Below are 62,862 nucleotides of genomic sequence, written 5' to 3' on the forward strand. Positions count from 1 at the left end.
ATGACAGTGATGATGATGATGACGATGAAGATGATGATGATGACAATGATGATGATGATGATGATGATGGCAACAATGGTGATGATGATGAGATGTCATCATTAGACAGGGATGTGTTGTAAACCACCCAGAGGCCCTCCGGTCGGAGGAAATGGGCGGTGACAAATTTGATAGATAAATAAATAAATAGATAAATAAATAAATAAATAAATGGAGGAAGGTCTAAGAAATGAGTTGGATCCCCTCTAAGGGACATCAGTTCTCAACCCTATGAACAGTGCCATGCCCTAGTCTTCTTCAACTCTGGGATAAATGATCATAAACCAAGTCTGCAGTTTCTAAGTCCAGTGATGGGAAAGACTATGGTGATGTTTTTCCACTTCAGAGGGCAAGGCTGAGCAAAGATTTTGCAGTAAAGGACTGGTACAGATTAACAAGGATATGATGTCATGCAACAGGAGGAACCAGAATTGGAGGCCCTTTTCAATCATTTTTCAGAGTTGGGCTTTTAAAAGTAATATAGGTTTGCTAAGCATGCCCGTGGTTTAATACATCTATTTTCCTTTCCCCAACAAAATAGGCACTGAATTTGACCTGGAGATACACTGGGGATTTTCTGCAACCCAAAGGTCACAAGTTGCCTACCCCTGCAATACAGGTTTCTATAAGTCTAATTTCCCTTGAGAAAGCAATGAATTGTGCATAAATAAATGTCAAGCCAGCTGATCACTGAGCGTGCATTATATAACCCACGTATAACTTAGCTTACCAAATATCAAAAACTGAATTTATGAAATGTGGGGTCTTTAAAAACAGTTTTCAAAAACTCTGTGAATACTGATCTCTGCATAAACTTTTTTTCTTTTTCTAGCAGCATCAGATGATGCTGGAAAATTCATTTTAAAGAAAAACACCTCTTACCAGTGCAAAACATGGGCTGGCCATTGAGAGAAATCTGGTTGACGGTGAAGAACAATTTACAGCAAATGGTATGTTCAGCTTCTTCTTAAAGTCAAAAGTATTTTATAACAGGCAGTATTTAGATTTCATAATCACTTCATCATACATGACCTTGCTATAAATTGCCCAGACGAATTAACTCCATCCAAGTCAACCAGTTGCAAACAATCCCTAAAGTGACTCATTTGTCTTCCTTTAATGAGCAAGTCAGAGCTGATGAGGAGTTTGGGGAATCTTAAGTTTCTTGAACGCAAATGAAACAATCGCGCACGCTTTGCTGTGCTGAGACTTAACATCGTTTTGCTTCCAAGTCTGCTAATTTAAAAACGACTCCTGTAATTTCTGTTCTGATTCCCTTTGCGAGCCATCCAAGGGATAAGGAATTGCATCAGGCGAGGATTTGTATTGCCCTTACTAGTTGAAACATTAACACGTGATGGGTTTTTATCTTTTGGCTTTTAATTTTGCACCACAAATAATCTGGGGTTCAGCAGGTCACACTCTTCACTCTATGGGCTTGTGAAATTAAGGGGTAGACAAGTTTGTGGAGCGTGGGGTTCTAGATGTAGCAGATGTTTAGTTTCTCCCATTTCCCGGTATTATGTCCCATCTTCTCCAAACACCAATTGTTGAAGATCAGCAGCAGGGTTCCATGCCACTTCAAAGAGGGAAACACAGAAGAACAGTAGGGCGAGCCCTAAAATAGGCTTAATACAATTTTTATGAAAATTACCCACCACCACAGAACCCAGGAGCAACAGAAAATCTGAAATACAGTCCACAGCCATCAGATGGTTGCCGTCATAACATCTCCTTAAATCAGCCTCCACTTCAAGTGAACCTTTTCCAAAGGTTTCAGTTGTGCCTCATTTGGCATTTGATAGAAAGACTTTTGAAAATGGAACTCTCCCTCTAGCCATGTGCAGCTGAAGGGTGATGCATGATTGTGCAGTATCATGGTTATTATTTTTGCATGCATCACTGTGATTGGGTTGACTTGATATGACAGTAAGCCATGAAGAATTGGTTGGAACCAGTGGTAGATACCCTAAACAAATGAATGTCCATCAAGTTTTCATGGCAACGATATTTTTTTTCCCATGCAATCATGTCCAATTCTGGGAGACTGCCTAGAGAAGTCCCTGAAGTTTTCTTGGCAAGGTTTTTCAGAAGTGGTTTGCCATTGCCTTATTCCTAGGGCTGAGGGGGACTGACAGTCACCCAGCTGGCTTCATACCGAAGGCAGAACTAGAACTCACAGTCTCACAGGTTTCTAGCCTGCTGCCTTAACCACTACACTATTTACTTAATATTTATTTAATGTTTAGAAATACAATAAATACTAAATATCAAGTTCCATTTTCTTCTTCTTAAGGGTTTCTGACATCAGATTCCCTTCCCATATAATTCAGAAATTCCACTTCTGAAATATGACTAATAACATTCTGGCAGTTCCAGAATCAGTATTCTTTGGTTAAAAAAAAAAAAAAAGACACAGCTAACCTTTTTGAACAGAAGGAACATTGCTAGACTTGGATTTACATGAAATGTTAAAGAAAATATTGACATAACAGCTTCCTTTCCTGTATTTAGCCAAAAAGAAGATTTAGAGTTTTTGCCCAAATAATTATTTAAGGGAAAGGTCATCTTAGATTCACTGAAAATATGGTAACTGAAACAAAAGAAGGGGTTTTATTTTCCTATTTAATATTCTGTTATGGGGAGGCCATCTTAAATTCAGAGAGACTTTCTTTTTCAGTAAATATCGTATTCTTTCTCTTCCTCTTCCTCCTTATTTTCAAATTGTCCTATAATAAAATGAGGCTACTGCACAGATTTTTTAAAAGATGGGGAAATCATCAGGGGGAAAGTAAACTAATAGTTTCTGAAAGTCATTCTTTCAAAACTTCCTAAATTCGGTTTTCCCTAGAATAAGGATCCCAGAATGCCCCTTTAGATACCAACTATAGGGCCAGGAAGTACCCCAGCTCCTGAGAATCTGAGCCTGTTTTGGCTATCATCTTTGGGAGAGCCAACTTGAAAATTGGTAAGGAAAGGTGAGAGACCTCCTTTTCTATGTCACTGGAATGCTGTTTGGATGACCTTGAAGTCAATTGTTTTTAAGAAGTCTCCTGTTTCAGGACTACAAGTAGTCCTCACTTAATGACCATTCATTTAGCAACTGTCCAGAGTTAACAATGGTGCTGAAAAAACTGATGCATAACCATTCCTTGCACTTACAACCATTGCAGTGCTCCCAAAGTCACGTGATCACAATTCTACGGTCATGTGATTGCCATTTCTGACCTTCCCAGCTGGTTTCTGATAAGCAAAATCATTAGAGAAATGTGTGATTTGCTTAACGGCCACATCGTTTCCTTAATGGCTGTGTGATTTGCTTAATGGCCATCGCAAAATGGCCACAAAATTGGGTCCAGATTCGCTTAACAACAGCGTTGCTTAGCAACCTAAATTCTGGTCCCAACTGTGGTTGTTAAGTGAGGACTACCTGTACCAACATTCTTCCAGCATTCCCTGGAATATTAGTATGGTACCCTAGTTTGAGTTTGATGCCCTCCATTGATCACATCCTTCCCACTATCAACATCTGGCAAGCTCCTACTAGCGATAGAAGCAGCAGCAGGAGATAACCAAATCTGGGTTCAGATTGGGTTAATTCACTGCAGATATACGTTCCTTGTTCAAAAATACGTTCCAGCTGATCTCTGCAATAAATTAATCCTCTGATCTTACTCCTTTCCTGGGGTGGAGCCAAGCATCTTTCTGCAAGAAAGTATAGGTTGTTATCACAGCTTTCCCAGCACTCAGAAGCTCTGCCAGCTGCAGTTCTTTACAAATAAGCTTCATTCTGTTGCCTTCATCCATCTCTTAATTATGTCCAGATTAGATTATTGCAAGGAGTGTTGTGTAGGGCTACCTTTGACCCTGTCCAGAATTTTCAGCTAAATTATCTACAGAAGCTCGTGTGTAAGCAAATATATTTGTTAATTTTATTTTTTTAAAATTATGGCTAATATTAATATTTCAGTGCTGCCTTTCCAGGAGATTAAGGTGGCAGTCTTTGTGCTCTTCCCCATGACTGTCTCTTCATTCTTACCACCCTGTGAAGTCACTGGAGCTGAGAGATGGCAACCTGGGTTCTCCTTGTGCTAAACTGCGATTTGTCTTTACAATGGCTCGTTGAAAAGAATTGTTGACTAGCTTGACCCCAGCAAGCTAAGCCACAAAGCCTATGGTAGGTTAGCACAATACATGTGAACCAAGTCCCCATCAGCACACCACGATTTGGTTAATCCAGGGGCCAAAGGGATTCAAGATCTTTGGCACCAAGCACGCGTGCCTGACGGAATCTCTTTGCAGATGCTGTGTAGATAAGTTGACAGTAATGAATAAGGGTGGTTGCAAACTTCAGACCTTCTGAGCTGGGGAATTCAGGGTCTCTCTTCATGGCCCTGGTGCCATGCCAGTCTGCCTGAATTGCAGAGCAGTGCACGTCTCAGAAGGCATTTGAATGCATCGCATTTCTAAGCCACAGAGATCCCTGCCTGGCTTCAGAAAGACTCTACTTGAGCCTCATGACTCCTGTCAAAAGAATGATCGATTACCCTCTTAATACCTATTTCCCTGATTCCTGTGATTGGAAGGCCTGGTGCTTGAATGTGCGTGGGAAGAAAAATTGATACCTAAAGTGGGGATGAACACAGAATGAGAGTATCTCCCTGGGGACTCTGCTGGCTGGGGTTTGCAATTCAAACATAACTGGAGGGCACCAGGTTGGGAAAGATGATTTTCAAGATAATATGAGTGGTCCTAGCCTATCAGAAAACCAGCACGTTTTCAACCACAATTGAACAACGATTTCTGACACTGGCGAGCAACTTCTGTCAAGCTGGCCTACTCCAGGGATTGCAACTGGCGATTTAGGAATTTGGCAAACTGCAGTTTCAACCCTCAAGCTGAAAGAACAGCAGAGATTTAAGTTCTAGGAAGGATAGCCTATCAGGGAATTAGCTAATTCTACCTACCACAAGCTCATCAACTAAAATTGCTGTAGCTGTACACTCCTTCCTGGATTATCTGTGAAGCTGAAAGGGTCAACCCAAATCTCTTGAAAGATTCTTTTCACTGCTGCTTCCTTGAAATATATCATTCTGATTTATAAAAGTATACATATTCATTGTATACATTGTATTCAGAGTTTTATCCCACCTAGTGCTCCGTCCTCCTATTTTCATCCCATGGCTGGCTAGGGAATTCTGGGAGTTGAAGTCCACATATCTTAAAGTTGCAAAGGTCGAGAAACACTGATCTAACTGAAATTGTTGTTGTTTATTCGTTTAGTCGCTTCCGACTCTTCGTGACTTCATGGACCAGCCCACGCCAGAGCTTCCTGTCGGTTCTAACTGAAATAGTTCCTTCTAAAAATCCTATTAGAAATTAGAAGACACAACCCATACCATAAGGAGGATAAGGAAAAGCACCAGTTTTGAATATTTGGCATTCCCCTTGACGTGACAGGTAGAGATCTGTGTGGGTTGTCCCACCAAGAGACAGGAAGGAGTAAGCCTAGCACAGGACAAGGATAGCTACCTATTCCATCTCTGTTTTATTGCTTACATTATCTAAATTGGGGCAGGGGGAGAGGGAGAGAGAAAAAAGAAGTTACAAAATCAGCATTGATATTTCCCAAACCTCCATCTGCTGAGCACCCTGACTACAGTTCATCAAGCCAGAGAAGTTGATTCTGGGAAGCTGTATCCGCCAAGTTGAATTTCCCACAATGCCACAGGGTGCTACAAGTAATGGGCATTGTGGGTAATTGGAGGAGGTGTGGGTCCTGAAACAATTTACCTGATAATACCGACTTCTCCTCGGCAAAGCCATCCTTAATTCATCATCCTCGTGCTCCACCATCCTGCGCCTTCAAAATGTCATTGCCAAAAGAGAGACTGCGTAAAAACAGGGCAGCAAAAGCTATAGAACGGAGGGAAAGGATGGGAAAAGGGTTACACGCTTTCTTTCAGTGTAGGATTTCCTCCATTGAGACATCATCAGGGCTTGTCAGAAGCTGGGCACCTCTCCAAAGGTTAGAGAATGGGCCAGTATAATGCATAATTTCTGTTTTAAAGGAGGGCCATTTCTGTCTTGGCAATTTTAAACAGTGTCTCACCGCAGCTGTGAAACAGACATTGCAACTCGGGACGGATCTAGCTTCATCTGGCCCTTCCCTTTCTGCGCCTTTTGCAGTCCAAACTTCCACAGGGACGGTGCAGATGACAGGATGAGATATCATACAAAGCTTGGCTTGCTACATGTTGGTTCATCCCAACAGCCCCCCCAAAACACGGGAGCTTGTTCTTGCAAGCCCATCTTTCAGGATGAGGGTGGATTCCTGCCAGGGGAAATGTTAAAAAGAGCAGCCCACTTGACTTATTACGAGCCAAACGGAGGTCCATATTTCTTTTTCCCCCATGTGTGTTTTGAGTTTTCAAACCTTTAAGTGACCTCCTGTATTACTTCAGCTTCACCCAGCAAATGTTTAACTTGCGGCTTGATCACCAGCAGAAAACAGGAGATCCATTGTGAAAATGTTGCCTAACCAGCAGTTGGCTTTAAAGAAAAAAGGAGAAGAAATTCAAAAGGTAGAGGGAAATAATGGGGGCTTTATCCAGTTAGACAAGGATTGGCTGAGATGAGTGAATGATTTGTGACTAGTTCCTGTCCCAGCAGTCCAACGCTGGGCTCTAACATCTTAAATTCGCTCTTGGTGATTCGTAGGACATGGGGAGGGGAGGTGGGGTGTCTCACCATGAAGGAAATCTCCAGTGTGTGATAGAAACATTTACCCCTACACCTAGAAAGCTAGCATATCAGGGATTAAGCTACTCTATAGCTTTTCTCCATGGTGTCTAGTTTCTACATTCAAGGAATTGTTTTGTAAGGAGGAAGAATTGATTAAACCAGTTTCTACCTGCTGTCTCAGATTTACTAACTCAATTCCTTAACTTTACGCCTTGTTTTCATTGTCACCTCCACTGCTTTGTGATGCATTTCATCCTGTATTTGTAGAAACAAGGTAAAGCAAACAAGGGAAACCGTTTATAGATCTCAGTGGCGCCCTGTCTTTCTTCCCTCCCCATTTTCTGTTGAATATTTCCATTTAAGCTTTGACCTGATTGAAAAAAAAAAACCATGCTACATCATCTGTATGATCTCATGAAGCTACAATTAATTATAAACTTTCCTCCCCCTCTTTCTCCTTCTTCCTGAAATATATGTTTCTACTCCTCAGGATACTAAAGAAAAGCTTTGAAACTGAGGACTTCAGGGCTGGAATGCTTGCTTGAAGATGATGGAGCTTGCAGAGATAGCTAAATTGACTTCCTTGATTAAAGAAAAATTACTTATTTTTATTTTTTTAATTTATTTTATTTTCTATCCCACCTTTATAATTTTTATAAATAACTCAAGGCAGTGAACATACTTAATACTCCTTCCTTCTCCTACATAAATATCTACATTTATGGCTGACTGGAAACCCTTTATAGACTTTTTTGCATGAAACAGAAAAAATGCACTTATGACTTGGGGTTTGGATGTTTAGAACAGAAAAATAGGTAATAGAAAAATGTGAGGAGGTTGTTTTTTTGTTTGTTGGTTTGTTTTTTGTAATTATAGAGTAAGAGATAACTTTGTAATCATACTTGTATTTGCTGCAGAGGGAATCAGAAGTTTATTCTTTCTATTTCTTTTTATCTTTTCTTTATGCGCTTTCGTCTTTTCCTTTTTCTTTCTCTTTTTCTTTCTCTGTTTTCTTTATTCTGTATTAGTTTTTGTTAGTTTTTACCTTCTCTTTATCACTTTTAATAAAATTTATATTAAAAAAAATAAAAAGTATATCCAAAAAAGGGGCCTGAAGGGTTGCTTGCTTGCTTTATTTGTTGGTTAGAATCATTTCTATGCCTGCTTGGGGGATCTGTCTTCTCAAGTAAGTCTCCTTGAGCTTAAAGGAGGCTCTTCCTGAGAAAACATGCTCACAGTTACTCCATGCACTGTCCAAAATGACTGAAGAGGACCAAAGTGCGTAAGAGAAAGGAGAAGACAGCTCTTGTTGCAGAAAGGTATGAGGGTCTCATAAGATGGTGGCCTGCCTGGGCTCAGAAGTGAAGCAAAAAGGCCATGAGATACCTCAGTGGTTCTGGGTTGACTGGGAAGTCAAAACAACATCCAGAAGAAGGCAGTTCTTCCATATTGTTCTCAGGAAAATTAGGTGGCAAGGTCTGTGACTTCAGTGGGACCTCACTGGTGGGAGCTTGGCTTGACTTAGAATGCAAATGTGTGGCTTGGTTTGGTTCCACAAAGGCGAAATTTATGCATGCTTATGGAGAGGTTTCCGTTACAGGGTTCAAATGGGCTTCCTTCCTTCCAAGTGAGCTTGGAGTGAAGGGCAGCATTGTAGGAACACTTGACACCCCCACACATTCCCCACGGCATGCCTGAAAGGGGGCAGATCTACTTGGGGCCAGAATAATACCAAGGTTTAACAGTTTACTTTATCTCTCCAATGGGAATGAAATTACTTAACTAGATTCATGTTGGCAGTTCCCTCCTCTCCCTTCCACCCCCTCCCTTCCCTTCATGGAAATCAGCATTTTTTCAAAACAAAACATCTTGTGCTTTCTCGCGGCTCGTTCTCATTTTGCTTCTTTAAAAGCAGATCTCGATGCTCATTTTCTTTGGCGTTCTCCGCGAAGGGCAAAGTGATTTCCTTTTGAAGTTTTTATTGATGAATGAGTTCCTATAAATACTTCTCTGGAGTAGCTGCTTGATCTTCACTCATGTTCTGGAGCAATTGTAGTGACATGAATGAAGGCCGGGGCAGCTGCGAAATTTATGGTGGCCTGACCCGAAATATGTTGAGTGTCTTTGCCTTCTTCCCCTTAATCTCAACAGATGGAAAAGCAAAAAGGTTAGGACTCCTACTTTGCTGATTACACATCACATTGCTGAGAGCTGCCTTAGCTGAGGCTCTTGGAAGTTTGCTGCTCAGACCTTTAAGGACTTGGGTGAAATTATTTTCTTGGATTCACCAAAGGAATCACCCTTCTTCCAGATTTGGATATTAGGAAGGGAACCCATGCATGACAAAACTAGGCACCCGTGTGAGTTCAGAATCGTGAAATATGGAACTGAGCACAGTTTTGGGCACCGTGCAAAATTTCAGACGTCCTCATTTTTTAAAAGTGGAACGGGCCGCTTTTTATAGAGAAAGGTGCTGTAGTTATACAGTTATTTCACTGCAGATGCTTAATCTGAGCTACCAACAATCCAATATCAGATTCAATGCAAAAGTGCCATATCACAGTGGGTGGTGCTCCCTGCTGATATTCAAAGCAGGGGTGTCTGCAAAGGTGGGTCAAAAAAGTCAAGATGGCAGCTATGGCCGTGAAATCAAAGCCGTGGCCCATTTTTACATGTGATGCACTTAAAAGGGGTAGTGTCCTAACAACCATTAAACACACTGAGACAAGGAACTGGTCTCTAATATTTATTGCTAGTACTTAACAGGAATCCTAACAAACTGAAGAAGCGTGGGGAAAACCCAGACATATAACCCCAAAGGTTAAGGCGGTCCCGATCTGTGTCTCTTTGAATGGCTGACCAATTCCTCAGTGCTACGCATGCGCTTAACAGTCTGGATGGGAGCCCCCTGCTCACCATCCTTACTCATGACAGGTAGGGTGTCAACCACACAATCACTCTTGCTGCCATCTTGATTTTTTGGACACACTGACTGCAGAGTCCCTTGCTTCTCATAATTCTTCTTACTAGTTTTGATCTTGATTTAGCAACGATGTGTGAAGCCCCTGATTGCCAGAGGCCATGTGCAAAATGTATTATTTCCATTAACAATGTGGAAATGGCATTTAAATGATACGCGGAAAGTTATAAACAGAGCACAAAATATGTTTCTTTCTAAAAAACATGTTATAATGAGGATGACCCACCAACTTTTCAAGCCAAAAGGTGATGTCCTGATTCAGATATAAAGGTTCACTTTTCAATGCCATGCCTACTAGCTAGTTGAAGAATGTTCAAATATATATATCAGTGTTTCTGTAACTCGGCAACTTTAAGAGATGTGGACTTCAACTCCCAGAATTCCCCAGCCAGCATTCTGGGAGTTGAAGTCCACATGTCTTAAAGTTGCCAAGTTACAGAAACACTGATTTAGACTATAATAATGGGAACAGTAGTCTTCCACATCCTTGAATGCCCAGTTGGCTAATTTAGAAGCTCAACTGGAGAAGATGAAGGGTAGGAGTTGATTTGCTTGGAAAAACACTGGAAAATACCCAGAGCACACAGTGCCTTTGCACGGACCCTGCACACTGATCTATATAAATGCAAACATATAGATCAAGAGCAACAATTATATATTTAGAAATTATATAAGCATGATGCTTTACTTAACCATGGAATTGCAACTAGCAACTCATATAATTTATTCATGTATTTTAATGTGCAGAACACGTAAAAACTGTTTCCATATTACTGAAGCCTTCTAAACATTGCATACCAGTTCTTCCAATCTGATGCAAAGTTTGTCCACCATCTTTCCTGGTATATGCCAAAAAAAAAAAAATTAAGTATCATGTGCAAAAGAAACAAGCCAAAAAAAAATTATTATTTTTTGACCTGGTTTCCAGAAATGTGGGAAAGTTTATTTATTTCTCCATGCATTCCTGATTTGCAATGTGCACTCTAAAAATGTCGTTTAGATTTAGGCTGAATGAGCTCATGCTAAATTTAGCAATGATCTTTTAAACAAACATTCTTTATGCTTTGCTGAATGGGCATTGAAGCTGGATTAAAAGTCAACTGTGTCTGCCTGAATGTTATTCACAGTGTTTCCTTCTTCCTTGCACTTGCCTCAGTGGCTTGTAATCTGATGGAAAGAAAGGAATATCTGCCAGAAAAATCCACATGACTTCCATCTTGTCATGGGGTGGGGGAAAGATCCTGTAACAGAACTTGCTGTCAAGCTTAGACAGCTCGGATTGATCTGTAAATATTTGTATCAAGAACAAGATTCTAGGCCTCTCAGTGTGAATCTATCCAACTCTGCTTCCATATTATGACGGTCTTTAAAGACCAGGAAGGGATTGGACAATCTTCATTCTCCAATCCCTTCCTAACCCAATGATCAAAAATATGAATTCTTTAAGATAGCTCCTGTCCAAATGACTAGTAGCTACTAAAATACCTACTTCTTCATTTCTTATCCTTTATATTCCACCTCTCTTCCTTGTTTTTCACTCTGTGTTCATTCTCTTAACCCAGTTTTATCCGCAGATATGTTCTGGAGATGATTAGGGTGGTTGTGATTTACCAAAGTCATCACCCAATGGCCAAATGAAGACATTAAACCAAGATCTTCACAATTCTAATCACAGCTCTAACATTCTGCTATACCAGTTCACCTTCTTTGACAGTGCATAGATTAGCATAGCTTGTGACCTCTTAACCCAGGTATATCCCAGCCACAGTTAACCCCTCGTGTTTCACATCTGAAAATGAGGATGCCACTGTGCTGGTGAGATCTCCCATCTTGCCTTTGTTCCTGCTGTTACGCATGGCCAAAGGTTCTCCACTGCCTACTGTCCTTTGTCATCAAATGTTGTGCAGCTGCTGTTTTTCTGAGAGCACATTCATAGACCAAAGAAACAGCTGAGATTTTATTTTTTTAAAAAGGATCCCAGAATGCATTTGTTGTCCTTATTGTGAAAAAGCTAGAATTAAAACACTTTAAAGTAGCATTTGGCCCATGCATTTTTAATTCTTTATATGTGTTAAAACAAAGAAGATGCATTTCTTTCTACTCAACACATTTAATTTTTGCAGAGAAAATTAGAAATTTTTTTAGGAAGGGAGGAAGGGAGGGAGGGAGGGGAATACTAACAGTACGAATAAGCAATCTTGCAAACATATTCCAGTGATGTAAATACGATACATCCTCATTCTGAGTCCTGGGAACATCACACAGTAGACATTATTGTAATCCAAAGAAGGCAGAAAACCTAAGTAGTAGGAAATTATATTTAAATTATACTTAAGGTAGGCTTGTATTCAACTTGGAGATCAAATCTTGAGCGAGTTGATTTAAGGAGTGCTAAAAATAAGCACTGGGCAGTGGGACACAGATGTTGACGAGTATGCAAGTTCCTTCCTCTGCACCATCTATCGTGGTATTGCAAGGACCTTGGGATGCATTTGTTTTCACACTGCAGTGTTCATCATAGCAAGTAGCAGCAGGTAGATAATCTTAAATGATCTCCAAAAAGCTAACCACAATCAGACTCAGTTAGGATTTAGACAGGAGACCACTAAGAAATCCAAGGACTGTAGACTATACTGGGAAGATGTGCCTGAGTGGGTGGGTCAATGGACGATAGGTGATAGGTGATAGATATCCCAAAAGTATTTATATTGCTGCCAAGAAGCAGCATACCAGACTTCAGGTAGACTTCACCTTTTTCTTTCCTGTGTTCACTCAAACCAGTTTATTGTTCACGTCTATCCAGTTTTAGGGACTGCTTTGGCAGAACTACAAACTCCATCTGGATTGCTTAGCTGTTGATGCCGATACATCATTTTCCCCAGCCCAGTTTGGCTTCCCAGTTTTAATTCTCAAAACCTCAGTCCAAAACTATTCCAACTTCCCTACACCCCCACATGCCCTGAGGTCCATGGAAGGATCTGGCTCATTGTAAAGCATTTAGCAATATCTCTGGATGAAGTGCTTGAAACAAGGGAACAACTTAGACCAGCAGGAACAATTCAGACCACAGGGGGAGAAAAAACCGGCTGTAATATGATTTTCCTTTATGCAATGTTTGTTACTCACAGATTATCTCCTTTGCTCTTTCGGATAAGATCAAATGCCCTGCCTGACTAAGATCAAGTACGTTCTCAGGGGAAAAGGTGGATTTGTGGCTCATTCCTGGTCTGTTTACACAGATCTGATAATATAGTAAATTATTCTCTGCTAAAAATCCAGCAAGTGAAGATTGGAAGGAAAAAAATGTGCACAGAGAAAGAAACGATTGCCTTTTTTTTCTTTGGAAAAAAAAGCCATTTCCTTCCTCTGTATTGTCTGTCATTCAGAGGGTACTTTGGGAGAAAGGAAGATAGTTTAACGGTTTTTCACTCTAAAGAGAAAGCAAGTTAAATTTTGGTGTTGCCAAATCTAAGGACACCTTAGATCAGTGTTTCTCAACTTTGGCAACTATAAGACCTGTGGACTTCAACTCCCAGAATTCTCCAGCCAGAACCTCAAAAAAGGAGAAGAGGGTGATCTGTGTTGGAGAAGAGATCATCTGGAGAAGGTCTATTGATGAGGCGGCGAAGAGTCAACGCCCACTTGATGGCACCTAATCAATCAATGGCTTGGAGAAGAAATTAGAAAAATGGACCTTTGGAGTCCTTAAAGCACCTTACAGTCTTGTTGTCTGCTAAGCATCAGATCTGCTAGCTCTGTACTTTATCCAACAGAGTGTTCGTGGTCTGCTTCTAATCAGCTCAGTCTGCCGATCAGTAAATAAACACAAATATTACCAAAACAGATATCCAACAGCCATAAACTTTCAGTAGCCTTGTGCCCACAGAAACCAAACCACACATTATCACACACATACGCACACCCTGCAAGTTTCCACTGCTTAGAGATGTGGGGTAACTGATCGATATTTTCCTCTCCTTTTGAGGTAGAATGTGTCAAACGCTCTTTGGCAGCTCCAAATGTCACGGTGCTCCCCGAGAGATGTCCCACCCAGCCATATCTCTGTGAAAATGCCACCTCAGTGTAAGCAGTCTCTCCTGAAAGATCACCCATGAGTCAACCGCCTGCTGGAAATCAAGTTAGACCCAACCCTTCCCTACGGGCATGTTTCTTCGCTATGAGTGCCCTTTGGAAATGTCCAGGCAGAAAGTGTTCCTACCCACCTGCAATATGGGAGAAGGTGGCAGAAACGGATGGGGCGTGTTTCTGAGACAGGAAGACCCAGTAGAAGGAAGGGGAGGAGGGAAAGGTGAGACTGCTGTGCTGCAAATCCAGCTGCTTCTCCATATGGAGAGATGCCCCATGGGATCTCCCCTTGGCCTGCGTGGTGGGTGGGCAGGAGGCATGCTCAACCTCTGACTCAACCTCTGGCTCATTTGCTTCACCTTAAGTTTGGAAGAGCTGATGGATGATCCTTAGAGGAGAATAATTTTCTCAGGCTGCCCTATCATCCGGCAGCAGACAGGAAGACCTCTTAAAAGCCAGCATATCCTTAGACAGTTTCGTTCCCAGCAATTTATAACAACTTTTAATGTCACCCAGCCGTCCCTGTGGTAGCCCTGCCGTCAAAAGGGCAGAGAGGTGGCTGGATGGCTCGGGAAGATGGGGAGGTGACGGCCTCACTCACTTCGTCCTTAAAATGCTATTTTGAACCATGTTCCTCTCTGCTAATCAGAGATAGCGAAGCAATGGAGGTCCAGATGGTGATGGATCAAACCTAGTGGTGTGACCAACGGAGCTGGGGGTGAAACGTATATACACACAACTGACATAAATATGTAACCTTCTGCTGGCATCCCTTTATTTTTCCTGCAAATCATCACCACCACCACCACCACCACCACACCTTTTGTACTTTGTTCTATGGAATTTAATGGTTGTGGTTTGGGATTTGATTTTTAAGGTATTAAAGCAAGCTGGTCAGCTCTATCAGCAAAGCAATTTGCAGCAAATCCATAACAGTTTTTGACTCCCAATTATTTACTCACCCCAGCGACAAAAGTATTTACTCCCGCTGTAAATTATTCAGCTGAAATGAAAAATAAGAGTCCCCAGGCAAGTTCACACAACACATTGAACCCTAAGCCAAGATAGCTAATCCAATTGCTGGGTACACATCATATGTTAGCCCTCAGTCAATAAACGATGTATTGGGGATTATTGTGATGGTTTGTCTCACACCACAGGTTCAGACAATGGCTGGGTTCCCACTGAACTGCAAACTACACAACCTCAGTTTAGCTAGTTTAGCCTGCAAACCTGGATTGGGTTTGGTTTCCTGTTATTTTCTGACTTCTTCCAACCAAAGCTTGATTGATATGTTTGGAAGAAGAACCAGAAGGGTGAGGTGTCAAGTTCAAAATACGGGCACACAACTTTTAAAAAAGTGTATCTAGGAGAGGGATGGGCCAGATTTAATCTCTCTCTAAGCTCAGTTTCTCAAATATAATAGTATATTTGTTTAACACCAGGGACCACATTAGACAGGCAATTGTCCTCCATCTACCTTTTGATGAAGCATAATATTCTTCCTCTGGTTGGAAAGATCATCAGGCTCCATAGCAAGTCAGGGGTGGGAAGGAGGGAGGGAAGGAGGGAGGGAGGGGAAGGGGGTTTAAGTGGGTGGATGGGACTGAGTTTTGGTTAGGAGGCCATCTTCAGATTAGGTGGGAAGGGTTTTTTAATTTATTCAACCAATTTATATGGCCATCTGCCAGAAGGCACTCTGAGTGCATTTTAGCTGTCCTGTGTCTGAGGCTCTCTCACTCCAAACTTTCACAGGTTTATAGGCATTCACAGGAATGTTCCAGCAGGAGGCAAAGCTGAATGGTTAAGATAAACCAGGCTGTCACTGCTGCTGTGGGCTGGGTAAGAAGGGGGCTGCCAACTCCATCCACAGCGTGTTTTTCAAACTGGGCCATGAAACAAAGGAGAAGCAAGAATGAAGTCCAGACAATGGCTGGATCGTACAAAGGTCATATTATAAGTTTATTATATATTATATAAGTTTATAAGTGTACCTAAACTAGAATGGCAGTACCTAGCCAACCTCAGCAGATCTCAAAACATGAAGCAGGTGGAGATCTGGTTAGTCTTGGATGGGAGACAGTCAGGGTTAGACTGGAAAGTTAAGAAAAACTTCCTGAAAAAAGTTGCTGGCAGAAGTCTTCTGCTCTGTTGCCAAGAAAACTGAACAGCTGAGCCCAAGTGGTCACCTAGACTCAAGACTAGTTTGAAGGAGACTTTAAATTTTAATCTGGAATGCGGTGGGCAGCTGTCCCCTGCAAGGCAATCCTTTCCATATTTCCTGGACTGTACAGGTAGTCCTCCCTTAACAACCATTTGTTTAGTGATGGTTCAGACTTATGACATGCTGAAAAAACCAACTTACAACTGGACCTCACACAACTGTCGTAGCATCCTGTGGTCATGTAATCATCATTTGTGACCTTCCTGGCCAGCTTCTGGCAGGCAAAATCAATGGGGAACCACCTGATTCACTTAACAACCAAGTGGTTTGCTTAACACCCATAGTGATTTGCTTAACGACCACTGCAAAAAAGGTAATAAAATTGGGTCAGATTTGCTTAAAGACCGCTTTGCTTAGCAACTGAAATTCCAGTCTCAATTGGGGTTGTTAAGCGAGGACTACCTGTAAGTCCTACTGGAGCTAGGGACCAGATCTCCTAAAAACATGTGGAGTGCCAACTTGAAGCAGCTGCAAAGGTGGGGTTCTGAGAACAGAGCCAACGTGTGACCCACGTCAGAAAGCTACATTTGCTAAAATGTATAAGCTTTTGTCGGGACTTGAAACTCAGGATGAACAAGTTAAAGACTGTATGATAAAGTGGGCTAAAAATGTTGGCTATAATATACAGATGGAGCAATGTGAAAACATGTGGATGAAAGGGCTAAAATTTACATTATGTTATAACCTTAAAGAGAATTTTTATAAAATGATGTATCAATGGTATTTTTCACCAGAAAGATTGTCAAAAATGTATAATGGGACTTCAAATATTTGTTGGAAAAGTGAACAACAAGAAGGGACTTTTATCATCTTTAGTGGGCATGTAAAAAAGCTTTAAAAAATTGGACTCAAATATATATATATATATATATATATTAATCCAGAAGATTTTAGAGATTAATATATAGTCAAAACCAGAGCATTAGTCCAGCATTATCCTTGCCTAATTTAGCCCTTTAGAATTCCCCTGCCCATCACCCTCCTGCCCAGTGGATCCTCATTTCTATTCTTCCCATTCCTGATTTAAGAAATCACCTAAAATGGCAAGGTAAACAAAAGACTTTATTGGTATAGGCTTTTCTTGCATACCAAATCCTTTTGAAAATGGGTGTTTATTTTATTTTTCAAAAAGGTAAAGACATATGTCAACTCATATACAAAAAAAAGCTTCTTTTTGGAGCGAGAATAAGATATTGCTTTTTATAAAGGTTAAGATTTTTTTTTTAAGAGAAAGCATGGCTTGCTATCACTGCAAAGCTTCCCTCCAAATTGCAAGTCTATTAATGTGGTCAATTGCTTAATTAATTATTCTAACAAGGGGCATTGGAGCATAGCCAGCTGTTTAAAAAGACACCTGGGGTGATGTTTTCTTTCTAAGCAAAGGCATACTATTGAAGCCGGATTGCAGATCAACAGCTACGGGAACAAACGGTGTGAAAAGTCAACCCCCCCGGAAGCCCCAAAGGTTGAGGTTCTGCCGAACGAAACGCCGTTTGCCACGATTTATTCTATATGTAAAATCAGGACCTCTTCGAAGCAGGTCACGGTTTTCCATTGCAGAACAACCGCCTTCCTTTCTGCTTAAAAGCATTAAAGCGCTGTTTCGTTTTGTTTTTTATTCCAGAGATCATCCAGTCGGGCCCATTCCAAATTTCAGAGGCCACCGGAATGAGGCAAAAAAGGCAAGGCAGAGGTAGGAGGGCGGAATATGGGAAAGGCGAACTGCTCCAAACGTCCTATAGGGCTCCGTTTTGTCGGGGGGAAAAGCCACATTTCTTCCCGTGAAATTCACTTCCGAGCCTCTCTTACCCAGGATCGAAAGATTAAGCAGGTTTACTGTACTTGGAAGGAAGTTCCACTCTTGCCCCAGGCAAGTGGGCACAGGCCGCTGACCTGGTGGCGCGATCCGCAGAGCAGTTGAACGTTCTCCGGGCCGAAGCAGAGTCATCGCGAAACAGCGGGACAGAATGGAAGGGTCGTAAGTCTCGAGGGTCAAGAAAACTTGGGAAGTGACTGGAGGTGGCCCGAGCGCCGGCCGGGCTGCTGATTCGGGTTGGGCTTGCGCGTGGGAACCCCGCTTCCAGCGGACTCCGGGAAAGACGGACCTCCCTAGGCGGGGTGCCCCGCATGGCCGCGCCCAGGCGCGCCCGGCCCAGCGCTCGGAGCTGCTGCGCTCTAGAAATGGAAGACCGTCTCCGGAAAGCGGAGCGGCAGGTAGGACAGGAAGGGGATCCCCAGCTGGTAGAACCGGCCTTGAAGATGGGAATCCAGCCCCAGGGAGGCGTCGAAAGCCGGGCGCGCTTCGCTGCTCCCGGACGGCGCGCAGCTGCCCACCAACTGCTCCAGTTTGGAGGCGCCCGCTCTGGGCTCGCCTTTGGCCGGCGCCGCCCGCCCTTTCCTCGCCAGGATGCTCTCGATGCTGAAGCTGCGAGGCTTGGCCGAGCTCCTCGCGGCTCCCGGGTCGGCCCGGTTGCCCGCGGGGGCCGCAGCCCGCGGGGGCGCCCCGGGGCTCTGGAGAAGCCTGGCCGCCGAGGGTGCCCAGAAGCGCGCGGCGGTGCCCTCTCCGAGGCAGGGGCCCTGGTCCTCCTCCGCGGGGGACGCGGTGGGGCGCGGCGAGGAGAGACCAGCTGGGGACCCCCGGAGGGGCAGTTCGGCGGGGCCTGGCTTGGGGGCTCGCCCTCCAGCCGCCGCTGCCACCAGCGGGACCCGCGCGTCCCGCTCCTCGCCGCCTTCCTCCTCCTCCTCCTCCTCCTCCCCCCGGCTGCCGGGGCTCGGCCGCAGCTCCTCCTCTTCGCCGGGCTGGAGGGGGAGGCGGGGGCGCTGCTGGCGGCGGGGGCTCGGGAGGCGCCTCCTGGGGGCTTCCCAAGAGGCGCCCTCCCGGTCGGGCCCAGTCCCGTCCGCTGCCTGCGGGCCGCCGCGGGCTTTCCTCTTCCTGCGCCGGTAGTTGCCGCGCTCGAACATGTCGGTGCAGCGCGGGTCCAGCGTCCAGTAGCTGCCCTTGCCCGGGCGGCCCTTCTCGCGGGGCACCTTGACGAAGCAGTCGTTGAGGGAGAGGTTGTGGCGGATGCTGTTCTGCCAGCCCTGCTTGTTCTCCCGGTAGAAGGGGAAGCGCTCCATGATGAACTGGTAGATGCCGTTGAGCGTCGCCTTCTGCTCCGGCGCCTGCTGGATGGCCATGGCGATCAGCGCGATGTAGCTGTAGGGCGGCTTCTGCGGAGAGTCCTGCCTGGGGAGCACCGCCGCCGCCGGGGCGAAGCCTAGCGCTCCCGACAGGGCTCCCCTCTCGGCCCCGTAGAGGTAAACCATCGGGGCAGGGAGCTGGCTGGGGTAGAGCTGGCTCATGGCAGATCCGGAGTCACTCCGGCTTCGGCTCGGGCGCGCGCGAGCTAAGGCCGAGGAAAGGGGGGACCTCCCCGCGCCTCCCCGGAGCTGCCTGCGCTGGGGACGCTGGCGACCGCGCGTCCTCGCTTCTCTCGCGCCGGCTCTCCCTCTGCCCCAGCTTCATAGCGCGCTTTTTTTTTCCCCAAAAGCGGGGAGGAAAAAAAAAAAAGGAGAAGAAAAAGAGGAGGAAGAAGAAGAAGAAGAAGAAGAAGAAGGGGGTGGAGGAAACGCGAAATGCTTGTTGTAAGTTTGCGATTCTGTGTTGACTTAGCGCTGGAAAAGAAATGGGCTCCGATAAACAGCCGCGGAGCGCGCTCAGCCCACCCACATTAATTAACGTTTCCCTGCGAAGGCTGCAGCCCTTCCACGTGGCTCGGCGCGGAGCAACCGAGGGGGGCCCTCCCCCGCTTTCGCCCCTTCATTTGTTTATAGCATTAGTCTGTTGATAAGTCTGACCACCCAAGTCGAATCAAGCTGTGTTTATTTGGAAAAATTTCCGGGCACCCAATATATAAACGCACCGATCTGATGTTTGAAAATCTCACGTCCAACCCGCCTCCTCGCCCGGGCCCTCCCCCCGACCCTTCCGCGCGCATCGCCTCCTGCTTGGTCCTTCCAGCGCCCGCCGCCCTTGGAGGCTGCAAGCTGGAAGAGAGAGATGCCGTCGCGGCTGGACGTGGGAAGGCAGCAGAGAAGGCCCTTCCTTCCTTCCTTCCTTCTCTCCTTCCTTCCTTCTCTCCTTCCTTCCTTCCTCTCAGCCAGAAAGTTTGGCCCACTTCAACCCCTCCCCCCACCTTGATGGCAAAGGGTAGGAGAGGCTGGCATCTTGAACCAAACCTCTTTAGGACATCCTAGAAAATCTCAGCTGCTTCAGGTCAAACATCTCTTGCCAGCAACCAGTTTTTTCCAAGGGCAGACAGCAGCCGCACACTTCCGGAAAAACCTCCTCCTGCAACCCGTCTCCCAAAAGAATGTTTGCCTCTGCCCGGTGCTTCCATTCCCCCGCGAGGCCTGTCAGGGGCACCTCCTTCGGCCATCTGTCTTGACCCATGGAAGTTGACCCATGGAAGCCCTCAGGGCCAAGGTCCACAGCTGTATCCCCAACGATGCCCCAGATTCCCAGCTTTGAAGGATCGCCTTTCATCTGCCCTAAAGTGTCTGCCAGTTCATTTCAAGGGATGATGGCTAGATCTAGTCTTAGGAAGCAGGGAGAAAAATCACCCTCTCTTCTCCTTCCCTTTCCCTTTCCCTTTCCCTTCCCTGAGCAGGAAAAACTGGGTTAATTGCTAACACACCTCCCTTCTTGCAGTTTGGTGCATGCATTTATCTGGAAGCACCCCACTGAAATTGTGACTGGCTTATTCCCATGTAGCTTTTGGTCACTTGCTTGTTTGAAAGCCCCCAAATGCTTGCAGTTAGTTAATTAGTTAGTTAACTTTGTTTATTTCTGTGGGGAAATCCCCACCAAATGCTTTCAATGATACCCAACACCAAAGTGTCCTCACTCATGTGTGCAAAAGCACTGTCTGCTCTGGGTATTTTCCAGCATTTTTGCAAGCAAATCAACTCCCACCCTTCCTCTTCTCCAGTTTAGCTTCTAAGTTAGCCAACTGGGCATTCAGGGATGTAGAGGACTACTGTCCCCATGATTATAGTCTAAATCAGTGCATCTCAACCTTGGCAACTTTAAGACATGTGGACTTCAGCTCCAAGAATTTGCCAGCCAGCATGCTGGCTGGGGAATTCTGGGAGTTGAAGTCTACATGTCTTAAAGTTGCCACGGTTGAGACGCACTGCTCTAAATCATATAAAAGGGAAAATATGTGGACTGCAATAAACACTGTGGTTCTCCTCCCCTCCCCATCCACGGTGCATCCAATGCACTGTCAATGGCATTAGATAGGAATTCCCTACCCCGGATGGGAACCTACCATTCTCACATTAAGAAGTTTCTCCAGTGTAGCTGAGCAAACTCAAGAATGCTGCATTCCATGTTGGAGAGCGCCAGCTCAAGCCCCTTTGCGCCAAGAACTTCAGTGAGTGCTCCTGATATTCTTCTCCAACCTTTTCTACCATTTCTTCTATGTGCTTTCACATAGTGGCCATTTTATTCAGCCTTCCCCAGCCTATTCTCCCCATCTGTTGGGAGTTTAAATGAGAAGACTGCCTCAACCCCTTGTTGGAAGACTAGGATTTTAAAAGAAAAGTATTTCCTGGTTTTAAACTGTTTCTCAGAAAGAACCCCCAGTGTATTTGTCCAGAGGGAGGACAAGGGGCCTGGTGGCTGAAGCTGTTAGCTTCAAACAGAATTGGGGGATGCGTCGTACAAAAGTTGGTGGGCTCATTCCTGACATCGTAGGAGGAGAATCATGTTGGTCTGCAGTAGCCAAAAATGAGGAGTCTGGCAGAACTTTCTAGTAGAATTGGTTATTTGGAAAAGGTGCCAGGAGACTTCTCATTTTTGTCTCATTCCTGTGTCTGCTTTGAATTGGCCTGCTAGTGCTAATAAAACATGCTAATAAAACATGCACAATGAAGGATGTCTCGATGCAACTTTTCCTCATCTGCCTTGGTGACAGTTGCATGCGGCCAAAACGGCAAGAGGGAGAGATCCAAAGCACTTTTAATGCCTACACACACACACACACAATTGCCAGGCTGGCATCTGGAGTGTGTCAGCTGTAAACACTGTGTGTGCCAGATAAAAAGTGTGAAGCGTCCTGCTTTGAATAGGCTATTTATTCTAGTAGCCAAGGGCAGGTTTATATTCAAGCAACTCAGATGGGAAATAGCAAAGGGTCTTGTGTTGCTGCAAAAATTAGCGGATTTGTTACTGCATGTGTGTTCATGGATCACACTCCATTTAACGACAAATCCCACTTTGTGTTTCTGTGGCCTATGTGGCAAAACAACTCCGCTTTCAGGTTTGAATGGGTTTGAGCCCAATTTCACCATTAAGGTTCCTTTCAGGAATGTAGAACTTTTTTTCCAGCCAGGTGCCTCACTTGGCTTTGGAGCAAGAAGACGGAAGTTTTACTCCAAAAACTAGGCAAGGGCAAAATGAACAGCATCAGAAACAACCTGAAGGTAAGGTGATATTTGTTTAATTTTTACATTTAATACAATCACTCCCCAAAGAGTGAATCATTTTCACATTCAGTCGCTGGAAGAGAAAAGACAGGTCAAAGACAATTTGAGGGGAGGACTCCCTGAGAAAGGTTCCAGATACCCCTACCTTAATAAATGCTGAAAAGTCTTCAAGTTAACGAGATCAACATGATTTCAGGATTTATGCATTCACGAAAAAGCCTTTTGTTCAGGTATCCTACCCCCACGTGAAAGTAGAAATCCCAGGGTTCCTTAGCTGAAAGCCATACCTTGAAGGAGATGGGAACTGGATTTGTGCTTTGGAAGGGAAGCAGTGCTCTGGAAATACATCCCATGGATGCTTCTCACTGGAAAGACAGAAATATTGACCAGCGTTCAGGAAGAGGCCAATGGCCCTTCCCATATGATGCCTTCTAGATGAAGAAGCTGGTTTGCTCACGGGCCTTACCTAAGCTTTGCACCAGCAATTCACCCCATTAGTCCTGTGGATCAGCCACGTTGAACCAGCTGGCTGAAGGAACACTTCCATTCATATTTCCCTGAAATCATCATCTGAACTTTCAGATGATAGGTAGCTTGAGACAAAATAGGTAGCTATCAGAGAAAAGGATCTTTCTGTTGGGTGGACCCATCCATGGAACACCCATGGAAACTCATCTGGTGTCTACGTTGCATTCATTTTCTATACCAGGTGATCATGTCCCCTTTTTAAAAAGATTCTAGTCTGGAGACGCTCTTGGTTTTGATTTCCCTCTGGTTCTGAGATGCTGCTTTTCTAGCTAGGTGTGTTTTATTCCTTATATGCGATTGATTGGATTTGCTTTGTATTGTATTAGGTTGCTTGACTTTTCACGCTGTGTTTTTCACTTATTGGTACCCCATCCCAAGAATTCTGCCCTTGAAGTGGCATCATCACTCCATCAAGGGAAACTATTTTGCTCCTCGCTTGTTGAACAGGGGAGAGGGGTTGGCTTTGTGGTTGGTTTCATCCCTAAAATGAGCAGCATGGAGAAGAGACTGTGGGGATCAGCTCAGCGGCTGCTTCACATCTTCACTGCTCCCAAGTCAACCCTGGTCCTTCAGGTGAGTGAGCAAGCCACTGTTCCACAGCCTATTTTCTGCAATCAGCAACAGTGGGTGAGCAAGTGGGCAGGACAATAGCAGTGACTCTGTTTAGGGAAAGATTGCCCAGAGACATCTCCCTCCCACCCCAAATAAGCAAAACAGCTTGGAACCAGCATCCCTTATTTAAACATGGAGTCCCAGCGATCAGTCCTTCCAGCCTTGACTTATTAGAACAAATACAGCTTCTCCAGTCTCTTTTTTTAAAAAACACCTTTATTTGGTTGTTAAGGGGAACAAGTGAGCCTCAGTATGAGGGTCGAATAAAATGATCATTTTGCTAATAAAAAATGGAATGTGGAAGAAAAAAAAAACCTGGGTCATCTAGACTGTAGGGCTACAATTAGGAGCATCCACAAAGAGAAGGCTCAAAAACTGTTGGCATTGTGGCTGAGAACATTTCAAGGCAACCAGGTGATGAGCAATGAAGGATCTCCAGCTCCATCTTCTCATTCAGCTTTGGGTGAAGTTGGGCCCAGCGTTAGCATTCCTCAGTCTAACTACCTCCTAAGGTTGTTGAGAAGATAAATTCGGTCTAGTGGGAAAAAACCTTGCCTCTTGCTTTCAGTGTGAGATTAAAACCCAATCAGTCAGTTATCTGAAAGAGGTGTCTTGACCGCTGTCAGTGCTGAAAGCAACCAAGTCTCTTGTAACATGAAGAAGCCACACGGCCTTGTCTCATTCCATCTTGGCCACCCAGCAGGCGATTTTTCTCTCCCCGACCTTCTCGTGCAAAGGAAATGCAAGGAAAGTGGTATCATATGTGTTTGACATTCAGTGTTATGCTATAATCCAAACCTTTTGTGTGGGGAGAAGGAGAAGGTATCCTTTGATGGCATCTGAGGACAGATGATTTAAAAAAAAAATTTAAATTACCTCCATTCTGGGGTCATTCAGGGATGGGAAGCCCCCAAACGTCATTAGAAAGGGAACGCTTAGCAAACCCCCAGATGGGCCTGAGTATTTGTGATCTCCAGCCTGTTGCTTTACATTATGTACTTTCCTGTTTACAAGAAAAAAAGGGGATTTACAACAACTTTACAAGAGCACACAGCTGGCTGGTGATTATATAAGGCATTTGGGATGGTTGGTTTCTGTATAAACGTTTGGTGGGCCTGATATTTATCTCTGTTTTTATTTACTGGCGTCATAGGTTACTTCAAAGATGGTTGCAATTCAGAAAAAAAAGGTGTGTGTGTGTGTGTGCGCGCATTTGTGCGTTTGATGGTGGGGAGGAACAAAAGAGTCTACACACACATCCATTCACTTTGTGCAACTTTCTGCCTTCCCCTTCTCTGTCACATCTTCTCAAGCCAGAACTCGAGAAAGGTGTAAAATATGGCTTCCCTATTAAAAGCATCAAGTTACTAGTCCCTTTAAAACTCCAAAACTCTCTATGGACTGAAAGCCACTGAGCTAAATCTCCAGAAAAATCACAGACACTTTACCAGAAGGTAGTTAAAAGTGTGAATCAGTAGTAACGCTTCCTCTTGCAGTGGAAAAAATATAGTTATTGATCAAATGTGTACGCCACTGCAATTAAAAGACTCTCAGTAGGCCCATCAAGTGAAGAACCTTACACTATATGGCTCCCTAAAATGGAAATGATATTTCTTGCCCTTCATATCAAGAGCCAGAGTTAAGAAAACTGTTCTGTTGGCAGCAAAGATAGAGCCTTCTCTGGCAGTCATAAAAATACAATAATAAACTAAATAATAACAGGCATCTGCCCAGAATCAGGCCTCCAGGCATTGGATCTAGTGGCAAAGTTGTTCCTCCCTTTCCTTGACAAGAATCCACCTCCAGCACATTTCCCTCCGTTCTTTCCTGAGTGTCATGTTTGGAAGAAAGACCTGCCAGCCAGAGGTTGCTGAATGGAACCTCCATCTACAAGAGAAGCTACCATTTTATCCCCTACTGGCTGCAAGAAAAAAATATTCTACCTGCAACTTAGGCAAGAGCACAACTGTCTGGCACATCAGTAGGATAAGTGAGCTCAGAAAGAGGAAAAGAATAACCCTAAAGATGAAGAAATATGTGATATGGGGATTGCTGCCCAAGACGAAAAAGAAGGAAACTTGGTTTTAAATTCCCACACGGGATGGCTACAATCCATCTCTGATTAACTTCTACCTCGCAAGGTTGTTGTGAAGATAACATTGAAGCAAGGAACGTCATCCTGAGTTCCTTGAAGCAGCAGCAGGATTTTGACTACAACAAGCCTTCCCTGCGTGCGTTTTATTGGAGTGCTCTTACTGTTCACCTGCCAGCCTGTTTTTACGTTTTGGCATTATTTAGGAAGGCTATGTATTTCCGTGGCTGTTTGTTGACTGCGTTGATAGCAGGTCTTTTGTTACAATGCCGAATGCTACTGGGCGGAATATTTTCATGAATGTTGGCCTGGGAAGACTTTTGCCTTTCAAGGATATGTGGAAACATTTTAAGTAAACCTCCGTTTCACATATCTCTGTTTGTTAAACTGTCGAACCAGCAGTGCCCAGGAACAACTCGTTTAAAAACCTGTTAGACCATTTTTCCAGGCTACTGTTAAAATAAGTTAGGTGGACAGGGCATTCTTTTTGCCCTTTAAATATAGCATAACCCACAGACTGTTTGCAGAACTACATAACCTTTGAGATCCCACTTGGATATCCTGAGTTTTGCCACAGCACAATGTGTGGAAAGGCCCTATGGCTTTTATCATCTTTTCCAGCTGGAGATGAGTTTTTCTATCATAATTTGTGGAAATGAATTAAATGTTTCTGAAGCCACTCATTAAAAAAGTGCCAGTAGAGGCAACCCAAGTTATACCAGCCATGAAATAGAGCCTTTGCATTCAAGATAGCTATTATTGATTTATTCTTTCACCCAGATTTGATCCAGCCAGCCAAATCTTGGCCCATGTGATTTCCAAAAGTAATTACATTGGCAGCTAACAAAGTAATTAATAGGCAGAGTTCCAGCATCTTTCCCCAACCTGACTAGTGTGAGCCCAGCTAAATGTGGTTTGTTTAATAAATCATGCTTAAACAAAGTATGGCTTGTTTCAGTGCAGGAGCTCAGGGAGGGATGGGCCCCACTGGAATAGATAAGCACAGCATTACTTTGACTTCACCGGTGGGCATCTTCCTATTTAGGACCCTAAAACAAAATATGCGCTTGTCTATTTTTGACTCGGTCATTCATTGCATTTAGAATGGAAGTCCTTGGAGGACTCCAGCCTTATTGTTTCTTTGCAAACAGTAAAAAAAAAATAAAAAATTGCATTGAGTTTCTCTGTTGGAACCACAATAAAAACTTCTCTTTCCAAGTGAAACTCAGACCTCTGCTTTAATCCTGATCTCATCAAGCCCAGAGAATTGCAACTAAAAGCACTGTATGTAAAAACTTCTCCCTCTCTATCCCTTTTAATTCATTCTGGGAAGGGGGATCCAGGATTTTAGGTAACCACGGATATTATCTATTTGACTTCTTTGTTCTCTCCCCCCCGCACCATCCCATTAACCCCCCCCCCCCCAAAAGCGCTTGCTTCCTCTTTGCTGAATGAAGGGAACTGAGCTTCCATCAGGTGCCCAGTTACAGAGCGAGGGACCACGTTGGCATCCGTTTCATATCTACCACCTTTGGAATGATTCTTGCCCTGAAACTGAAGTGAACTTGATTTGACGGGAATCCCGAGTGTTTCCATACCCCAACCAGGAGGGAGGGAAGTCCTGGGACCCTGGGCCGTTCCCCATTCCCCCCTCATCCGGCCCACAACCTAGATAAGCAACGTCACCAAACGTATGAGGCCAGCCAATGCGCTCTTCATGGGCCGTTAACAATTCAATGTGCCGGGGGTCTCTGCAGGGGCATGGTCAAAAAAGTCAGCATGGCAGCCACAGCGGCATAATCAAAGGTCCATCAAAACAGGTGGCCTTTCCACCGCCTTCTCATGGCTGCCACGTTGACTTTTTTGACCACGCCCTGCAGACACCTCTTCAATCGGGCTGTGCAAAGGCACCCAACGGGGTGAATCGAGCCAAGCTGCACTAATCCTCGCTAAGCAGGTCGACCTGCCAGCATCTCTCTTTCTCTCCGCTCCCAACCTGCGTTGGTCTGGCCACCCCGGGGAGATCCGCGGAAATCGCGGGCCAGAAAGTGCGGGAGGACTTGGAAGGGCTCCGCGTCCGCCTCTTTCAACTAAGCCGCGATGAGGCCCATCTATTTCCGGACGCCGTCCCTGGGGGTTACACGCGTCTTCTTAGACACGCGATAAAGCCGGCTGCAGCATAAGAGAAACACCCGGGTGTTTTACAGCCCCAGCCAGGGGACAGAGAGGAAACCCCACTCCAGGGCGCTTTCCCGGAATCAAAGCCCTTGAAACGAATGGGATTTCTTCCCGAGGAAAGCGAGAGCGTCCCCGCAACGCAAGCCCGAGCGCGCGGATTCCACTCCGCGCCCTTTCGGTCCCGTTTCTTCCAGTTCTGTGATGCGGATCGACTCTTATTCCTCTCGGGATGAAGACCCCGGAAATTTGGCTGAAGCCGCGGCTGAGCCGCGCGGCAGCGGAAAGGGGAATAGAAAAAGGCTCCGCCTCGGCTCGGTTGGGGACCTGGTGCTCCGAACGACCCCTTGCCTTAGATGTCAATTTGGAGCAGCAAGACCAGTTCGGATTAAAAGCTCCGGGCGGCTTGGTTCGGAGCGGTGAAAGATAAGGGCTGGCGGAAAATGCTCTTTCTTCTAACCTTTCGAGAGAGGAACATTTGGCTGGAAGTCGCTCCGCGTTCCTTCCTTCTTGGAAACGATTAAACAAAAAGCAAAATAGACGTCCAGACCAAACAGGTTAAAGTAATAATCCACATTATTAGAGAAGAAGAAGCGCGTTCGGAAAACGGTTCCCAAGTCTCCGGAACCAGCCTGTGAAACCGGCCACGTTGGAACGAGAGCAGAGTTTAAGAAAACAACGCGCGGAGGCCGCGGGCTTAAGAGATATACGGTACTTTTAGAACCACCAATCAGAAGCCCCCGAGCTCTTGATTGGCCCCTCGGGGATCTTCTTCTCCGTCTCCGGAATCGCTTCGTGGCTGAAAAGAGGGACTGGCTGTTTTCTTTCTTTCTTTCTTTCTTTCTTTCTTTCTTTCTTTCTTTCTCTCCCTCGATACTTTTAACACCTTGACTAAGACGCTGGTTTTCGAGCGCGTCCAAATGGCGTTTCCCTGACTCTCCGTAGCCTGATCTCTGCTCGTTCAGGATCAAAGAATAACGCTGAGGGCATCTCCAGGGAGACATCTGCTCACCCCGCAAGAGTGGGTCGTGTGAAGAAGCCCTAAGTCTTCACTTGCCCTGCTTAAAGGCGAAGGCTTTCCATCAGGTTTGGGCTGGGCTGAGATTTGAATCCCAGCCTCCCAGCTCTTAACTGCTACACCACCTTGCCAATAATATTAAAAAGGGAATTTAGTGGGTTTCATGTACCCACGGTAAGTTGCAGGTGTAACTACTGAAATTCCTCCAGAGGTTCACGTGCAGCCACATTCTTAATGTGGAAGAAAAGGAAAAGAAGTAAACGCGGGAGGAATGCTTGGGTTTCCTCTGTTTAAATTTAAAAAGACACTGAATTAAAATAAATTCAGTTTTTCCCTGGGCCCTGCCTATCTTTGAGAGTGAAGCCTCTCCACGTGCCCTTCAGGTGACTGAAAAAAGGCTGGTGCTCTTGTTGTGATCAATAAACACACGTGTGTGTGTGTGAGAGAGAGAAAGAGATCCCAGCTCAAGATGCTCTTTAAAAGGCCAGAGCTGCAGATAAGGAAACAATATTAGCAGCCAGGATGATTTGCAATATGAATGGCTGACCTTGAAAAGCTAATCTGGGTCAGGGCTGGGTTGGTTTTGGATGGGAGACCACTAGGAAATCCCAGGGCTGCAGCCTCAACCTGAAAGGTTTTTTAAAACAAATAAATAAATAAATAAAGCAAGCAATGAGAAACCATCTTCATACTGCCAAGAAAATTACATGGATGTGAACACCTCAAAGGAGACTTACCTTAAGCATTGTTATTAATGGTGTGTCACGCTTTCATGCTTTTTTTTTAATCCTGCTTTTATTATTTTTATAATAACCCAAGGCAGGGAACATACGTAATACTCCTTCCTCCTTCTCTTTTCTCCACAACAACAACCCTGTGAGGTGAGTTGGGCTAAGAGAGGGACTGGCCCAACGTTGCTAGCCGGCTTTCATGCCCAAGGTGGGACTAGAACTCACAGCCTCCCGGTTTCTAGCCCAGTGCCTTACCACTAGACCGGACTGGCTAGCAGATATTATTACTGTATCTTGTAAACCATCCAGAGATGTTAGAGTGGAAGGCATATACATTTTCTAAATTAATAAATAAACAGAATTGAGGCCTAGTCTATGAATGGGTAACCCACGGACCACAAATAGCGCTTGATGGCATCCTATGTGGTCTACAGGATGTCCTTTACCCCCGTCCTTCTCACTTTGTGCCATTTCCAGCCAACATTTGGGAACACTGCTGCCCTTGAGAGAAGGGTACAGACAAGGCATGTGCGTGTGGGCACAGCTGCACATTTTACATAAGCGCAGGTATCGCCGCCAAGCCGCCATCTGGCGCTGCCTCTCTCTGGTTTAGTCCGACACTCCCTCCAGTGTCTCAGAGTCACTTTCCAATCATTCCCCCATCTGCATTTCACGCCAGCTCACTTTACCAAACCAGATCCCCGGGTGCCAGAGCACAAGGCCGATCGCAGTCAACAAACAAGGTATCAGCAGGGCAAACAAATGTTCCCCAAGAGATTGATACAAACAAACAAAGTTTAAAGCCCAAAGAACCACAAAGGAAGAATGTACAGAAGAAGGTTAGTTAAGCCATTTAAAGACCCAACAGCTGCATTCCCACAACGTGCTGAACTTGGTTAGTTTTAATCTCTGTTTGTTTGCGTGCATAGCTCGGGATATTGTATGAATTGGTTAATTTATGAGTCAGTGTGCTGTGTGAGCCAGGAAGTGGGTTAGACCCATAACTGGCTTAAGCATGATGTGCGTATGCAGCTTTCTTCCTGCTGATCAGAGGTGAGCCGAACACCTTCGGCAAAGAGTTTGGCCTATCGCAAAAGCCAGCAGAGAGGAATGGAGACTGAAGTTCATCTACATAAGCACTGGGAGTTGCTTTTCGGGGGGAATACTTATGCATCATGAGTCATAAAATGATAAAAATGTCCATTCTGCAATTTTCAACACAAGCGAGCTCAAGGCAGGTCACTCATAAAAGGTAGCAAAATAATATTAACTAAATGAGGGCTCATTTAGATATTTGATTTGGGGGTTTGGTGATTGAGTGGCTTGATTTTATAGAAATAATGTGACGAAGGGTTTAACTAATTGTAAGAGATTACATTTGTATACTATGCATTTATATCTGTGAGGGAGAAGGTCGGAAGCCACTTTCCTTCTATATTTTTCTATCTATTTCTGCACTGTTATAGTATTTCTTTTTTCTTTGGGTCTGTATTCTATCTGTTCTGTACTTTACATTTTGTATTTTACTTTGAAAATCAATTTAAAAATTTAAAAAGAGAGATCATTTAGATAGATGAGTTTGATGTGTGACACTCTGATTGACGTGAGCCGGTGCAATATGGGACTGTTTTAAAACCCTGGACATTTCTTTGCAGAACCTGAATAACATGAAATTGGTGTGAGATTATGGTCCTCCCCATCACGGAAATGAACTCCACTGGCCACAGTGGCTTTCTGATCTTTTTACCTAGAGCTTCCAAGATATGGAATGTAAGAGTTATCTGAAAATTCTTTTTTAAAAAAGCAGAATGCCCCGATCACTGTTTGGTATCAATAAACTAATCAAGGCTGGGTCTAATTAGTTCCTGGATGGGAGACCACATGGAAGTCCCAGGCCTGCAGGCTAAACTGGTAAATTGAACAAAATCCCAGAAAAAGGCAATAACAATCCAGGCCTATATTACTGCCAGAAAACCTCTGTGGACATTGCCATGAATGCAACCACTGGACTCAAAAGAGACATTTACTCTGAAGCAATATGTAAGCCGTGAATGAATTGCTCTCTGCCTTGAATTGCGGCATATACCTATTTTAAAAAATCAACTTTCTGTTGTCATGGAAATAGGAAGAAGCCCCTGGAAAGAGATGGGGAGGGTTTAAACCACTTGACCAGGTATCCTTTCCAGATGAAACACAGAAATGGCAGTGAGATAGGATAAAAGGTCCTTGCATTTCTTACCCACCAACTCCTGAGTCCTAAGTATTGGCAGCATTTAGGTATCTCAAGATTCCCTTGCAGGGGTTCAGGGAGGCCAAAATAAACTTTGAACAAAACTGGGTGGAACTGGGGCAACATCATGGCAGCAGCTTACAGAAAGTGAAACTACAAATGCAGCATTGTTCCTCTTGGAAACCCTCTGGCTGAAGCGGCGGGCGAGGGCACCACATTTTCTGCGCCAAGAGAGGCGCTCAGCAGGTCTTGGAAAGAAGGGGGTGGTGGCTGTGGGGTTGGCAAGAAGGTCAGCCCCGTTGAAATCCAGATAAAGCTGCGATCTGGGGGTCCCTTCCCTGAGCATCAAGAAAAGGGCCAGGGCCAGCGCAAGGATGCCACGCAGGTCTTCGGCCCCTAATGAAAAGTCAGAATGATACGGGGAAGAGGACCTGTCCCTCCATAAGGTGACTTTGGTGGATGGGAGCAAGCGAGTCTCTTTTAGATGAGGGATGAGTTTCAGCGTTTCGCTTCTGCTTGAATATAAACTGGTTTAAGTGTCTCTGCCTGTTTTCTAAGTGGAAGCACAATATTAAGCTTAATACCCAGGGAAGCAAATTAGCATGGCCTAAATGTTTTGGACTTTGGTTCCCACAGTCCTTGGCCCCAAATCTTCCCAGCTCGCACCAATGGGAGCTGAAATTCAAAACTTCAGGAAGGCTGCCTGGGTAAATGCTTGGGGGGGGGGCGAGTTAGTTTGCAGAAGATCGGCAAACCTGGTGGTACTTGAAAGAGAAACTGATTTGTGATGGCATCAGCTCTCAAATGCAGACTGGGCTTTGATCAAAGCCATCTTTATGATTTAATGCATATGGAAATGCTGGAAATATAGACAATAGTTAACATGACAGTTTAGGATTTTTTGGCTGATTTTTCCTGACAGATAAAAGTTATGCTCCCCTTCATCCTTCCTTCCTTCCTTCCTTCCTTCCTTGTTTCTTTTTCTTCCTTCCTTCTTTCTTTCTTTCTTTTTCTGAAATACCAGCAACCCCACCCTCCCTACCCCCAAGTGTAAGCATCGGGTTTTTATTTGGTCACAGCCATGGATTTGCTGTTAGCAAAGAAAGGGGTTAATGAAAGAAACATATCCAAAACTGGAAATGGGAGGATGGCTGTCTGGAACCCTCTGCCTTCCTATTAAAACTTGGGTTTAGATTCGAAATTACCCTTCGGGCTTTATTGTCACTGAAATCTAAATTTAGCTGCCTTCCTTCAGGACCCGAAGAGGTGAAACATGGGAAGTAAATGGGTGTGTTTTTTCTCTTTTCTTTTTCCTAGAAGGCAGGGAGAGAAATAGAGGGTTGCTTAAAAAAAAAAAAAGACTGAAGCACGTTAGGCTTATATGGATGAAATCTGTTCTAGGCAGGGATAAAAGTTGGTGGAGATCTCAGGAATTCTTCCTCGGAAATATGTTGCATTGAAATCATTTGGGCTTGCCTCCAAAACACCAAGTTAAATTAGGTTTTATTTTAAAAGGAGTAAAAACCCTAGCATTTCATTTCATTTTGGAACCTGAATTAAACAGAACCGATATGCTGCTGAGCATCTGATAAAATGTACCTTTCATGGGGCAGACTGTGAAAAACCATTTTAAAAAAATAATATTAGTCATCAGTGTGAAGAAATAGAAACAAGTGTAGCCTCAGGTTGCAAACCAACCAACCCTGTCCTCTGGGGATACTTCACAAATCACAAAAGAGCATGGCCAGAAGAATCAGTTAAATCCAAATGGAGCGGTTTTGCCCATTTAAGATTTGCAAGGCAAGACGCAGCTTCATCAATGGCTTGCAGAAGTCTGAAGATGCAGCCCACAGAAATAGATTAATATCCTGCCCCTCTTGCTGGAGAAGACAGGCAAAGACCTCTTTCCAGGATGTTATGATCCGTTCATTTGGAGGGGAAAATCAGTTCGACTGGATTCTGATTTCTCAAGGGAGAACTGGCCAACTCAAGCAGTCAGATCAGAACCTCTGCCGAGCGCTGCAGATGCCTGTACTTTGCAAAAGAGATGGGTCATGGAGTTAAAGCTTGCCTCAAATAGCACACATCTGTCTCCCTAATCCAGAGGTGAGGGACCAGTTGTTCTCCAGCTGTTGGTGAGCTTCACTGCCCAGCGTTCTGCCCTATTGGTCTCTTCAGCTCCACGGCTGGGAATTGGATTATTCCCAGATTATTCCCACCACCTGTTCTGGTCTCTCAGTGCCAAGGCCAAGTCACCTGCTGGGCTCCCGTACAACCAACCATCCTATTAAGCCAGGATATGGTTGATCTGGGCGTAACCTATGGAAGTCGCCGGCTGATCTTGGCTAATCTTGAAGAGCTAAGCATTTCTTGGGAATCTCCCAGGAAATCTGACTGCCGGCTAGGTTGGGAAGTCAGAACCACCACCACCACCCCAGAAGAAGATGGCAAGTTCCCTTCAGTCCTACCATTTAGAAAGCTGCAGGGATGTCTTCCCGAAGCCACCAGGAGTTGAACCTGACTCAAAGGAGATTCAAGACATTCCACAAACACCACCACTTTTTATTTGGGTTTTTGCTAACTCCAGCTTAAGGTTCAGCATGGTGGGTGACCCCAGCTGCCCTGAAGGACAACAGCCAACCTAGACATCTGCTTTATTTCACACATGGGGTGAGTAGAAGTAGAAAATTAAGTCAGCCTCACCAGTTTAGCTTACTGACCCCACCTGAAGATCTGCTGGACATGGGCCACAATCTCCAGTCAGTGTCCTCGCCCTTGATGGGTAAAAGGAAATACAGACCCACAAAGCAAGGACAGAACAACCAGGTGGGATAGGACCCCAGAATCCAGAGGGGTTTCTAAAGGAGAGGCAGTGGCATGCACTGGTTAGTGGTCAATCCACGGTGAACCGTGGAGGCTCCCTGGATGACTTTGAATTAGCTCCTCGCTCACAGAGCAACCTACTCTGCAGAGTCACTGTTGGGTGGTTGGGGAATAAGAGGAAGTGTTATGCATGCCCCCTTGAATTCCTTTATGAAAGGTGGGTTTTTCATCTCATGAATAAAATAAAACAAGTGAACACATGCAATGTGTCCAAAGCATTCCCCCCACAAATCAGCCACGATTGAGCCTTGCCCCCCCACCCGCAACATCCCCAGCGGCCCAAAATTGCCATGCATGGATGCAGCTTTGCTTTACAGCCCATGCCAATGCTTTTCAACATCAAAAGCAAGAGGCATAGTAAAGGTACCAGTGTCCCCACCCCTCCCCATAAGGAGAAGGGGGAAACGAAGTGGAAGGTTTTAAAAAGAAACATTTAGTTTAAATCTGGAGATCAGGGCCAACCTCCCCCCCCCACTAAGCCCATCTTTATGATCGGGGATCCAGCGAATAAACTCGACCAAGCCGGCTACAGCCTCAGGCCAATGCTTTAATTCCATCTGCTCCAAAAACGTTTACAGTATGTTTGTGTTTATATTTAAAATACATGAAATGGAGCCGCTCAGAAATAACCCTCAGAATAGGCAAGGTGGATGGAAAACTGTTTCCCTTCTCCAGCAGCTAAACACTTCTGCAATCCAGAGGCTTATTTGGGGGGAATTAACAGCCAAGTCTGCTACAACCCATCAGGGCTTTATAACAAGCTGCCAGAAACCACGTTTTCTACCTGTGGCTGTTGATGGAGGCTATTCTAGGAGGTTTTGAAGAGGGCCATTATCTCCTCCCCAGGCATTTTAATCACTACTTGCTTACATATTTTCTTATGCAGAAACAGTCCAGTGAAGAGGATCTCAAGACACTTAGATGCTGCCTTACAGATTACATCTTCTTTCAGCAGAAATTTATTCCAAAAAGAAGGTTCTTTGATGGAAGGAAATGCCAAGCAGAAGCAAGATTTTAACTGATTTATTTCAGCTCAATTGGTGATCAGTTTGCCTATGCTGCTAAAAACCACAATTCAGACACTGGGGGCGGGGGTGGAATAAGTTTGTCATCATTTTTAAACTATGCCTTTTGTATGAAGAGCAATATTAAGTGGGCTGTTTAATTTCCTATTATAGTATCAGAAGCAAAATAAGTATTTTTCAATGGAAAAAAATGTCTTTTTTATCTGGATGTTTATCCATTAAAAATTTGTTTTCCTGAGGAATGAAGAACCAAATTCCTCCTAGAGTGGTCCAGTTAACATTCATAGTTTAGACAAAATTGCAATTCTCCATTTAATTACCTACATAGTCTTTGTTGCGGTCATTAACCAGCACAAGGGTCCATTTAATTAAGCCAAGGGCAATTTACTTTTGAGTGGTAGCTCTGTTATCTTAGTGGAGAGATTGTAACTGCAATTCAATGGGCATTTTTACCATAATTAATTAATGAGCTAATGAATTGCACCCCATATCTCAGGGATAACCTGATCCACATCCAGTCTAAAACTTAGAACTGCGTAGAATACAGAAGGCAAGAGAGTGTTTCTTTTTGCTCAAAAATAATATATTAGTGAGAGCCAGTTTGGTGTACCCGCCTTGGGCACAAAGCCAACTGGGTGACCTTGGGCCAGTCACTCTCTCTCAGCCCTAGGAAGCAGGCAATGGCAAACCATTTCTGAAAAACCTGGCCAAGAAAACGGCAGGGACTTGTCCAGGCTGTTTCTGAGAACTGGGCATGATTGAACAGATGGATATATGTATGTATGTATGTATACACATATATATCCATCCATTCAATCGTGTCCAATTCTCAGACACACACACACACACACACAACTGGACAGGTGTGTGTGTGTATTAAAAAAGTCCTGGCACCCATTCCTTGCATACATGCTCAAAAACCCTAAGGATTTCATAGGCTTTTTAGCTGAAAGGGATGTCAGGAAGGGAATCCATACGTCCTTCTAAAATACTGCAGACTGCAAGGAATGTTCTTCCTGTCTCCTCATCCTGGAACTGTGGTGGGTGCATCCTTTCCCAAGGGAAGAAGTCTTATCATGCCCATTAGTCCTGCCGGCAGATGAAGCCTCCCACACCACAGGCATTCCATCCTTGAAGACTGGTTGTGAAGAAAGGGCATCGCGACTAGGAGAGCACTATTTCACTCGGATCTCACTTTGGGCCTTATCAGAGGCCCCGGTTGCCCACCCACCGCACCAGCCCTAAAACAGGACAACTAAGTGATCTTAGGGTTCTCTAAGAGGTGAAGACAGAACATAAACTGGTCAGTTGCCTATCTTGTGCCAAACTAGGTCTTCCCCCCCCCGGGGGGGAGGGGGGGCGAAGGCTTCGCAGCATAGTCACTTGTCTACATTACAAGTTCAGGCTGAAGGAGCCGGAGAAGAGCTTCGATGGTTTCTGTCCCCTCACCGACAGATTTCAGATGTCTTTCTTGCCTGATGCTTTTCTCTACCTCCCGGATGGGTCGGGAAAGGTTGAAGTAAATGGCGGCCCAGCCAGCTGTTGGCTTCCCTGGGGAAGGGGAGGGCGGGCTTCGAACAATTTGGAAAAGGCACTTTTAAAAGAAGCAGGAAAATAAAGAAGGGTGACTGGGAGAGGCCGAGACTGTGATGTATGTTCTTATAGTTTGCAAGCTGCCCAGCGTTGTGCTACATAAAATGGGCGGCTGGAGACATCTTGGAAATGAACAAATGGATGAATGAAGGAACAAAGGAATGAATGAGTGAGCCCTTAAGAAAGTAGGGAACCCCTCGGATTTAGACTAAGCTTACTTCAAAGTAAGAAAGGACAGGGGGGTGGGGGACACCGGAGTTGTGGGGTGAGGTCAGAGCAGCTGCCTAAACAGAGATTTGCCGGGATTAGCCCTGGGCTTAAAGGCAGAATTCACAGAACTATTTGGGGACAGTCATTCACAGCCAAACCTACCTTGCAGGGTTGTTGTTGCTGGGATAAAAACAAGACAGAGCTGCCAGGTCAGTGGCAAGAAGAAGACGGGGACGGGGACGGAGGAAGGGGAGGAGGAGAAGGTTATTCACCATATTGTTCCAGATCTTCAGACTAAAGGCGAGAGCCATCTCGGGGGGAGATGGGCAGTGATAAATTTGATTAATAAATAAATAAAAAGAGGCCCTGAGACTCCCCACGTCTTTCCGGAGGGCAGATGGATCTTTTCTTTCTCTCTTTCTTCCTACCAGAAACCCAAGATCCACCCAGCTCAGCCTGGCTCAACAGGCCGGCGCTGGCTCCGGGCCCCTTCCGGGTGTAAGGATCAGAACGAAACCCGGGGCGCCGAAACAGCCGCCCAGCGCCACCCCGACCTGCCGCCCGGGGGAGCCGAGACTCCCACGCCCGTGGCCGTGGCGAAAGGGGCAAGTTCCCTCTCTGGTTGCGTGGAATTGGGCGCTCCGTTTCCAAGAGAGCAAGTTCGATTCAAAGAGCGGGGTTGAGGGGAGAGGAGAGAGAAAAGACTTCCCCGGAGTCAGGTTTAATTTGGCTGTGGGAGGGGGGGACTTCTTACCGGAAAAAAAAATCTGTTTTAAGAACCGACCCTCGACTGCCCGATTCAGCCGGCAGGATGTGCGGACGGGGCTGCCCGCAAATCGGCAGCATCTGAAGCTAAATCGGTTGCTGACCTGGGATGATTCGGAATATGACACTGGGCGAGTGTCCTTTAACAGAGGAACCCGAGGGACAGCGCTCGAGTGGCCTCGGTCGGACCGTCCGTCCGCCCGTCCGCCCCTTTCCCTTTCTCTCTAGACCGGCGCCTGCTCATTTCTCCCACCCTCTGGCCTCGGAAACCTTGGTTAGCGTTCGCGTTAGTCCCAAAGCAGGACCTGGAGTCGCGAGAAGCGGGAAGAGATCAGCCTCGTTTCTGTTTCCACCAGCTCCGAATTCCAAAACACCAGCAAAATTCACACTTCAGGAAAAGAAGAGTCAAAAGGATAAATAAAACATTTACAGTCTCCAGGCCCATAGACCAAAAATGAGGGAGGGAGGGAGGGAGGGAGGGAGGGAATGACTGACTGATTGATTGATTGATTTTCTCGTCTAACCTCGCCCGGGATTCGGATCGGCTCCGGAATCCGCGTCCTTCCAAACTGAACTGCAGCTCCCCGGCATAGCGGACTATGGACCCTACCGGCTGGGCCTTAGTGGCACTGAAGTGCCCCAGCTGGGACAGGTCTCCTCAGTCCCCCAACTTGGACAGGTCTCCTCAGCCGGGACTCCAGAGCGGAAGACGAGATTTCCGATGCACCCGCTTGGAGCCGAGGCTGGACACCGGCTGCCTGTCCCTTCTCCGCTTGCTCTGACTCGCCCGAGGCCCAGATTCCCTCCGCGGGGAAGCCCGTGATTTCTTCCCTAGTGCTCTGCGGCGTCCCTTCGCCCTTGCTCTGGCGAGATAAAACTTCTTTTACCAAAGGAGCACCGCCATCGGTCTACAAAACCGGCTAAGTCCCTGGAGAGGAAAGTTGGGAAGTTTTAGGCCTGTTTTAGCTGCAGAACGGCAGCCTAGAGGATCCAGCATAAAGATTTCGGAGGGCCCGGCCTCAGCCTAACCTAAAACTCCGACTAGTCCGGTGACCCCGCATCCGGGAGCCGAGCTGCCCCCGCGGGATCTACTCTGAAATGCGCCAAACCAACCCCGCAGTTTTCAAGACCGGGGAGTGGGAATTGGGGCTGGTCAGGAAACTGCAAAAATTCACACAGACATGCGTTTGTTTTTTTTAAGGAGAAATAAACAGCACGGATTTATTATTATTATTATTATTAGTCCAAGAGAATGAATACAACAATTAAGACCACATAAAATAAAAGCGATGTGAGGAAGGGCTCAAAAAAGGACGTTTTTGGTTGAAAACGGGAGCCTATTTTACAAGAAAAATAAAATAAATCGCACCTCTGCTCTCTCCCCACTTTTTTAAAAAAAGTATTTTGGGGGTTCCCCCTCCCCTTTCTTCCTCATATTCCACCTTTCGGACAGGAAGAGGGGCAGGAAATATTCATTAAGGAAGGGAAAAATAAATTATTTATGTAAAAAGGAATAACTTTCAAAAGAAAGGGTTTTTTAATGCGAGTTTGTACACAAAACCAAAGAAATAAGACGAACAGTATAATTCATTTGGCAGCTGGAAATCGCTGGGGGAGGGGGGATTGAGAGAGGAATAATCCAGTGACCTCAACTTTAAATATTATATTAACGGCCCTCCACGGAAGCCTGATTCAAAATCCACACATATTTACAACGCAATAAATGGAATAATCCCCTCGTTAAGGCAAAACCAACCATACCAAGACATATACATTTTATATATATAGCGTATCAATTATTTTCTCCTTTTCAGAATTGTATGAACTGTCCTTATGGAATCAGTGACTTTATATCGCCCCCATCACCAACATATTAATATCGGTTTTGACTCATCTATTATTATTATTATTATTCTTTCTGTTCAAGAAACCCCTACCCCCCCCCCCCACCCGCTTTTCTTTTTCGTTTCTACTTTTGGTTGTTTTACTTTATTTTTCCCTGGAGTAGAAATAACTGGACGGGAAAGATGAGTCGTGAAAAAAAATATATCAAATTTTAGGGTCCGTAAACCTTTATTGACTTTGGACGGGAAAGGGGGGGGCAGATTTGTCTTTTGCCCAAGTCTGCAATCTCTTTTTTATTAAAAACCAGAGTCAATTTTGGTTGCTTTCCCAAATTAATGAAAAGACAGCCCTAATTTCCTTCTAGTCCGCCTGCTGTGTTCGGGGAAAGGCCCCCTTCCTGGGTCTCTGTCACTCTGTCTGTCTGTCTGTCTGCTTAACCCGGACCAGGTCAGTATTTGGCGCAGTCGTAGGAATAAGGGGCGGAGTGGCGGTAAATGGAGGGCGGAGCCCGGTAGGAGAGCTCGCAGGTGGAGTTGGGGCTCACCTGTTGCTCGCTCAGCGCCGTCGAGGTCTCTAGCCCCAGCCGGTGAGTGTTGAACATCTCCCGGACGTTGGGGAAACTCTGCTGCTGGGCGCCGAAGGCTTGGCTGGGGAGCGGCTGGTTGATCTCCGACGCGTGGTTGAGGTACCAGGAGGCGGCGGCCGCAGCGGCCGCGGCGGCGGCCTGCCCCGGGGCTTGGTGATGGGGGAGCGGGTGGTGGTGGTGGTGATGGTGGTGCGCGGGCTGGTGGTGGTGGTGGGCGCTGGGAGGCAGGGAACCCTCCTGCTGCTGCTGCTGCTGCCCCCCCTGCGCCAAGTTCAGGCCGGCCAGGGGCGAGGGGGCGCCATTGGCCACTGGCGGCTGCGGCGGCGGTGGCTCGGAGAGCGAAGCGGCGGCCTCTTCCAGCGCGCCGGCGCCACAGAGGTGCGCGTTGCGCTCCCCCGTGTAGAGGCTCATGGCGCGCATGCTGCACTGGTAGCTGCCCCCGGCCTCGCCCAGGCCCCCCTGGCTACAGGCCTGGCTGTAGATGGACGAGGCGGGCGCCTGCCCGTAGCCCAGGGGCAGAGAGGCGCTCATGCCCGGCGGCGTCCTGCCGACGGGGCTCAGCTCGGCGCCCGGGGAAGTCCGCAGGGTCATGATGTTCTCCACGCTGAAGCCGGGCAGCCCGTTGGCGCCGGCGCCCGGGTGGTGGTGCGGGTGCGGGTGGGGCTCGCCAGGCAGCGAGCCCTCGGTGGAGAGGGACGGGGTGGAGGCCACGCTGCGTGGGCTGTCCTGCAGGGCGCTGCCGCTCTCCGGGCTGAGCGTCTCCACCTTGGTGATGACGGGCAGCTCTGGCGAGGAGGCCTCGCTCTTGATGACCACCTTCTTCTCCGACGGGGCGACGGCCGGGGCCGGGACGGGCGCCGAGGCCTGGGGCGGCTCCTTGGCCAGTTCGGCGGCGGCGGCCTTGGCCGGTTCCTTTAGGTGCTTCTCCCGCAGGGCCTCGTCCTTCTCCTTGGAGACGTCCTTCTTCTTGAAGCGCCTCCGGCGGCGCAGGAACGAGCCGTTCTCGAACATGTTGTAGGAGTCCGGATCCAGCGTCCAGTAGCTGCCCTTGCCTGGCTTCTTGTCGTCCCGGGGCACCTTGACGAAGCACTCGTTGAGCGAGAGGTTGTGGCGGATGCTGTTCTGCCAGCCCTGCTTGTTCTCCCGGTAGAAGGGGAAGCGCTCCATGATGAACTGGTAGATGCCGTTGAGCGTGATCTTCTTCTCGGGAGCGTTCTGGATGGCCATGGTGATCAGCGCGATGTAGCTGTAGGGCGGCTTAACCAGGTCCTTCGGGGCCTGGACGGGTTGGTGCCCCGGGTAGGGCCCGTAGGAGCGTCCCAGGCCGGCCGCGTACTGCTCCGGATGGCTGGCGTAGACCCCCAGGGAGCCGGCCATGCCACCGTAGGTCCCCGCCGTCCGATAGTAATTCTGCTCGCTCAAATAGGGCACCACTCCCAAAGCGTTGGGATCCGAGACGGAGTAGCGAGCCTGCATGGCTGGACCGGCTCCCGGAGAGCGAGGACGCCTCCCGCCGCCCCCCAACAAGTAAGATCGTAGAGAGGGAGCCGGCGGGGGGCCGCGCAGGAAAGGCGCCCCTCTGCCAACGGGGCGCCCTGCTCCGGAGAGCCCCTAGAGTTTCCAGGCTCCTCCACCGAAGGATCTCCTCCGCCGGCGCGTTCGCTCTTTTTTAAAAGGCCCGAGCTGAGCCCGCCTGCTTCATATTTATATATTTTGCAAAATGGTCGGAAAGCTCCAATCTCTGCTCCTCACTCGCTCTCCTCCCCCCTCCCCCCGTCGTAAAAATACAGGAGGAGGGAGAACGCTGCTGGAAGAAAATAAAGGAGGGGGGAAGAAACCCCTGCAGGTCCGAAATATCTAATCTGCTTGCGCTGCCTCAGAGGACAAAAAAAAAAATCTTGCCGGGGGGGAAAAAATAATAACAGACCAAGAATGAGGATGAAGGCAGTGCGCTTGCTTGTTCGCTCCCCAACGCTTTGACGCGGCAGTCCCCGTTCCTTCCGGGCGAAAGTGAAGTGCCGGCGGCGTGTAAACAAAAACAAGCGCACCGAATCAAAATAAACGGGCGTGCGCACCACTCCGGAGCCTCGGCAGCGCCCCGCGCGAAGCGAACTCCCCCATCAAGGGCCGGGGGAAACTTTCTAAAGTTCTCTTGGCGAAGGCCAGTTTTGACTCCTCGCTGGCCCCTCCCTCCGCTGCCGTCCAATGGCAGCAGGCTCGGGGTCTGGCTCGGCCAATGGGCGAGGTGGAGGAAGGCGCCGTGAGGACACCGGGATTCCGGGGAGCACCCCGGGGCTGGGCGCTGCGCTGGGGAGGCCTCCCCGGGTCCTTCGAAGCTCTTGCGGGACAGGAGGAGGACAGGGGAGAAGGTTGCGCTGGCGGAGTCCTCCTGGTGGTAGTGGTGGTGATGTTAATTACCCCTCTGTGCCCTAAAGCGTCACCGTCGTTATTAAATCATCATCACCATCATTATCATTAACAATCATAACAACCTTCCTGGCCATGGAGGGAATCTGAACCGCTAAATGCCAGGAGAGGAGAACATCTCCGGAGTCTCTTCTGCGTCGGACATCCCATTTCTGGTAGCGCATAACTTCTCTTAAAGATGGGATCAAAGAAAAGAAAACGCCCTTTTTCAGCAGGTTCGGCTCCCAGGCCCGCCTGCCGGTTTTGCGTGAGGACACCGCCAATCCTCCGCCAGCCCGCCGCCCCAGTTTCTGAAACGTGCGGGAGGGACCGCGCGGAGAGGTCTCCCGTCGGGCCGCCGCCGCCGCGCTGCAGGGATCCGCTTTGCCAGGAGCCCAGTGAGGTGAAGGAAGATTCTGGGAAGCCGCGTTAGCACTTCTCTCCTAAACTCAATTAACACCTCCATCCTAAATACCTGGAATTAAGGGGGCGGGGGGGACTCAGGAGGAGGAGGGAGGGGAAGGTGTTTCCCGCAGAGGATCCCGCTTGGAATGAAATGCGCTGATTTCTTACAAGTAAGGAAGCGTGCTTAAGATAACGGGTTGAACTTAATTTTATAAAGTTGGCCTGTATCTCCTAATCGCCCTTTCCCCACCTTCCTCCCCCTCTCCCCGCCCCTGATCATTCCATTAAAGACACTCAGGACCGGATAATTAACTCAGTGTGGTTTTTTCCTGTCTTTTTCGGGCTGGCAAGATCGCCGTTCGTTTGGGTAGCAAACGCGGGAATCGGAGGTAGAGAAAAATGACCTCTAAAAGTGTTTTACCACCATCAACACCACTTCCCAGTCCTTTTTTAAAAGAGGGAGAACAGGGGAGAAATTGCACCAGAAGTTTTGGAAGGGACCCTATTTCAAACTTTCCCAATATGTTTGCCACCGGTTTTGTTTGCAAACGTTTCCATCCAGCTCTTTCAGGAACGAGCTTGGGCAGGGTTGTGGGACTGCTCCGCGGTGCGTTCCTGGAGTAGGTAGACATGGAAGTAATTGCCTCTGTGGTCGTGTGGACTTTCTCCCACGGATTATGCCCAATTGCGCCTAAGCTCAAACTTTTCAAAGGAAGAAAAGATTAAACGGTTGGGGCAAAGGGTGGGGACCACCTCCCGATGATTTTCTGCTGGTCTTTCCGATTTTCTCTTTCGGAAGAAGTGGTTTTTATCCATTGACTTCAAGCTAGTATGCTTCCTAAAATGAAAACAAATTTAAAACTGTCTATGCCTTTTTAAATGTATTTATTTATAACAAAAGGAACATTTTTACTCTGGAGTTCCAAGAATCGTTTATATTTGGGGAAACGAAGCCGGGAAACGACAGTGCTTCAGTGTGAAAATTATAAAGAAAAAAAATCAGCTTTGGAAGAAACGCATCGGAAAAGCTGACTTCTTTTGAGAAAGAACTCAGAGCAATATTTGCCTTTTCAAATGCAGGGAACTGAGGGCCAATTATTTAATAACTAGGTATAAATGGAAGCTTGAAATCCTTCAAAAAAATAAAATAACTCTTTTTCGATTTTTCTCACTTGATTTTTTTTCCTGGGGGCAGGAAGGTGTCCTGTGAAAAGACAGAGCAGAGATGAAAAAAGCTTAAGAAATTAGTAATGTTAAATTAAGTCAAGAAAACGTCACGTTTGAAATATTCTTAAATGCTCTCCTATTTTTGTTCTGCTCTACTTAATAACGATGAGGATTAATCCAACTTTCCGATGTCTGATTAGATATTGGCCGAAAATATGAATGAAATAATTGGGAATTGAACTAGATGGAAGGACAGGCAGAAATGGGGAGAAAGGCTCTAATTAGGCATTAATCATTATCATAATCGTGTACTGTAAAAATCTTACAGAATTTTCGAAGGAAAAAGTAAATTTTTCTTCTCTTTGAGAATAAATTGCCTTGCTCTCTATACCTAGATTCCTGACGGTCAATTTTTTGAGAAGGACGTTTGTATTAAATTACCCAAAGTAAGAGAGATTGATTGCTTTCCCTTAAATTAAATCACCACAAAAACCGTGGTCCTTTTAAATAAAATTCCTACAAACTCATGTATTCATATAATTATTGATCCTGAAATGGCACCATCTGTCCTGTAAATCAGGGATAATATGGACCGTTAACCGCGAGAATAGTTTTGTAAAGTCTAGACGCGAACCTCCCGCTTCTTCGGGGTTCAAAACCTGCTTCATTGGTCAATGACATTTAGCAGCTTTGCACATATCGCTTCCTTTCCATTCCCTTCGCTGTGAAATTGTTTCAAGAATGCAAAGTCCTCAGGGGCTGTGGGCAAGGGTGGTCGTATTGCTTGCTCGCAAAGCCAGTGGAACGAAGCGGAGCCGCAGCGATTTTTTTAAGCAGCGACCACTCCCTGGACTTTGTCGCCCTCTAGAAGTCAAAAGAATGAATTGAAACCAGCCCTGGAAAGAAATTTCCGTCTCTTGGAAGACAGTGACACCTTGTGTACGAACTGTGATAGTACACACAGACACACACACACAGCCAGGTTAGATAAAATAGCCACCGCGGCGTGTCGGCGTCTGCACGGAGCAAAACTTCCAACCCGCGTTAAGAATTTCACAGGACGAAAATTCCAAAATGTCACAAAAGGGTGCTGGGGCCTTCCAGAACAATTAGCCAGGCAGGGTGTTACGAGGAGAGGAGAGGGAGGACTGAATAATTCGTCGTCCCCCCCCCCCCGCAAAAAGAAAAAAAGAAAAATAAATCAGGCGTTACTTTGAAGGGGGGAAAATCCCCTATCACGGCGTGTCCTCGACTTCCTGGTTGGGCTATATTCCCGAATTTCAGACAGCATGGCTATTACTCCATGAGGACTAGAAGCTCAAGGAATGGAGTAAATCCCAGTAATCGAATTTCCGGAGGCTACTATTGCGGAGGGGACCGCGTTGACTTGAACGGGCTTCCGTCAGAGCACAGGGTCTCGCCGAGAAAAACGGCGGCGCTGCTCTCCCCAGCCGCGAGGGGAGAATCTCTTGACCAAGCTGAACCTCCTCACTGCTCTTCAGCCGTTTTGAGGCAGCCGCCAAAATTTGGCCGGGCTTGTCCGTCGCAGCTGCCCCTCGGCGTCCTTCTGCTTTCGACCTCAGGGAGAGGACCCGGTCGCCTGCCTTTCTGCCGGCCTCCTGTCCGAGCAAATCTGAGGTAGGTTCGCAAGGAAGGTCCAGCGCGCGGCTCGGTTTCGCCTCCCCTTGGAGGATTCGTTCTTCCTGCGGTGCGGAGGGGTCCTCAGCCGCGTGAGTCGTGGTCTTTTTGCCAGGGGACCACAGCAAGTGCAGGGCCAGCCTGCTGCAACCCGCACCCCACCCGCCAAACCGCCTTGGGGTCCCAGTCTTGCTTCGGAAGGAACTGCCTCTTTAACCCCGCTGTGCCTTTTTGAACCGACAAGCCCAACCCTGCCCCCGGCCAATCGCCCCGAAACTCCAGTCCTATCCACGTAGGAGCACCAGGTCCCTTACTCTTCGCTGCCCTCTAGCGGCGTCCGGATTTTGGCAGCCCAGCTCCAGCATCCCTACATGCTCCCCTTCGGCTCGCCTGCGTAACTCTCAGGTAAGGAGAAGGCTGGCTAAAAATATCGCCTCGGGGGCAGTTAAGGATGACGACACGCCTGCCGTCCTTCCTCCCCTTCCCGACACCGGGCGGGATCTGTCCGAAAGCTCTGCAATTCCACCTGGGGAGTCCCTTGGCTTGAAATCCTTTATAAAATAAAACACCTAAGATGCGTGTCCTTCTCCATCCATTCGTTCACAGAGAAAGAGCGCGGGCGCTTTATGCAGGACCGGAAGGGTTTAAACTTCGCGGTATCTCCTTGCCCGAAATCCGGAGGGAAGGATGCTGATCCGCTGCGAGGCGCCCCTTGGATCCTGCCCAGCCGCCCTGGGAGAGAACTGAACGGCGGAGGGAGGGGGGGGACTCTCCATTGCTTGTCCCCCCTCGGCCGCCGTAGTCGGAGCAAACACGTGGCTGGGGGGGAGTCCGAGAGGAGGCGCTACAATGTAACTGACGGATGCGGCCGCCCGGTTACAATGTAATTGACTGCCGCAGCGGGGTTCGCTCCAGCTCCGCGGGCTGCCCCCGACGGGGAACATGGAGCAAATGGGCAGCTCCGGTAAGAGGGAAAGTGTTATAGGGAGGGGAAGGGTGGCAAGGGCCAGGAATCGACCCTTAGCTGGGCAGGCGGAAGGCTCCGGGACTGAGCCGCCTCACTGCCCGGATTTGGGTGCATTCTCACAAACTAACCTGCCACCGCCTCGGCTGTCAGGCGGCCCCGGCCGCTGTGCCTAGCTGATGGTTCTGTTGCCTTCAAAAACTCAGGCACCCCAAGGGCCCTGGAGCTGAAGACCAATCCCTAAATTCTGGAGAGCAAACAGTTTTACCTTTGCAAAGGCGTCCTTTTGCCTACCCGAAAATGCGAATCACCAAGTAATTCAGGCAAAGCAAAAAGCCTTTATTACAGGGGTCAAGATTTTGCACGTAAAAGAAAGAAATGGGTTTAGGTAAAATAGGAGGAGGAAGGAGTATTAGGTCTGTTCGCCGCCTTGAGTTATTTATAAAAATAATAAAGGTGGGATAAAAATTAAATAAATAAATAAATAGGTAAATTTGAAAGAAGGCAGGGATGCCATACGAAAATACTAATTTCACCTTTTTAAAAAAGCTAATAATGAAGCCTAAAATTCCAGGTAACAGTTCCATGAGTGAGCTGGATGCAATTAACTGGTTCATCCTCACCGTGGGGAAGTTGGCAGTCCTTGGTTAAACTGGTGCCTTCCTAAAAATGTTGGACTATACCTCCCATCATCCCCAGCCCCAGAAGGAAATGTTGTGCATTCCTGGGAGAAAAAAAAAACATTTAAGGTGGGATGGAGGCAAAACGGTAGTGAAGTAATATTAAAGTGACTAGAGAGATGTCAAGTAGCTATCAGCTCTATTTTTCCCCTAATGGATGCTGGCTTGTGTTTATGAAAGAAAAGAGAACGGCTTGTAATGATTGTCAGTGTGAAGAATTGCCTGGAGCTCTATGCAGGTCAGAAAGGATAAAAAAAAATTAAATAGAGAAATGAGGGAGGAACATAGTTACCTATCTAGATTCTCCACTAAAAAGATGTGTACACACTTTCCCATACGTGTCCACATAAATCGCAAATATTCCATGCAGAAGGTTTTTCCCAAATTGATCTGGCCACTCAGACCGACATAACTTGCCCATCTCCTCTCAGCCCCTGAACAGAATTGGACTGATTTTCTGAACTGAAGTAAGGATCTAAATCAAAGTGTGCTTGATTCCTAGGGCATAATAAACAGGAAAAAGGCCTGCCTGGCTCCCAGGGAGAATAAAGCAATCCTGAGCAAAAACAGATGTTGGGGGACAATAATGAGAGCCTGATGTGCCTTTCCTGGCCCTTTCTTGGAGGACAGAGATGAGTGTGGGTGTCCCAGAACATCCCTAAACCAGTTTACTGTTTTTACTAAAAATGAAGATCCTTCCTGTTTGGTCATGATTTCTCTCATGCGAGGCAGGCAAGGGAATTCCTCAGGCAACCAAATAGTTGAGTCTGGTTGTGCATGCACCCGTGTTGTGCACACGCACATACCCACACATTCACACGTGGTAAGTTGCAGAGTGCATAATTATGACCTCTCTCTTTAATGGAGGATATGTCGGTGTGGGTAGCTCAAGGTCGGGATCTTGTGTCCAAGCACTGATGAAGTGACCCAGTTTGGCAATGAAACATTTGAAAGCAGAAAACTAAGCTCAGTGAATACCAAGATCACAATATTACTCCCCCACCACCACCCCCAGGTGGTTGTCAAAACTGCCTTTTTAAAGGGAGCCAGTTGGGAGTAGCTGCCAAAATGATGAAAAACAAACAAACGTTTTTCTACTTACCTTAGCTTGAAAGGTAAACCCGAGAGGATGGGAAAAAATGTAGGTGTGATTTTGGTCTCTTTTCTTCTTTCTTGCCCTGCAATGAGTTTCCAAGTGGGACATCCGAAACAAAATCTGGGATTACATGGAAACAAATAACCTTGCTGATTTTCCAAGACCAGTCCAACATCGGATTCCCAATTTCAAGGTATTTATCTCCCCCAACAGCACCCACAAGAAAATTTAAGGATTCGCATTAAATGGTACATTTAAAGGTGCAACATTAAATTCCAGCACGCTCCTACAATTATTATAATCAAGAAATACAGGGTGCCTCCCGTTAGTTAGAGATCTCCAGAGCTAGTGGTCAAAAGGCTCTCATTAAGCTCCCAAAACTACCAAACTGTCCTTGTTAATCTGACAGAAGAGGGAAATTACTAAATTCATGGGTGCAGCCATTGTAACTATTTGATTTTCATATTAATAGTTCAATTAAGCAATTCATCGTCATTGCATTTAAAGGGGCATTAGAGGAAGCCATACTTGGCCTTTGTGATATATATCACATACATTGTATGTTTTTTCATGAAGTAAAAGACAACTCTAAAGAAAAGAAAGGCAAAATCAGAAAGAAAAAAGGAAAGGAAAGAAAGTGCAAAAAATAAAATTGAGAAAAATAGCTGAAGAAACAAATGTCTAGAAATAAATGACTTCCGACCTTCTTTTCAACAGATATTAACAAACTCATTATCCCTCCTACCTCATACTTGGTCTTTGTCAAGTATGTCAAGTTTGGGGGGGGGTGATTCTCAGCCCACCATTTAGAAACTGAGGGAAGCCATCAGTCCCCAACAGGTTGTGTGCAATTGTGCATATACACACCTGGTTTGTTCGTCAGGTGCCATCAAGTGGAGCAGAGGCCCACCCTCCTTTGCAGGAATTTGTCATTCTTCATTTCAAGGGATCCAGGGTTGATCCTGACACATGGCCTAGGCCTGTGTTTCTCAACCTTAGCAACTTTAAGATAGGTGGACTTCAACTCCCAGAATATCTTAAAGTTGCTAAGGTTGAGAAACACAGGCCTAGAGAGATAATTGTATGGATCCTCCACTGATGTGAGCTGTCTTGACCCAACAGGGTGCTTCTCTTGCCTCGGCACGATTTCCAGAATTGTGGGAATTCCAGAGTGCCAGGACAATTAAAGCCAACCCTGACTCTCCCCAGAAGGACATCCGCTTTTTAACCCTGGAAGTGAGTAGCTCACGTTTTCACTTGCAGGGATCTCTCCAAACAGGCATGTCCATCAAAACCTGGGAGGTGTTTGATCAAGCCAGGGAGGTGAAAGTGGATCCAGACAAACCTCTCGAGGGGATCCGTCTATCTGTGCTGCAGGTAAAGAAGTTTTTAGTTGCTCAGTTCTGGGACAGCCTGGGCTCTGATTGGAACCCCAAGGAACCTCTGCTGGATCAGACCAGACCTTTCTCTGGGGCCACACCCTGCTCTCGAAGGTCCCTCAAAGCCAGCCCTACCTTATGAAGCTCTCAGGGTTCCAAATATTTCGTCTACTGAGTCAGTGTAATCCACTGCCTCCAATGAATATTCTCCTTTTCCATAACTTTTCCTAGTTCCTTTCTCATGCCTTCAAACCTTTCCTTCCCATCACATTTTGTGCCCACGACTTCCATAAGTTAATAATGGATGGCGTGAGGAAATGCTTCCTTTTGGTTTGTTTTACTGTTTTCTTAAATTGACACTGTAGGAGGAAACTCAGCCTACCAGACTTCTCCTTCATTTCAGAGAGCCAGTTTGGTCTAGTGGTTAAGGTGCCGGGCTAGAAACCAGGAGACCATGAGTTCTAGTCCCGCCTTAGACATGAAAGCCAGCTGGGTGACCTTGGGCCAGTCCCTCTCTCTCAGCCCAACCCACCTCACAGGGTTGTTGTTGTGGGGAAAAGAGGAGGAGGAAGGAATATTTGGTATGTTCGCCACCTTGAGTAATTTATAGAAATAATAAAGGCGAGATTAAATAAATAAACAAACAAACAAACAAACAAATAAATTTCCCTAAGGGACGTCCTACATGGTAGCATCTCACTGGCCTTCACTGATCTCAACAAAGCTAAGCAGGGTCAGTTGTGGCTAGTCCTTGGATGGGCAACTACCAGAAAATTTCAGGGCTGTGGGCTGGGCTAGAAAGTTGGGGGGAAAAAACAATCCTTGAAGAAGACAATCATAAACCATATCCATACTGTTGCTGATAAAACTACTTGAATGGATCCACAAAGTCACCAGGAGTTAAGCTCAATTTGGAAAAACCATTCCATGTTTTTCTTTGAATCTGCTTTTCTTTGAATCTGTGTGAGAGTTATCATGGGAAGGCTGGTCCATGGACTTATTTCCTCTTCCTGCAGGCTAGGAAAACGCTCCTGGTGCCCACCCCTCGTCTGCGTACTGGGCTGTTCAACAGAATTGTCCCTCCTCCTGGAGCAACTAAGGAGACATTAAGAAAATGTGCCACCTCCCAAGTAAGCATCAGAAAGAAGTGGGGAGGCATTGCATGGTGTGGCTGATTTGGGATGGAAGCTTACCTTCTGCCTGCCCACTTCAGCGTGGCACTTTGGTGCCCTCTTGTGTTGAAATGACAACATAGATCTGTGTTTAGTCTATGGGATAATACGTAATAGCAAAACATCAACCTAGATAATCAGAGCATTTTAAATGCCAACAGTGGTGATGGTGCCTATCTGCTAGAATGCATGAACAGTTAGTGTCCAGGTGGAGGTAGGACATGAATGCAGAAAGTAAGACGGGGTTTATGCAACATCGTTTTTTAATTTTTTATTAATTGTTCAAGATATAATTAAGGCACATAATGCAGAATATAAGACCGATAGAATGCAAGTCTAAAAAAAAAACAGGAAAAGCTAAAACGGTACAGGAATAAGCAAAGAAGCACATCAGACCAGTGGCTTCTGACCTTTTCCAGCACAGGTATAAAAGCACCTAACAGTTAATCTCTTACTATTCATTAAACATTGAGTAACACTGTGTCTCTAAAATCAAACCATTTGATCATCAAAACCTGAAATCAAGACTTCATTCTTTTGCGTCACCAGTGAATAGTCCAAGAGCCGCTTCCAGATTGGAATGAATCTAGTTGCAGTATTTTCTCTTATCAATGCTGTCGGTTTATGCAACATCTTAAGCCAACATTTGCTTAATTGTAGTCTATTGAAACAATCATATCTGGCTGTGTTCACACCAAACCTAGCTGAAAGTTGGCCATTTTCGAAGAATCCAACGGTGTCAAATGTTGGGAACAGAGGAAGCCTCTATTCTGCTCCAGTGGGTGGAAAGAGAATTTTGGAGAAGGGGGATTTCAGAAGTACCTTCTTTTCCTGACTATCATGTCTTTTCTCTGTTGTCTTCTTCTTCTTTTTTTTTTTAGGGTGTCAGAGATTATAGTGCCCCCGTAGGGCTAGATGCCAAAGTCCACGTGGACCTGATTGTGGTAGGATCGGTGGCTGTTTCTGAGAAAGGTAGGTGGCTGTCCAACCTGTGAGCATCAGGGACCTGCCAGTGAAGGCCAGCGCAAGAACGAGCAGTTGAATTTAAATGCTACACTGCGCTACTACAACAGCAAACATGAATCAAATAACAACCTCCAGTCCAGATGTAGCCCACCACTGAATATCAATTGTGGGGGGAAATAAGGATTATTTCTGCATTGTACATTGGCGGATTGGGGCAAAGGGGTGTGGCTCAACCTACATTATGTCATCTTCAGAGCAATGCCCTCATACTAATATACAGTGTATGTTTTTTTTAAAATCCAGAAATTAAGAAATGGCTTTCTTAAGGGCAATGTTTGGGCTAAAACACAAAGCACAGTTATGACAAGGTGGCTTAAGTCCTTGGTTTGGGGAGATTGGTCATGACACGGAGAAGCAAGTGGACCCTTAATTTGCATTTGTCCTGAATGCTTGTTGAGCTATTCTTGAAAGAAGCTGAAAAGCGTTGTGTGCAAATCTCAGCACCAGCAGCTGGGACCGGATCCGAGGATATGAAAATAAAAGAGGCGTTTACGCAAAATCTTTCCCGAATTGTAAGTGGCACACAGCCCCTTAGAAGAGATCACTTTCTCTCTTCCACGCAGGCAACAAGTTTTGTTTCTCCATCTTAGTCTCAGCTAACACTGGAAATGGTTTTGGCCTCTCCCAGTAAGATGATGGGCTGCCAGATCTCTGGAGGACAATTCCAGAGGGCATTTGATGAGGTCTGATGTCCACTTTGCATTATCAGGGGGGCTCCAGACCCCCTTGAGAGATTCCTCGCCTTCCGCTTTTGCCCGGCTACAAGTCAATTTTTGCACACCTGTTTTAGACCTTTTGCACACCTTTTCTCACTGTAGGCTGGCGGATCGGGAAAGGAGAAGGCTTTGCGGACATGGAATATGCCATGATGGTTTCTATGGGAGCCATAGGACAGGATACAGTGGTTGTCACGGCCGTCCATGACTGTCAGGTAATGGTTACGGCAAGGGATAGAAAGCAGGGGCTAAAAACATTTGGGGAGGAGGGAGGGAGGGAGACTCAAGGCGGGGTTTCCCAACCTCAGCAGCTTTAAGATGCGTGGACTTCAACTGCCGGCTGGGGAATTCTGGGAGCTGAAGCCTGCCCGTCTTAAAGTTGCGGAGGTTGAGAAACACTGATCTCAGGGACACATTTCCTATAAAAGGGCATGGTGGTCCAGCTCACCTTGATCAGCGACAGAGTGTGGCTCTGAAACTTTTGCCCACTGGCTTCCCGAAAAACAGTGGCACACCACTTTGGTGTAATCTAAAGTGTAATCTGTAGTCAGGATTCCAATCCTGTATCATCTGCGCTGGCTCCAGTAGAAGGGCTGGTGTCCACTTAAGTAGAACATCAAACGTGAGTTGTTTCGGAAGGTCCAATGTTCTTTGCATATCATGGATAAGGTAAATCATTCTGGGCAAGGTGGACTCCAGTCTGGTTCTGCCTAAGGCAGATTCATCTACTGCAAAGTGTTCTGGGCCCAAATCAAGGTTCTGGTGTGGATCATTAGAACCCTAAATCAGCCTTCCCCAACTTGGGCACCTTCTCAAGTTGACCCATGAAAGTCAACTTTAGAAGGTTGGTTAGAAATGGCCAGGCTGGCTGGGAAACTCCAGAACTGAAGTCCATATTTCTGGAGGACCCCCAGATGGGGGAAATGGTGTGAGGGAAGTGGTTTAGTGTCACATCCAGCTGATTTAAGTCAAAAAATTTCCTGTGAGTGTGCTAAAGGAACTCAGTGTGATTCAACCTACACATTGGCATCTCTTCTCCTCCTCTCCCTAGGTAGTGGATATCCAAGAACAACTTCTGGATGACCATGATCTAACTGTAGATTATATCCTTACCCCAACAAGAATAATCAGGACAGAATGCAAGCAGCCAAAGCCTTGGGGAATCATGTGGTATAAGGCATGTGTCTTTTGCAACTTAGCTCCTAGTGGGCAGGGGACGGGGAAAGATTCATACTCCTAAAGCATCTCTCCACATTGGCACTCCAGGCTCTGCAAATAATCCCATGTCCTAGGATATGGAACCCAGCTGAAATGTATTACCTAAGCTGTAGATGTAGGTATTATAAAAACTACTAAGGGAAAAAAGATGCACTTTGAGAAGCATTCCTGCCTCTTAAGGAGAGGAATGCCTCTTCTCATCAGAAGGAGTCAAATGTTATATGCTTTGGGCTTGGGAAGGCTCGCTTTCCTCCTCAAAGGGTTACACCCCTTTATAAAACTGATCGAGTGCTGGATTTTATGGCAAGATGCAAATTATTTTCTGTATTGTGGAAAAGGGGTCCACCTTACCTTCCTCCTCTGCAGAGAGTTTTTCATTTGAAGGAAGAGCAAGAAAGGGCAGTAGCCAAAGCAGTAAATCATGCCTTAGCATGCCTCAAAGCAAGAGGATAAATGGACAGTAGTGCTGAATGAGCTTGCAGCTGTCAATTTCACAAAACATTGTGAAATTGACAGCTAGTCGGAAAAAAGTAATGGAAATCCCTGGCCAAAGAAATCCATACACGCTTGTCGTCAGTGGCCCCCTATTTTTAACAGACAGGTCAATGCTCTTCTCCAAGGCTGTTTTAGAACTGTTATCAGGCGAGGGCAAAGATCATGAAACTGTGCCTGTTGGGGAACCGAAACTCAAATGAACCGGAGAAGAATCTTCCTTGCAGTTGATGGCTTCATTTCAAGACCAGCCGAGGATTCTGAAGAGTCTTCCGAAGATGTGTGGCCAGAGCTGCTCCATTTAGCACACTGGGGTGGCTTCTGCTCTCTTTGGGCTGCCTGTGGTGGAGGTTTGAGAAACCAAGCAGGGGAGAAGTCCCTGAGAATTGACTGGATCTTTTGGTTATACATTAACCAACAGTTTTGCCCAAGGCCTAATGTCTACCTACCTAGATTTCCTAGGTGGGCTTTCCTCTTCCTTCCTTCTTTCCTTCTTTCCTTCCTTCCATCCATCCATCCATCTCTATCAAGGATGGCCTGCACTCAAACATGGGTGTTCCTGTCTCCCTGTTGCTTTGCATGCACATGCACACACACGCACACCCCACCCCACATCACTCCTCTGGTGTTGGAATTCGACCTCCGTAAATTTTTTTCTTGGGCATTTTTGCCTCCCTTGCCTGTAATCACAAGGGAAATCTGCCAGGTTCTGGCAAAGGCCCCACAGACTCTTTCATCTTGGTGGTGATTTTGACACTCCAGCAGACAGGACTGGTCTGCAGCCAAGCCCATTTATCCTGCCGATGATCTCCACTTATGGGGGAGGGGGAAGGAGATGAAAGCTTACAATCTGCCTGGGGGCGAAAGATCTGTCCACAGGCTCTGCCATCTGTTTCCTTGATTTAGCAAGTTCTTTTTGATCACAGCACTGCTACCTCTCTGGCCAGTGATCTGGATGAGGATGAGTCCCCTGTGAACTCCCACCCCACCTTATTATAGAAGACAAGGAGGAGGAAAGAGGAGAAGAAAAGCACAGCAACTTTTATTTTAATGGCCAATACGACCTGATCTGGCATTTTTTGAAGGCATGTCAGCAGAGGAATTCTCAACATCTGCCACACTGGCATGGTTCCATTTTTTTAGAGCAGCGTACCCAAATCCTTCCAGAATGGTTGGGCTACAACTCCCATCATCCTCCAGCCAGCACAACGCCTGGGCAGCGAGCTGGGGAAAGCTGATGAGGCATTTTCACCCAGAGTTGGTCTGTTCACCATGTAACTTAACTTCACGTAAGTTCCTCTTTTTCCTTTTTTAAAGAGGAGCAGAGAACAAATAAAAACTGAACAGACAGTTAAGTGACTATGGATTTATCCATTCTACAAGGAATGTTCGTCTAAATTTGGACAGCAGGAGAAACAACAAAGCTGGTGCCTCCTTGTTTACATCAGAGGTTGCTGAAGGATCTCCCAAGCAGCAAGACCGCTCAGTGACAGACAAAGATGTCCTTCTAAACCAGTGTTGCTCATGGCTGGCTGGGGAATTCTGGGAGTTGAAGTCCACACACCTGAAAGTTGCCAAGGTTGAGCAACACTGTTCTAAACAGACTGTGCAACAGTTGGCTGAGAGGTCAATAATTTTCTCCCCCATTGGGAGAGGCAAACTCATTCAGAAGGGTGAACACGGTTTCGGCATCATGCTAAAATTTACAAACCCTGGGTTTGAATCCTCCCGCAGCCATGAAGCTTTGATGGGCACCTGCATCTGATAGCCCAGACTATCTCAGAGGGTTATAAGGATGAGAAGAGCAGAGAACTGTGCGTGGCAATTACCGCTCAAGTAAACAAGGCACAAAATAATATTTTAGTAATATTTTGATGCTGCTCCTTTCTACACAGACGGTTGCAACGATGGGGTTTCAGCAGGGCAGCTGCTCATGCTGACGGTGTCTGATTCCAGGCAGCAAAAAAGGCCAGTGTACTGTGAGATTCTACTCTTAGCATTTGTGATATATACTGTCCTTTCTGGCAGAGTCTTGTTCTTCAGAGCAATGGACCTTATCTTAAGCATCTCTTGGTGTCCTGGAGAAGTTGGGTGGCAGGTATCACCATTACACTGTAAATTGTTTAATGTGTGTGTGTCTCTCTCTCTGCCTCTCTGGGTATATGTGTGTGTGCGTTTTAATTTAATGCATATTAAATATACATTTATATAATTATGTTATATAAATATATAGTGTACTATACTTATGTAACTTATTTGTAATTGCTTACAGTGTAACAGATAATTGTGTTTGTGTAAAGTTGTTATAATAGTATATATGTGTTTCTTTTCCTTCTAGATCAGTCACGAAACTCTGAAGAAAATCCCAGTCCTCAAGAGTCTTCACTGCAAAGAGAAACGAGAAGGCAAAGATGTTTGCCTCCAAGGCGAACGGCCTGATGCTTCGCTCGCTGGGAAGTCGCCAAGGGGAGCCCGTGACAAATTTCCGGGAAGCATTAAGTCACAGGGTGAGACCAGCTTGGCCCAACCAAGGCCAGAAGAGGGGGATTTATCAGATGCAAAAGGCCACCTCAAGGGTCCTGCCACTGTCTACGTGGGCAGCATTCCCCTAGGAACCAGAGTGAGTGAATTAAAGGATGCCCTAAGAAAGCACCACGTGACTCCTGCAAGGCTCACCTGGCACGGCGCACAACGCCAAGCGTTCCTCGGCTACAGTGATCAATCCAAGGCTGAAGAGGCTCTTGCAGCACTGCAAGGCTTAGCTCTCCAAGGGGGCTCCCTGCGTGTTGAACTGGCCAGGAGCCAGCATGGCAAAGTGGCTCCTAGGCCCCGTTAATGGAGAGGACCTGCCGAAACAAATTTCAGTTTGATGGTGGAGTGGCAGCCATCTGAGAGCTTGCCCCTTTGCTGAGATGTCCCGCTTAAGATGAGGAAGTGGCACATCCTCACTGTTTGGTTATTTATATGAAAATGGTTCTCTTGGCCTGTTTCACACCATTCAGGGAAGGGGCGATGTTGAAGCTGTAGAGTGGATTAAGGCAACTTCTGTACTCTTCTGGATACAGTTGGATTAAGACTCACAGCTTCCTTCACGACTGGTCACGTTTGCTGAGGATGGACATTCAGCAAAATTGAAGGGCTGTAATTTGTATATGCCCCTCCCCCCCCACACACACACACCACAAAGCAACACTGATTCAGTGTTTTGTTATCTGTGTCCATAGAAGAGGAGGGAAGATACCAGACTTGGTCTTTGTGGCAAGACCTGGAGATGGTAAAATGGTCCTTTGGGTTGCAGAAGGACAGGCCCTATTTGGCATGTGGCTGTTCTGTCCTTGCTTCCTTTGCATAGGACAACTTTGAGAAATGCCCATCCTCTGCTCCACTGCAATTTGTTACGGCGCCCCTCCTCGGATCCTTATTGTATAATCTCTATAAAGCGAGTCATAATGAGTTGGTATTTACCAAGCAAACATTTCTTTGAAAAACAAGTCATGTCAGACTTCGCTAACCACAGAATTGTTTGGAAAATCAGAAGGAAAAGCAAGTGTTACAAAGGATTCTTCTTCTCCAGGTAGACATAATTCTAGCCTTCTTCAACCTGGTGCCCTCCAGGTAGTTAGGTCTAGTCTCACAGTTTGCTCCTGGATGGCACCTGAGTTGGAGTGGGCTGTTTAATACTCTGTTGAAGTGTTTCTCAACCTTGGCAAGTTTAAGATGGGTGGACTTCAACACCCAGAATTCCCCAGCCAGCCAAGCTGGCTGGGGAATTCTGGGCGTTGAAGTCCACCCATCTTAAACTTGCCAAGGTTGAGAAACACTGCTCTATTATCATCTTGACTGATGAATTTCAAGCCTCAGTAATTATTTTCTCTACAGGGAATTGTTGACAGAAAGAGTAAATTTAGAAAGTACTCACAATTGCCTAGGCAAAACAAAAACAAAGCATTCTTTAGAGTGCAAGTGTGTGTGTGTGTGTGTGTTTCTTTGCTTTGTTTGAACAAAAAGTTGAATTTGGCTGGACTTCTTTCTCAACAGAAGCACTTTTGCAGCTGATCTCAGGCAAGAAGTCAAAATAAGCAATGAAATGTTTCTTTACTTAAAAAATTCGAGAGTTGGAAATCTTTTTCGTACCTCCAGGGTGTGCTACTAAGTATATTTTAAGTATATTATTATGCCTCAAGAGAGGGCGGGCCTTTCACAAAGCATTAACATAAACCTTCCCAAGGTTGGAGAGCGTTACAGCTTAAAAAAAGAGAAAAAGAAAACTTGCAGAACGCGCTGCTGTATTCTTTCCTCAGCTTATTCCTTTCCTTTGCTCACCGAACGAAAGCCGAAGTTTGATGCAATAACAGTAGCATTCTGCAAGGGTTCGAGAGCCATTGACACAATGGGAAAAACAGTGAAATGTATTCTTCCTTCCCCACTGTCTCCACCCCACTGTGAACAACCTTTCTCCAGGGCTGAAATATTTTGGCAAATTTCAAAGAATTGTGCACTGATTTTTCCACTATCAAGGGGTCATATCACTGGATGTACCCAGATGGAAGGGACTCCTAGGAATTAAAATGCTATAAGAGGTTGAAAATCAGAACATTTTTAGGGGGAAAATAAGATTGGCTTGCAGGCGAGTGTTCAGAGGAGTTAGTGAAAGTCACAATTCCCAGACGGTAGAAGCTTAAAGTCCCAGTTTCAACCCTCACATTTTTTTCTGATGAAGTGGTACATTTCCTGTTGCATAGCAAATTAAAATGGTCTCTTAAGTGCAGGTTGGGTTTTCATTTGAGTAGGTAGTACATAAATATGCAGTAAAAGTACTTAAACAGCTAATCTGTTGCAACTCTCTTGATTAAAACAGAAGTTTGGTGCCCATCAACAAATGGTTGTGCCAGTCCTTAAAAAGTAGGAATTTGTCATCTTGAAACAATGCATTTCTTACGTTGTGCTGCTGCAGCATATATGTCCAGTGAAAGCTAAAGTAAAAAAAAAACTATTTTTAAATAAAATTATTTTAAAATGGTGCTGTCTCTTTACTATTTAATCCAGTTTATATAACTTCCTGTATCTGAGCTGTCCTGAAGTTTGGGACATAGAATACGGGTTAAAAAAAAATCACTGAATTAAATATAGAGATGGGGAGTCAAAAGAAGAAATGAACAACAGGGAAAATAAAGAGGTGATAGGTGTATTGGGTCATCTGCAGGAGTCAAAAAAGTCAACTGGTCAATCCCCCCCCCCACCGCCTTTTTAAGTGTGTTGTGCGTGAAATGCATTTTACCAAGGGGTGGAACTTTCATTGCACGCTCATAACTGACGTATTTACTTGTTTTACACCCCCATCTCTAATGCCCCTGGTGTGCAAATGAGGATAGTGTGTCATGGTTGAATGTACCTGATTGGACTGTGCATTAAGAATGGACATCGCTCTTATGTTTATAGCTTCTTAATATTTTCAGTGTTGTATGCCATCCAGAGTCTTAGGGAGCTGGAATTATAAATAAATAATTTGAATTCCAGCCACATGAAAATTGCTGGGATATTGCCCTTCCTCTCCCTGAAAAAATACCAACAAAAGCAATCCTTTGACTGAAAAGTTTTCCCGTCCGACGTTGAAGTGATGGTTCCTTTCTTGTATGCAGACATTATCCCTGAATTGGTTAGACTACATGTGACGGATGGACTGAGATATAATTCACAAAGAGGGTTACCAAAACTTCTATGGGTTTGCAATGAAGGAGTGACTTATGGACTTTCTCTAGCCAAGTCTGGTTTGTGGCCTTGAGCCATGGTTTGTTAATCATTTATTACACAAGCCACAAGTGCCTGCATTCACACAGCACCATGATTCCTTAGCTACGTTGCACAAACCACAGTTTTGAGTTTTACTAATGCAGTAGGCTAAAGCCAAGGTAACCACATGAAGGCTTAATATAATATCTAACGTGAGCCAATGGTTTGGCCACCCAAGAGCATCGACATTATAAGTGATGAACTTGCACCAGGCAGGCCAACCTGCTTTCAGAGCAGATGCAGGAAAATCTTTGTGTGTGTGTGTGTGGAAGGAAGGAAGGAAGGAAGGAAGGAAGGTAGGTCCTTTTTTCAGAATAAATTTAATTATTAGAATCTTGAGAGCCAGTTTGGTGTAGTGGTTAAGGCGCCGGGCTAGAAACTGAGAGACTCTGAGTTCTAGTCCTGCCTTGGGCACAAAGCCAACTGGGTGACCTTGGGCCAGTCCCTTTCTCTCAGCCCTAGGAAGGAGCAATGGCAAACCACTTCTGAAAAACCTGGCCAAGAAAACTGCAGGGACTTGTTCAGTCAGTCTCTGAAAATCAGAGAACAGATTAAAAACAAAAAGAATCTCAAGAGGTGATTGGCTACTCAGACTCTACCACTTTGGCCTGTTTAGTTTAAGAAAGGCAAAGACTTCATCTCGAAAAGGAAGCTATCATTCAGGCTGTTGAAACGTGGGGTTATTCTTTGCTACTGCATGTAAACAAGGAATGGGAGGCCTATTGTACATAAACTGCTGGTTCCTTGCAAATCTCTGGGGAGGCATTATTAGATCCTGTTCATCCAGGTGTGCGGTTGCATTCTGATCACTGGATTCACAACCTTTCCACTGGCATTTTCCAATAGTGAGGGGCTATTTTTGACATTTCAGCCCTGATTTCCTTTTCCAAGAAGCAGAGGGACTCGGAATATTAAGTGCCCGGAAATCAGCCCAGACCTTCAGCACTTAAAGAAAAAGGATTTCGCTGGAATGATGTGGCTTAGAAACTTATCTAGCATCTTCAGTTTTGAAGCTCCAGATTACTCAACATAAATAGGAGTTTCTCTTCCTAAGAGCTCAAGTCCGTAGAAAGAAAACATTCCATAAAATTGGGCTGGACATGCAAGAGGGCTGCATTTTGCTTGCCACCAAGCCTACAATGTCCAGCAGGTGGCACGATGGTTCCATGAAATATCATCCAAAGAAAGATGGCCACAGCCAACCCTATGTGGTTTTATTGATTAGCCTTCCCATGTGTGTTGCCACCAGTCTTCCCATCATAACTAGTTATCTCTTTGATGCCTGCAGTTTTCTTTCTTTTGATACAGATTATTTAAGGTGAAAATATGTGACTGGTGTACAGTAAGCTGGAGTGCTTCCTGGAGGAAAGGATGGATCATAGACCTCCCCAACACTTTTGGACCAGTTTTATTTCTTTGTAGCTTACCTGTACAACATCTCCAATGTCACCTGGGCATGATGGGACCAAGGAGTAGGGCAAGAGGAGGCTGCATGGTGTTGATCCCTTTCCCCCGTTGCATCCATTTCCGGGGGAATGTTGGGATTCTCTTGCTAATGCTGAAGGGGCCCTAGGACAATCCACAGCTGCAGGATGATAGGGGATATATTCACAAGCCTGCAAAAATTGCCATGGCCGTCACACCATTTTGGTTGAAGGAAACGAAGCCAGTAATTCTTTGGGTGTTTGCAAACCATGTGCAAAAGAACAGTGGTTGCTGTGATGTGTTGTTTCAACAATAAATGCACACTCTCTTGACACAGAGATGTGGATTCTTGTTACAACGGAAATAAAGCTGCAGGTGGAATGGGAATTATTATTTTTGGAACTCATTAGAAGTTCAAAAATCATTATGTGAGATATTTCTTCACTGCTAC

General features: G+C 45.9%; 3 protein-coding genes across 3 annotated transcripts; 1 reads left to right on the plus strand and 2 right to left on the minus strand.

Annotated features, from left to right (window-relative positions):
- Nucleotides 1–18,103: 18,103 nt before the first annotated feature.
- FOXL1 (forkhead box L1) lies at nt 18,104–19,835 on the minus strand. Its single transcript, XM_063312721.1, has one exon. The coding sequence runs from the start codon at nt 19,413–19,415 to the stop codon at nt 18,249–18,251; it is 1,167 nt and encodes a 388-aa protein (XP_063168791.1). The 5' UTR covers nt 19,416–19,835; the 3' UTR covers nt 18,104–18,248.
- Nucleotides 19,836–40,362: 20,527 nt separating this feature from the next.
- On the minus strand, nt 40,363–43,028 carry FOXC2 (forkhead box C2). The gene is given in 3 exon segments (XM_063312912.1): nt 40,363–40,966; nt 40,968–41,020; nt 41,023–43,028. Coding segments are annotated over 3 exon segments (1,611 nt in total). The 5' UTR covers nt 42,314–43,028; the 3' UTR covers nt 40,363–40,699.
- Nucleotides 43,029–47,290: 4,262 nt separating this feature from the next.
- On the plus strand, nt 47,291–60,026 carry MTHFSD (methenyltetrahydrofolate synthetase domain containing). Its single transcript, XM_063312914.1, has 8 exons — nt 47,291–47,417; nt 49,286–49,386; nt 50,457–50,570; nt 51,589–51,702; nt 52,626–52,716; nt 53,589–53,701; nt 54,538–54,663; nt 57,535–60,026. Exons 1-8 carry the CDS (start codon nt 47,396–47,398, stop codon nt 58,030–58,032), a joined length of 1,179 nt encoding a protein of 392 aa, XP_063168984.1. The 5' UTR covers nt 47,291–47,395; the 3' UTR covers nt 58,033–60,026.
- Nucleotides 60,027–62,862: the final 2,836 nt, after the last annotated feature.

The sequence above is a fragment of the Candoia aspera genome, chromosome 11, assembly GCF_035149785.1.
Source record: "Candoia aspera isolate rCanAsp1 chromosome 11, rCanAsp1.hap2, whole genome shotgun sequence".
Classification (NCBI taxonomy): Eukaryota; Metazoa; Chordata; class Lepidosauria; order Squamata; family Boidae; genus Candoia; species Candoia aspera.

Bases quoted from the DNA above. Each gene is read 5' to 3' on its own strand.
- FOXL1 (XM_063312721.1), bottom strand. From the start codon at position 19,415: ATGAGCCAGCTCTACCCCAGCCAGCTCCCTGCCCCGATGGTTTACCTC.
- MTHFSD (XM_063312914.1), top strand. From the start codon at position 47,396: ATGGAGCAAATGGGCAGCTCCG. The intron at 50,571-51,588 runs GTAAAGAAGTTT...CTCTTCCTGCAG, and splicing joins TCCGTCTATCTGTGCTGCAG to GCTAGGAAAACGCTCCTGGT. The intron at 53,702-54,537 runs GTAATGGTTACG...TCCTCTCCCTAG, and splicing joins CGGCCGTCCATGACTGTCAG to GTAGTGGATATCCAAGAACA.